At 33.1% G+C, this 72,089-nt stretch overlaps 2 protein-coding genes and 2 pseudogenes across 2 annotated transcripts; 3 read left to right on the forward strand and 1 right to left on the reverse strand.

Annotated features, from left to right (window-relative positions):
* The first annotated feature begins 11,835 nt into the window (after positions 1 to 11,835).
* On the forward strand, positions 11,836 to 12,327 carry LOC149557637 (pathogenesis-related protein 1 pseudogene; annotated as a pseudogene).
* A 4,953-nt stretch (positions 12,328 to 17,280) lies between these two features.
* On the forward strand, positions 17,281 to 18,387 carry LOC149557638 (uncharacterized). Its single transcript, XM_089830362.1, has one exon. It carries the CDS (start codon positions 17,281 to 17,283, stop codon positions 18,385 to 18,387), a length of 1,107 nt encoding a protein of 368 aa, XP_089686488.1.
* Positions 18,388 to 31,931: 13,544 nt separating this feature from the next.
* Positions 31,932 to 33,960, forward strand: LOC149557639 (F-box/kelch-repeat protein At3g61590-like). Its single transcript, XM_089830363.1, has 2 exons — positions 31,932 to 32,697; positions 33,890 to 33,960. The coding sequence occupies exons 1-2, from the start codon at positions 31,932 to 31,934 to the stop codon at positions 33,958 to 33,960; spliced, it is 837 nt and encodes a 278-aa protein (XP_089686489.1).
* A 4,732-nt stretch (positions 33,961 to 38,692) lies between these two features.
* On the reverse strand, positions 38,693 to 40,777 carry LOC149557640 (putative TPR repeat-containing protein At2g32450 pseudogene; annotated as a pseudogene).
* Between the last annotated feature and the right edge of the window lie 31,312 nt (positions 40,778 to 72,089).

Consider the following 72,089-nt stretch of genomic DNA (forward strand, 5'->3'; position numbering starts at 1 on the left):
ATTATTAATTGGATCCTTTTCATTTGAGTATTCACCATTTCAATTGCTTCATTCCCAAGTTTCTAAGTGTTGGGCTTATGGGTTTCCTTAGTCTACATTTTGTGTTAGTTGAGGTAATGTCAGATATTTCTGAGGATTTTATTGAGGATTTGGCAGAGAGTGGAGAATTAGGTGACAATATCATTCACATCAAGCTAAGCTCCATTAAGAGTATTTTAGTTTCATTTATGTATTGCATTAAGCGTTACGATGAGTTAGTCTTTATGCAATTCATTAATACTTAGAAAAATAGGTGAGTGATTGTGAATGGGATATAATTTGAGATAAATAGGGAACTAACTACTAAAGTTGGTTGTTTATCCTTGCATGACAGAAATGGATAAATCAAATCCATGTTGCTGACAAAGCCAACCTTAACCAGTTCTTCCTCTCAGGTGAATGTCCAACTAGTGAGAATGGTGGTTTTGTCATAATGGCTTTGCTAGATCTATGGAAAGAGGTATGCTATTCTATCATGTGCTATCTCACCTTATAGTGTAGATTCCATATATTTTATTACTATCATTTCCCCATTTTAAACTATTTTTAAGAATTATGATCTCATGTCATTTCCCTACTCATACTTAACCCCATAGAAGACAATATTCCCAACGTTGGGGAGAAGAAGGCAATAGGTAACCCTTATAACATTCTCCATCAAGCTTTCATGTTCAAAATATTCAATTTCCAAAAAATTCTTTTCCCTATGTAACTTATCATTGTTCTTGTTTTCCTCCCTAACCTAGCTATTTCTATCTTGACCCCCCAAATCTTGGCAGAGGTGATGTCAATTGTTGATACCAAAAATCCCAAGTCCTCTCCACTCCACATCCTTAAAAAAGAAAAAGGTGGAGAAGAGTATCCAAATCATGGACTTGGATGTGGAAATGAAAGGTGGTAGGAGGAGATCCGTTACAAGCAAGGAAAAATGTGTGAATGTGGAACCCAACTCTAAAATGTAGAGCCCTCCTAGATTTGACTCTATTGGTTACAATAAATGCAAGAACCACCCCCCTCCCTGCCTCAACCCCCCCCCCCCCCCGCCCCCACCCCCCCCCACCGCCCACAAAAAAAAAAAAAAAAAAGGCAAAAAATGAAAGCCTTCTAGAAGAAATATATTGTGGGTGAGGAAGAGTACATGACTAGAGAGGGACAAGCTCAAGAAAGAAGTCATTTTAAGCCCTATTCCTTACCATGTATATTACAACCAAAGGAATAACACCCTATAAAAATAGGGTGATGAAATGGAGGAGACTCTCACCTTCCCCCTCACCTGTAGGGAAAAGGAAAATAGATACTCGATAAGGATATCCCCCCACCCATGCCCCCACCCACCCCCACCCCTCCCCCTCAAAGACATTTTAAAGTGAAAAACAAAATATTTTGAAGGGGCTAGGGGACATGAAGAGTATCTTCAAGAAGCTAGAGGAGAAGTAGGGATTTTGAAGAAGAGATTTGATGATGCTTGAAGGTTTACAGTTAGGGTGACACACTTGGCTACATTGACTCTTTTGCATGCGATTAAGGAAGGTCTCACTTCCATAATGGGAGTGTACACCATGTGCTTTCTATATAGGGTTATGGTGGATGATTGGCTACAACTATTGTTGGACAAGCCAAAAGGGAAATATAAGAACAATGAGAGTTAGATCTCCTCTTTGTTTTAGTGTTTTTAGTTTTTGTTATTATGGTTATCTTGGCAATTTGCCTTTGTGGGCTATATTCATGGTGCTTCCCCAGACCCTCATTTATTATATTTTATGTATATATTACGGTTCAAACTATTTGTAGATTTTTAGTGATGGATACATTTTTTGGATACTATAATGTGGGAGATTTTGAAATTAAGAAGAGGGGTAGGTTAAAATGTGTTACTTCTAATTTGTAGTTGTTCTACAACATTTTGTTACTTTGAGTCAGCCCCCATTTTTTCTTCTTTTAATTTCACACATGCGCACGCACGCACGCACATGCATAGACATGCACGCATAGACATGTTTATCGACTGAAGCTATCAAACATAAACACCATCAACTAATTTTAGATGGTGGAATTGGAATACTGAATAATATTCTACAAGGTCCTTCTAAGGTTTGTATTATTAGGTCCATAGATATTACTAAGCACTAACTTCAAGTTAGTTTTTTTTATATAAAAGGAATATGTTGAGATTTTTTAGGTTGTAACATAATGGGACAAACCAAATTATTAGATTTTCATAACACAACAAATGCACTCAACAACTTGTCTTCATCCATGGCCTCAAAATGGGGAAATAACAATATGGGTTTTGAACTTTGAGAAATGCATCCCTTTACGTATTCATTTCTTGGAATAAAATAATAGAAGGTTAGAGTTACTTGATTATATTTTTGAGCATTTTATTTTATGAAAGCCATGTTTAATGCCCTAATATTCCTTGATAAGACAATGATTATAACAAGATTTCTGAGTATGACTACTCTGGAGTGTTATAATTCCAATTTTAAACAACTTTGTTCATTATCACTTAAAGAATATCTATTAGATCTCTTATGTGTTTTTTTAAAGTTCCCAACATTCACAATTTTTTTAATCTTCATGAAGGAGTTCAAAGTGGGGAAAACTTTGATCCTATACATTGTCTATGAAGGAGAGGAAGAGGAAAAAGAGGGGAAGGGGAGAGCTAAGGCTCCAAGAGAAGAGAAATAAGAGAGTAGGGAAAGGGAGTGAGAGGGAGGAAACTATGTTTGAGAAGCACATAGTAAACAAAAGGAAGGAGGTACTGAGAGGGATAACAAGGAGTCTGTGTGGGACACGAAGAGATGGCAATATGGGAAAGTCAGAGGAGCTACATGTTAAACTCTTTAGAGATCTCCAGGGGAGAATTTAGAAATTTTAATGACCAAGGAAATCTTGGACCCATGAGAAGGGGCCCCAGAGACATCATCTAGCTAATTAGTAGCTGAAACAAACTACTAAGAATTGACATTCTCTAGTGAAAATTCTTCTTTGTAGGAGGTATATTGGAGTCCTTCGTCACCTTCTCCCCATGCATTTTTAAACCCTTATGGAAATTCAAATAGAGAGGAGCAATAGAGGAGTAGTTTTGATAGTAGAGAATAAAGTCTTTAATTTGTAGACTTTGAGAAATAAAAACCCAAGATGAGACTTCAACCCAATAAAGATAGGAAGCATAGTCCCTAGAGCTATAGAAAAAAAAAAAGCATACAAAATCCAACCACAATCTTTTGTGACAATATCAACTCTCAAGAAGTCATCAAAGGAGCTAGAGTTTTATTTGATAACCTCCTCACCTCAACATTCAAGAGGAAGACCTAGGGGTTTTAATTCCATTTAACTTTGGCTCTTTTATGATTGAATGCATTATCAAAAATATATCACATAATGCACTCTTGTACTAAACCTTGCTTCTTGTGTCTATTTCTACTCCCATCTCACATTGTCTACAAACATTTCAATTTTACAAATTTGTAGTTATATATATTTTGATATGCATATAATTGTTATTTATTAATTTCATCTATCATAATTGACACATTCTTATACCACTGAAATTTACTATATTAATTTTTAAACTAGAAAATCGACTTTAAACTACTCTAATAAAAAACCTATCACTATCTCTTAAATAAAATCTATTAAAAAAAACTAAGAAAACAATAAACTTATAAAGCACTTACATCCACGTAGTTTCTATTTATATAGACAAACCAATAACACTTAGCAGTTGACTCCTGTCAGAACTAGAAGGTAAAAATGGGAAAATAGCATTATAGTAAAAATATAACATAAGCATATTGTATCGTGCGCTTACACACTTGAAAGGAATGTTCAACGGATAAATTAAATTACCTATACCTCAAGAATATTTATCCCAGATTCTTCTGTAAAGAAAATTTGTCGAGTTAATTGTCTTTTCACTGTGTAGTGTGTGCACAACAAGGCGATGCAATAAAAATATAGCAGTTGACAATGATGTAAATACTGCATTTGACAACAATAGCTTTGGACTCCATGTGATAAATTGAATAATAATCATATTATTCAATTGACTTTGATCTTCGAATTTTTTGAGTGTGAATTAAAAAAATCATCCTCGTAGCTGCCACTTAAATGAAGATATGCCGTACTTGTAATCACGACGTCACCATCATATGAAGAAACTAAATGAACTGCGCAGATTGGGGTAACAACGCCAAAAAATAGATTAAATATCAGAGAGGCTGAAAATTCATTTAAGATTAAATGTAGGCAAAAGTGCAAACAATAAGTTTGCCGTGGAGATCGTAGAAATATTAATTCGCAAAAAAGAACTAGATGAACCATAACTCGACAGATTTCAATTTTTATTTTTATTTCTGTATGAAATCGAAAGGAATATCAACTTGTTTTGCAAAATAAATATAGTTTTTCCAGGTTGAAACTTGTCGCTAATCTATTTATTAAAGTGTGGCCAACATATTCATGGAATTTTAATATTATTATTAGTTTCTATCGTCAACATTTAGATGGATTTATTGCATTTGGATAATAATTGAGGGAGAAGAGTTCCTACCATGGTCTAATTTTGATGTTTGACCTTACTTGTCGGAGCTGGTTTCTGCAATGATTAGATATAAAATGTTAATGCAAGCATTACATTAAATTATATTAAATAGATTTTACTTAATGTTTCGTAATATTATTCAAAATTGAAATAAATTTCTATGATGTATTTAGTTTTTTTAAAATAATATAATTTTATTTTAAATTTTAAATTTATATTTTAAAAAAAAATAGTTATATAATTATTAAAACTATATATTACTTTATGTTTAATTATTTATTGGTTATGAATGACTAGTTGATGATAAATAAAAAATCTAAATCAAATATTTGATTGTGTCAAATTTTTTTTTTTATAATTAATTATATATAGTTTTAAAATTACATGGCTTGATTAATAGATTTACATTTAGCATATTTCAACAATAAAATACATTAATATCAATTTATTATATCACAAGACTTTGAACAATTGTTCTTGAAAGATGTGTGTGTATGCCAGATTCTAATATCCAAATCATATTATAGTTCAAAATATTATGTTGTGTTCTTGTAATAAGTAGTTCATAAGACACAACACTTTAAAGCTTTTGCAAATGGTTTTGAAAACAAAGATGGATGCAGCGGTATAGTTATTTAAGCACATTTGAGTTGGAATTGTATGAAGATTGGCCACATCCTAATATCCAAAGTGTTGCATTCCTTCTCATGAATAATAGACTCTTGTGAACCACTACTAATAAAATTAGATTAATGAATCTCACTTTAAAAATGATACTACTAAACTATGATACTAATATCAAGATTTGCTAAAAATTTTTAAAGTTCAAATATTTAATAAAATAAATTATTTAAAACCTGATCTCGTATAAAATGTCTAAATATCCCTAAACTTCATTAAATCAAGCATCTACTCAGAGTATACCTAAATTATGAACATATTGATGGAAATGATTTTATCCCTCTTAAGAGATTGTTTAGTACCTAGGTAACCTTAGAAAAGCCATACAAGAAAAGAGTTTTGGTAGTGAGTATGAACACAGATAAAAAATAATTGTAATGCAAGTATGTACGGATTAATGATTACTTCATCAGTGATCATTGTCATATCACACTCGTGCATCCCATCTAAAGTCGTCTGTAGTTTTGCCCCCTCTCTTACACAACTCACATTAAAATAGTAGGCACGTTACCCCATGTAATCAACCATCACGTTTCTCAACATGCCTATTGTTATCGCCAAAAACAAAATTAAGTTTGTGATAACGAAACTTGTGAGGAAAGACAGAACAATGGAAATGAAGGTAACAACGCTCAAAGAGATAAGAACTAGGGATATTTTTCTCTCTGGAGCAGCACCTAATTTATTCAATAATTTACTTGAAATATATAATTATATCATTTAGTCCATGTATTTAAGAAGACGGTTGTTGCACCTATGAAAAATCTAACTATTGCAGTCACTGATTATTAATCTCCTATCGTAAATGATTATTAAACTACTGAAAACAAATTCCCAGCTAATATTGAAAAATAGCACAACTGCAACTTCACTTAAAATACGAAAAGAAATGCACAACACAATGAACACAATATTTTCAGACAAATTGTCCCTGGAAAAACCCCTAAGGGAAAACCAGTTCTACAAATGAGGAATTATATTAAACTTCAACAAATCAAGAGATACAAAATTCCTTGCCTCTCACTGGCAGAACTCCGACAACCTCCTAATTTCTCCCGTTGATATTCCTCACTACTATCCCTGCGCTAACACTGCACCCTTGCTAACACTGCAAGATTGTTTGCTAACACTGCAAATGTTTCTCCTAAAGCTTCATGTGTCCAAATGACCCAATGACCCCTTTCTATACTACTCCTGTTGGTAAACCAACAACCGAGATTAAATCTAACCAACGGCTGAGATTAAGACAACTCAACAGCCAATAATAGAATTGGTTGCAAAGTGTCCAAAAAAAATCACTAAAATTAGTAAATAATAACCATTTACTAATTTTTGGCAAGTGGACAAACAACTGTCCAAACCACTCATAAATACAACCGCTATTCATAGATAAGGACGAACAGCTGTCCAAGCTACCCATAAATAGTGCTGCTATTTTCGGGTCAGAAATAACAGCTGTCCAACTAACAATAATTAACACTCCCTCTTAGCAAGGAAGCTGTTCTGCATGACACCCATCTTATCTCTGAAGAAGATAAATTTTCCCTTTGCCAAAGCCTTCGTCAGAATGTCTGCTACCTGCTCATCTGTAGGTATGTACTGTAGTTGAACAACTCCCGTTTATACACAATCTCTGATGAAGTGATATCTGATATCTATATGTTTAGACCTATCATGAAACATTGGATTCTCAGACAACTTGATGCAACACTGATTGTCACAATGTATCACAGTAGTCTCAACCTTCTGACCAAACAAGGCTACTAACAACTTCCAAAGCCATATAGCTTCACATGTTGCCATGCTAGCTGCTATGTATTCTGCTTCTGCTGAACTTAGAGCCACAAACTTCTGTTTCCTGCTGAACCAAGATACAACTCCTGATCCCAAGCTGAAACAACACCCTGGAGTGTTGCTTTTGTCCGTTGTACTTCTTGCCCAATCTGCATCAGTATAGTCTATCAACCTGATACCTTCACCTCAAACATATCTGATCCCATACTCGACTGTACCATGCAAGTAACGTATCACATGCTTAGCCACTATCCAATGCATTCTCTTTGGTTCAACCATGAACTGACTAAGAGAGTTTACTGCAAATGCTATATCTGGCCTAGTGTTGACCAAATACATAAGCGAACCAATCAACTGTCTATATAAAGTGGGATATACATCTTTCTCCTTAGATGTATCTACCTTCCTCCAATTCATGATCATGGGTGTAGACATATCTTTGCAATCCTCCATCCCAAATTTCTTCAAGATTTTAATGCAATATTTCCCTTGACCAAGGAAAATATCCCCATCTGTCTGCCACACTTCCATGCCTAGAAAGTAGTGCATAAGTCCTAAATCCTTCATCTCGAACTCTTCTGCAAGGTTCCTCTTGCAATCCACTATGAGCCCTAGTGAACCTATAAGAAATAGATCATCCACATAAAGAACAAGAATGAGAATCTCACCCCTAACCATCAAGTAGTAGAGGTTAGCATCTGCTTCACTCTTCACAAAGCCCATTTTCTGCAAGTATGTATCAATGCACTCATACCACGCTCTAGGAGCTTGCGTGAGTTTGTATAATGCTTTCTTCAATCTGCACACGTGGGTCTCTTTGCTGTGTGCTACAAAGCCTTCTGGTTGTTCTATGTATACCTCCTCCTTCAACTCACCATTGAGGAATGTTGTCTTGACATCGATTTGATGGATTTGCCATCCCATCTGTGTTGCAAGTGAGATTACAACTCATATAGAAGTATACCTAGCAACTGGAGCAAATGTCTCCTCATAGTCTATTCCCTCCTTCTACGAGAACCCCTTTGCCACAAACCTAGCCTTGTATTTCTCGATGCTACCATCTGCACCGTGCTTTATCTTATAGATCTAGCGTGATCCAACTATAGCCCTATCTTTTGGTCTAGGTACTACCTCCCACACATCATTCTGCATTATTGAAGAATATTCCTCAACCATAGCATCTCGCCATACTTGATGTTCTGTAGCTTCTTGATAGCTAGAAGGCTCACTATCTACCAACTGACTAACTAATGCCACATAGTCATTGAACTTGGCTGGTTGTCTTCGCTGTCTAGTACTCTTCCTAGGAGCTCCCACAAACTCCTGAGTATCCCTTTGTGTATCTGGAACCATATGGTTCCTGCTGCCAACTATAGAGGATGAAATGTCAACCTCTAAGTCTTCTAGATGCATTTCATGTTGCACTTGTTGCTCCATACTCTATGAATCTTCACTAACTGAGTCTACACTCGTACTGGTAACTGTACTTGAGCTTTGTTGCCCTTGACTTGGTCTTGGAGCTTCTGTTGGCTGCTCACTCTGATCATCTGCTGGCAAATCTCTGGATCTCCTGAATGCCTTGTCCTCCATGAACTTGACATCCCGTCTGACAATAATTCTTTTAGTCCCTGGAATGAAAATCCTATATGCCTTTGAGGTCTCACTGTACCCAACAAAGTACCCCCTCTCTGTAGTCTAATCTAGCTTTGTACGTGTATCTCCAAGAATATGACAATATGCCCAACTCCCAAATATGCTGAAGTGACTAACATCTGGCTTCTTCCTTGTGAAAGCCTCCTCTGGTGTCATCTTCCCTAGCACCTTGTGTGGAACTCTATTCTAAATGTAGACTGTTGTATTACAGGCCTCTACCCATAAGTAACGGGGCATGTCCTGGTCATGTAGCATAGCTCTTGCTACCTCTGATATAGAACGGTTCTTCCTCTCAGCAACTCCATTTTTTTGTGGATTGTAAGGAAAAGTCCATTATCTCTTGATTCCTTCTCTGGTATAGAACTCCTGGAAGATATTTCCTTTGTACTCGCCTCCATTATCTGATCGAAGAACCTTTATCTTCTTTCCTATCGAGTTCTCTACAAGAGCTTTGAACTCTTGGAATCGACTGAAAACCTCATCCTTAGTCTTCAAGAAGAATATCTAGGTATTTTTAGAGAAGTCATCAATAAAAGTAAGATAGTACTCATATCCTCTGATAGATTTCATTGACATCGGTCCACAAACATCTGAATGTACTAGATCAAGAACACCCTTAGATCTGGTGTCACTCCTTGGAAAAGATGCTTTCGCAAACTTCCTCAACACACATCCCTTACATACATCGTCATGCTCTATGCTCACCTTTGGAACACCTGTCATGGTCTCACAAAGAAATCAAAGTGCTCCATGATGAATATGGCCCATCCTCCTATGCCATAGCTCTCCAAGATCTCTAGGATTACTGTTGCTCATAAGTGCCTTAGGAGTATCAAACTGCAATCTATAAAGGCAACCACCCCTAACTCTAAATAGTTATGGGTGATTTCCAATCCTTGTTCTTAATCAACACATGTGTCCCTCTAAAGAGTATATTATACCCCCTATCCTGAAGAATAGATACAGAAATCAAATTCATACCTAAGCCTGGCATATATAACACATCATGAAGAGGAATTGTCTTTCCATTCTCCCTCTAAAACTGAACAGTCCCTTTCCCAACAGGGTTGAGTTTGGACAAGTTTCCCATAGAAATCTAGATGTTGGTGTCCTCCTTGTAACTGGAGAAGTACTCTCTAACTCCTGTCATATGAAATGACGCCCCACTATCTATATACCAAACACACTGTGAGGTTGAGCTAACCATACAAGCTATGAGTGCAAACTCATCTTCCATTCTGCTGGAGAGTTCTTCTGCACTTGCTGAAGCTGCCACCTGCTTCTTACCCTTTTTCCTCTCTGGGCAATCACTAACATAGTGGCCAAACTCGTGACATCCAAAGAACTTGACCTTAGAAAGGTCCTTCTTTTCACTTTGTGAATTTGATCCTTTGCTAGATCCCTTCTTTGCTTTCCCTTTACTAGCTAGGGCAACATTCTCTTGTTTCACCTCATTTTTCTGACTCTTGTTGGCCCCATTGACAAGACTTAGTCTAAACTCCTCCTGAGTGAAATCAGTCCATAGTCGATCTCAACTCGGTAAAGTATCTCGTCCATTGACAACTTGAACAGAGACACTCCATTGTTTAGTAAACCCATTTAGGGCTATTCTCACTAGCTCATCATCACTAGGGCTATCTCCAACAGCTGCTAACTCATCCTTGACAAGTCTGAGCCTGGTGAGGTAACTTGTGACATCTTCTGCCTGATTCATCCAGGTATTCTTTAGCTTCTCTCTGAGAATCAACTTCCTGTTGGTGGTAGCATTCTGGTACAGATTTAGAATGGCGTCCCACATCTTCTATATTGTATCTAGCTCTGAGATATGTGGAACAATATGATCCTTGTCACCATCAAGGATAATCCTCCTCGCTTTGGCATCGTCCTTCCTATATGCTACAAGCTGTGTTGCATCCGTTGGTACAGACATGGAAACATCAAAGGCAGGCTCTTCTACCACCTAGTTTTTTTGGCCGTCCATTCATTGCATCTGTACTGAATCAGTGGGGCCGCCCCTACAATTCTATAGGTGAAGTCTACATAGGGACGTGGCTACGGATCAGGTACACCACTGGTAGTATAATCCTTGATACCATTCTCTTCCAACAATAAAGAAATTCTGGCCTTCCAGACACCAAAATTTGAGGCACCATCCAATCTATCCTGATCTCTCAAACCAGCTGAAGCCATCTCAAGGGTTTAAAGAAATAATGAATCTAAAGAGATCAAAATTTCTTTCCTAGGGCAAAACTCTTCTACCCTTAACAATGCTCTGATACCATGTGAAAAATCTAACTATTGCAGTCACTGATTATTAATCTCCTATCATAAACGATTATTAAACTGCTAAAAACAAATTCTCAGCTAATATTGAAAAATAACACAACTGCAACTTCACTTAAAATACGGAAAGAAATGCGCAACACAATGAACACAATATTTTCGGACAAATTGTCCCTGGAAAAACCCCTAAGGGAAAACCAGTTCTATAGATAAGGAATTATATTAAACTTCAGCAAATCAAGAGATACATAATTATTTGCCTCTCACTGGCAGAACTCCGACAACCTCCTAATTTCTCCCATTGATATTCCTCACTGCTATCCCTGCGCTAACACTATGCCCTTGCTAACACTGCAAACGTTTCTCCCAAAGCTTCATGTGTCCAAATGACCCAATGACCCCTTTCTATACTACTCCTGTTGGTAAACCAATGACCGAGATTAAATCTAACCAACAACTGAGATTAAGACAACTCGACAGTCAATAATAGAATTGGTTGCAAAGTGTCCAAAAGGAATCACCAAAATTAGTAAATAATAACCATTTACTATTTTTTGGCAAGTGGACAAACAACTGTCCAAACCACCCATAAATACAACCGCTATTCATAGATAAGGACGAACAGCTGTCCAAGCTACCCATAAATAGTGCTGCTATTTTCGGGTCAGAAATAACAGCTGTCCAACTAACAATAATTAACAACACCACAACATCATATCTCAATCTCTTGTACAGACAGGTTATCAATTGTTATTGTTGAATTAGATTACATTTCAATCCCCTTCTTTGTTATCAATTTTTATTGTGAGATTAATACAATTTGTACAGTGTCCAGAATGAGTCAATTTTTCCATCTTGTCGTGCCTGTGTTGGTGGTGGGGTTATTAAGCTGTGTACAAGGATTGACGAACTTTGCGGCCATTTCAGACTTCATTGATCCGCAGAATGTGGCGAGAAAAGCTGTCGGAGTTGCAGCGCTCGAATGGAACAACACAGTTGCTGCTTTTGCTCGGAATTATGCGAGATAGAGAAGAAATGACTGCCTTCTTCAGCATTCGGAGGATTCGCCATACGGCGAGAATATATTCTGGGGAAGAGGCCCAAATTGGACTCGTCAACATGCAGTAAATGCTTGGATTGATGAGAAGAAGTGGTATGTTCATGCTACTAACACTTGCACAGGTGATGATTGTACACATTATACTCAGATTGTGTGGGCGACAACAGAAAGTGTTGGGTGTTCAATCATCAAATGTAATAGCAATGATACATGGGTTATATGCAGCTATGATCCACCAGGCAATTATATTGGCAATAGGCCTTATTAATTGGTTAGGTATAGGGAGCACAGATTTTGAAATTGTGAAGTGTTGAATATTATTGTTTGTGTTGGCGTAGCTTTTCACATTTAGAATAACACCGCCACCATTACCATTCTTTGTTGCTGCGTTGCTATTCATTAGTGCATTGATGTTTCTTTGGGTTTATCTTTGAGGATGAGTAAAGAAAAACTGAGTTAAAATTTAGATTTCTTCTACTATTGAATCATGGTACCAGGTCTATAAGTTTTCTTTTAATTTAAGGATATGAAAGAGGAAATGATTATTTACAAATATACAAATTTTGATGCAGACAAACTTGAGATTGAAATTGAAGAGAAAAAGTTGCAAATAATTTTAGATTGATTCTTAAGTTTAGAATTTACATTATATGATGATAAAAAAAAATTCATATAGTTTAAAAAATCTAAATTTAATATAATAATGTCCAACTTAAAATTAAAGACTATATTCTTGTAGACTTCATTTAGATTTGGACACTTCATAACACTAATCATTGTAAAAATACATACCAAATGATATACTTGTTACTTTTAGGTAACTGTTAGCCCACATGTGATTAATTGGCAAATAATTGTGTATTTTATTGATGAAGTTGCAGTTGTGTTATTTTTGGATATTAGCTTGGAATTTAGTTTTAGCAGTTTAATAATTAGTGACTGCAATAGTGTTAATTTTCACAATGTACTCTTATGATATAAGTCTTACTTATCCTTATTAATCCTTTTCTAATACCAGAAATTCATTTCTAATTGTGATATACACTTTAATTCCACAATTATTAAAAAATATTTTTGAATATGCTTATTATTATTATTCATTTGTTTTTCCTAGATAATTTACATATACATACATCATCACTGTTTACAGTTTAAGTTTATTCTATTAGCTTAAGAATTAAATCTGAACTATTTTAAGAAAATAATGTAACTTCTTAGAAAATATAAAAAGTAATTAAAAGAATAGTCTTTTGTAAAACAATTACATTCAAAATTCTCTTTTTATTTGTATAAACGAACTAATAAGTCCAAAAGATTAGCTTATATAGAGAACAGTAAGATAAATTAATTTAAATTATAGAACAACAGCCAGAACATGTATAGTGAATCAAACCATTGCAAGTTAAAATGAGGCAATAGGAAGTTTAAATCACTTTTCTCGGAGAATGTTTATCCCAAAAAGTTATTCCGTGAACTGGAGAACAAATATGCTCCTGTACTGGAAATTTGTCCAATTAATTCTGCTTTCACCGTGTAGTACGAACACAACGACAATATGACATAATAAACAACATAGTTCAGTTGACAGCGAGAGCTTTGACTTTTGTCTGATAGAATGATAAATATTCTTATAATTCGATTAACTTTGAATCTTTGAATCTTTTAGAGTGTGAATAGAGAAACATACTTCGTAACAGCCACTTAGATGCACGTTTGTCACTTGTTATGATAGTATTTTAACAGAAAGACGTCGTCATTCGAATCTCAACTATATTACAACCATGTGAAAAAGCTAAATGGGCTGCGCTCATTGGGGTAACAATGCCATGCGCTAAATTAAATATCAGAGTCCTTCAAATTTCAGTAACTTTCAAATTAAGCAAGAATAAACAATTATTTTCATAAATTCGCATTATGTCCGCCGTAGAGATTGCGAAAATGTTAGCCAACGAAAACCAAGAGAAACCAGATTACACGAGATCTTATCTGAAGTTTAACATGGCACTCATCTGAAGATTCTTGACGATGAAAGTCGTTCTTAAGCCGGAGAGCACAACTAGATTCTAGCCAGAAGCACCGCACTCAACCCTGCTGTGATTAAATAAAATGACGATGTATGATGCTTTTATAAATGTAAATAGATTCACTAATTTCAAATCATAGATCGATGAATATGGAAGTTGAAGGATTGAACTTTTTAATACCCACTGAAAGCTTGCTTAAATAGATGATGTCTTGGATCGTTTTTGCTCTCAAATAAATGTTTGATGGACAATAATCAATTCTTGCATCTACTGTGGACTATCATATATTCTATATTGTTTGTGTACCTAATAGATGTCCAAACTAAAACAGGAGGCCGCCTTTTATATCAATATAGGACAGAAAACCAAGAAGGTGCAATTGAACAAAGAAGGAAACAAACTCAAATCCTTGAAATGGGTTTGTGAACCAAGGCAAAATGCCTCGAGTAAGGGACAACCTCATCCTTTACGAGGTCATCAATAAGATCATATCTAACATAGGTATTAGGGATGATGTGAGCCCTTACCTCAAATATTATGGACTTTGAGATGGGCACTGGAATCTCAAGGGTACAAGAAGAATAGTCAAAAGAGAGAAGAAATTTGAGAGCTAGCAGCAGTAAGAACATAAGTCCATTCATGGGCGTAAGAGATTACAAAAGGGAGAGCTAAAAGGTCTTACAAAGTAAGCGTTTCTATTTTAAGATGGTATATTCTCTTGTGTCTTCTAAAAAGTTTAAGTTGGATTCCTTGTTGAAGGGGACAAATTCAAAAGGAAGACCATTGAGTGTAAATGATAGCTTCATTGTCACATTGAACAAGAGGCCCAAAAATTCCACTAACCTATCTTGTTAAGAGTGCTAACATTTAGTTGAGAAAAGAGGGTCATGACCCATCATCACATTAATGTTGGATGCAATTTGTTTCATAGTAATACATGGTCATTCTTAAGGGAAATGTAATTTTGTGGCTTCCCTTGAATAAGATCTCTCCCCATAACTAATAAAAAAAAGTGAATAACAGAAATCAAGAACCAAAGAACATAAAACATTATGTCCAAGGAAGGAAAATAGAAGAAATGTTATCAATAAATCTGTGAAGGAAGAGGTCACATCCATACCCTAGAAATCATGAAATTATTAGATATGAAATATGTGAAACATTATTATAGTTGATGATATCATTGGATATCAAATATGTGAAACATTATTATAGTTAGGGTGTAAAAATCACAATGAACTAAAATTACAAACTTGTGTATTCTAGAAAATATCATACACATAAAATAAAATACACAAAATTTTAATAGATTGGAGACTAGATATTAGTACTTGTCATAAGCTAAGTATTATTGTTCCATTTCTTGTGTTAACTCACGATGAAAAGGTTTTTTTTGAAGTAGTTCAAATTTATCATTTTAAAATTTAATTATAAAATCAATACATTGTGCATAGTTAGATGCAAGCTTTTTAACTTAATAATTTCTATATAAAAAAAAAATTCTATAGTTTGATTAGATGAATCATTTTAACTCTTATGGACCACATTTCATGAATTGTAAAAAGTGATAGTTTTAAAGAATTATATTTTTAATAATGTGATTTATATCATTTGACTCTGACTTTAGAACATGATACCATAATACTTTTAAATATTTTTAATATTATATTTTACAAATAATTTTTTTTCATTCAAATAAAACTATTTTATATACTTATATTATACAATCTTTTAATAAATACTGTTATATATACTATTATTATAAAAATACTATATAATATTTTTATTAGCTTAAATATTCTATATACTATAATTAATTTTATAATAAAAATAAAGTTTATATTGAAAATAAAGACAAATACTAAGTCATTATATGACACTTGTTAATAATCCTAAAAACCTTTTTAAAATAACCTCCAATAAATTCAGTTGATTGCAACATGACAAACAAAATACTATATGTTGAGTAGCTCCCACTAAACCCTACTTGAAAACATAAGAAAATATGATTTCGTCCTTCTAATTCCCTAGAATGAAAATACCTGAGAATAATAATTGAAAAATATTCGAAATATTGAATGTTTTAATAGCAATACATTTCTTTTCTTGCACATTATCCACTAACCCATGGCTATTGGCCAGGGGATAACTGGCCCATGGAATTCCCCAGTTTACAATTTTTTTAATTAAATAAAAATTTGAAAATCACTGTAAAACAATTTTAAAATTAATTACGAAGTCATCAAATAGTGAATTCAGTCGGTTGTGTAGACGCCTCCATGTGTACATACTATACGCATAAATGTTCAATGGTTAATTAAAGAATAGTCACTGCATCAGTACTGGTATTTAATTTCTCTGTTAATGTTGTTGCATAAGTATTTCCGTGGAGTTGAGGCCCATAAGTCTAATAGAACACTCATATATGAGCCCCTACAGTGAAATGTGTATTTTTTTGGAACTTATTAAACGTCAAAGTTTTAGAACCAAAATTCTAGTTCTCTGCGTTTTGCGAGATAATAAACTGTAAGAGTGCATCACTGGAAAGAAGGATATTGCTTTCGTGGAGTTTTCGTACCAGCTTTGAATTTTTTTATTAAACTATATCCATCCACTCGCAATTCACTACAAAATACATATTTACTGTTTTATAGTAGAATCAGAGGTTTATTAAAGTGTTCAATAAAGTATTAATGATAGAAAAAATAGAAGAGTGAACATACAGAGAAGGATGAGGTAATGCTAAACTGTTTACATAAAAACGTTTTAATTTTCATCCATAATATTATTGGCTCAAATAAATTTCTTCCCATTTTTCTTCCAAACTCCGTTCAAAATACAGCTCCCCTAAGATCCTGCGGCAAAAAAAATTGTTGCATGTATAGCTTGCCACATAGGCTATAGATTGATAGCCATGGTAGTATGGTACCACTGAAATAATAAATAAAAACATTTTTTAACAAAAAGTATAAAATAATAACTATTTATATTAATATTTTATTAGGTTTCGAATTCTGATTATACAACTTCCTCTCCCCAACATTTTATTCTAACCGTACAACTTCCTCTTCTCGACAATATGGAAACAGCCACCCTTAAATAATATTTCCCACAGACCAACTCTCTTGAAAACTGATAAAAATTCCTGCACATACCACTGTCTGCAAACCTAGAGGGCCCATTCGCTAACCGTTACTATGGCTAACAATCTTGATGCAGAAATATGGTCTCAATTATCCTTTGAATCAATCAAAAGCGTTCTGAACTGGCTTCCATCAGAATCAGTTGCAAGGTACCGTAGCGTTTGCAAGCAGTGGAAAAATTATCTATATGGTGAGGAATTTCTATCTTGGAGGAGGACAAATTTCAAGGAGCATCCATGGCTTCTCCTCATTCGCAACGATGAAAACAAATATTACCGTTTGAATGTGTCAACCAAGACATCGAAGGTTTTTCCTCTTAAACCTATTGTACTGGCATCTGTGGGAGGATTAGTTGTGGCAACTGACGACACAAACCACATTAGACCATTTTTAAGCAATCCCATCAATAAAGGACGTACTCAAATTGGAATTCCTGCAAGAGGGAATAATCTTCAAGAGAAAAGCGTTATAATATGCAATCCTAGAAGAGAAACATTTTTCCAACTCCCGACGACAATACTAAACAAGGAACATGGTATAACAATTGGAAACATTTTGTGGGAGCGTAACCAATTTGATGTAATAGCTGTGCACGACTCTATTCAAGTTTATAATTTTGCAAACCACAGATGGGATATTCTAGTGGTGGAAACCCCATTGAGAGCCGGCCAGGATATAGTTTTCTTCAAGGGTCTGTATTTTTATACGGTGACAAGATTGCATGATAATGAAGAGTGTATTATGTTCTTCGGCAAGAATAGAAGTCCTCGACTGTGGTGGAAGGACACTCACTTGAAAGCTCCTCACCTAGTGGTTTGTGGGTCGAAACTTTTTCTTATAACCCAACATTCACTCTCATTAGTTTTGTGCAAGCTAGCGTTTGATCACAATCGTCGCATTCTTCAATGGACGGACGCTAAAGAGATGCCCCAAGCGGAGTTGGAGTTCTTGTTTCCAGAAGTACAAGAAACATTTAAATACAAATCTCTCGTGGCAGGGGATTACATCTGCTTCGTAAGAGAAGAGAGCGGAAATATTGTGTTTTTCAATAATAAAAATCATTCCTGGAGTCGCTTCTCAGTGCAAGATCATGTAGAGAACTTAAGAGCTGGTGTTGATGCATATGTTTTTGAGCCCTGGCCTGATATATCGATTGTTTAATTGCTATTATCACTCCCTAGTTAAATTTTTTATTATTAAATATCAAATTTTTGTTCATATATTTATATGACTTTTGTTGATGCTTATGCTAATGCCCTTAAATAATATCAAATTTCTGTCCATGTTCATTCATAAGAAAATCTCAAGTTTATTTAGTTTTGATTGAAATAAAATCACTGTATGTATAATGTAATATCATTGTTTTGGAATATCAACATATTTGTATTCATAGTTTGATTTATTTTTCTATCATATTTCAACATTGATATTAAAGTACTTGTAGAATGATTTGTGGAGAATATATTTCAAAGTTGTTTTCTTGTTTGTTGAAAACAAAGTATGTTTTGTTAGAGAATTATAAAAAGAAATATTCAAAGAATATAATAGAGAAAGATACATTTAATGCATTAGAAAAATAAAATCACCAAATATTTTTTTATGTACTAGAACCTACATTGAATTAAAATTAGGTTCTCATAGTGATTTAGTATGACTTAATCCAATTTGTTGAACAATAACTAATTTTTGAAAGGCACTTAAAATTTTAAACAAATCATTAAAATCCTTTAAAAAAAAATTTAAGATTATTAGTTTTTTCTTAAATGCATAGAATTCTAGATATATATACTAGGAAGGAAATTTAGTTACAAAGGTTTACAAAATTAGGAGTTGTTCAAGCTAGTGACAAACAATGGTGGGTAAATGATATCATCTCCCAATTAGTCAAAATACATATTCAAAATGATGATAAGAGTGTCTTTTATTTGTAAACACTTTTAAAAATCCACGATTTAAAACCCAAATCAATAGGAAGTTGTATAGTGAGAGTATAGCCCATCATGAAGTCATATGATGAAATTAATTGATTTCCGAGCTCTTCTTTTTATTGTTAGCTCAGTTTCATAGTGATATTGATCCATTTTTTTCTTTCGGAAAATTCAATGGAGATGGGAATTGTGTGGAATTTTTTTAGTGTTTTTGCATCAAGGTCATAGTTTCTAAAGAGTTTGTGACTGATATTTCACATAATGTGTCTCAGAGGAAGGAATTTCTTTAAAGATAAAAAGAATATATATGATGAAATGATGATATTATTTGTAAAGGGTAACATGGATAAGTGTAGGGAGAACTCTAATGTTGAATATGATGGAGCTTCTATTAATCCTTTATTGGAGGAAATTGATAATTTATAATGAGATATGAGATGCTTAATTGGTATTTTTACCCTCTTTAGTTGTTACTTAAACATTTTAAATTATTCTATGCATGAAAATTACATTTACCTCCCCTTCTATTGGGTCATATGTTTTTCTTATAGTATAAATATGCATTGGAATAATCCTTCAATCCCATTTTTACATGGAGGCTTAGTTATCATCATAATTGAATTGGGAATATTTATCTCTACTCAAAAGAACCCCAAAATAGGTGTGACTATGAAACATATTAACTATTCACTTTAGGGAATAGTCCTTAGTGCTAAAAGATATCCTTAATGAGGATGATGGTGTTCATTTGTGTAAATAGAAGAACCTTAATAGGGAAGCTAAGGTCCATTTTAAAATTATTGTTTTTGATGATAAAGTTGTAATGAATATGTCCCTAACTCTAATATCCATATCAAGAATGTGAAATGAAAAGAAACATTTTATAGTTTGTTTGCTATTTTAATTTAGGGAAAGGGGAAAGTCCTTGAACCACTTCTGACTCTTTCCATGAAAAAATAGCCAATCTTAGATATTGTTTAATGTGAGGGTTCTATTGTGACTCATTAATTATTAGTGTGGTTTATATGTACCTCTACTTTGGAATTTCTATAGGGAAGGATACCCCAATAGAAAGGGACAATCTCTATATCATTGTGTAAATATGGGAAATAATGTTAATGAAACCATAGATTGTCAATGTTTCTTCCTTATGTGGATAATCATATAAAATTAATTTATAAGATTTTATTTTGATAGTACTCATAAATTGAGAGCATTAAGCCTTCATGGAGCACTAGTCTATTAGGGTGTTCATGATTCTTACTCAAACTTTGGGTAAGATATTTATATAGATAGAATGGTAAAGAAATATTAACACCATGACAAAAGTGATTTAGGAAAAAAAAATGAAAGTTATCAATTTAACTGAACCTACCATCAAGTGTTAGGAATTCCATTATAAAATTCAACATTTTAGCCAAGAAAGGTTTAAAGCAACTCATATCAAAATAATTTCCCCTACTCTTTGTCTTGATATTTTCCTTTCCTTCTTAGGTTATGGACAATTTCCAACTCCATTTTTAGAAACTTTGGTAGAGTTATTAACCAATTTAGAGTCCTTGTAAAACATCATACTTGAATTAGTAAGACTAGTGGTTTTGGCAATGAGCACCATAGTGGTTTCCAACATTTTTACATGCAAAATAATATGGAAACCATTTCAACTTTCCAAAAACAACACAATAACTTCTTTTTTGCATTCAAAAGGTTTTTTGACATAGGTCACCGGCTGTCCTTTTTTTTGTTTTATAGATCTTCTTCTTTTTTCTCCATTTGCACATTTAACTAAACTTACCATGACGAAACTGATTTAGGAAAACAAAATGAAAGTTATCAATTTAACTGAAAGTGATTTAGGAAAACAAAATGAAAGTTATGAATTTAACTGAACAAAAGTGATTTAGGAAAACAAAATGAAAGTTATCAATTCAACTGAACCTACCATCAAGTGTTAGGAATTCCATTATAAAATTCAACATTTTAGCCAAGAAAGGTTTTAACCAACTCATATCAAAAAAATTTCCCCTACTCTTTGTCTTGATATTTTCCTTTCCTTCTTAGTTTATGGACAATTTCCAACTCCATTGTTAGAAACTTTGGTAGAGTTATTAATCAATTAGTGGTTTTGGCAATGAGCTCCATAGTGATTTCCAAAAATTTTCCGTGCAAAATAATATGGAAACCATTTTAACTTTCCAAAAACAACACAATAACGTCTTTTTTGCATCCAAAAGGTTTTTTGATATAGGTCACTGGCTGTCCTTTTTTTGATAGATCTTCTTATTTTTTCTCCATTTGCATATTTTTTGGCTCCTTATTGTTCAATTGTCCTTCAATTTTCTCAAAATTACAATCTCTACCGTTAATAGTTTATGCAATTTTAGCTCTCACATTGTAAATGCTCAATCTTATAATAATTACCTTTAATGTCTTTTTTTTCTCTCAACTTGATAGCTATAAGACTTAGAAGTCACTCATAAAGTGAGCTAGAAAAAGTACTTAATAATTAGAAAGAGAGCCCAACTTCAGATGGAATTTTCTTCTGGACTAATTAAAAATCTAGTTGTCTTGTCCCTAATAATTACCTATCACTCTCTCCTTAAGTTTAACTATATCATGATTAGTAAGATTAAGAATCTCCTCTATCATTTTGTTCATACCATACCATTTAATTATTCAATCACTAAAAGGACCAATGATTTCAACTTTATTAGCAACTTTGTTAGTTACCATATGATCATACAAAATATAGATTTTATTAAAATTGAGAATGATATTTTATATTTTTCCAATGATATTTTCAATCAACACTAAAACCTCTATTTTAACTTTTATATTATTCATGATGTTGGCTAAATAAATACCTTTTCCATTGGGAGAGCATTTAAAGCTTCCATAGCCTCTACTATGTGGTTCAATTGGAGAACTAATGGAATGGAAATTGCACCAATGCAACAAAATAACTCAACCAACCCCTTCTCTTCCAATATTTCCTTTAGTTTCTCTATCAAAATAAATTGTATACCATTTGTGAGGTGTAGAAGACCAAACAAGGTTATCCCTTTTGTTTTGTTTTGAATTTTAAAGTCTTTCCAAGTCCCACCTTGGGAGATTTTGAACAAAGAAAACTTTAGATTTACATAGTTTAAAACCTTACAATTCAATGTTTTTAGTAATATTTATAAAAATCCTTTCACCTATATTTTTACATAGCTAGGGGTATTCCTAAATATTCTATTTTTTTCCTTTTTCCAAATATTCCAAATAAGGAGAGGTGTGATAAAATTCCCAAAAAAAAAATTGATCCCTTTGATAGGGCTTTTCCATTGTAAAAGGGAATCTTCTATACTATTTGGGAAGACCCAACAAATGCTCCAGTACTAGAGGATAGACTCCCAAACATCAAAAGAAAACTAACAATATAGAAAAAGATGGGGAACCATTTTGGCCACTAAAGCACACAAGTAATAATGATGATGAATGATAAAGTCCTCTCACACAAGTTATTAGTAGTTAAAAATTTATTCTGAAAGAATGGATGAAAAAAAAATTGACTTTAGGAGTAATACGTTTGAACTAGGCCTTAGCCATAATAGGAGGGAAAAAATTCTGGAATTGGATACCATTGGCCAAGGCCACTAAAAAACCTATTAGGGTTATAGTTTCAAAAAAAAAAGTTATTGGAATTAGAGAATAAAAATGTAGAATGCATAGCAACATCTGAGAGAGCCAAAATAGAGTTAACATCTTCAAAGTGAATCCATCTAATATGGGAGCAAAATGTGTGAAATTCATCTCCAAAATGATCTATAAATTATTGAGAGGTCTAAGAAAAGATATGGAATTGATTAAGAGGCTTTTTCCAAAACCTGGTTTCTAACAGAATTATATTCTCTTACATCTCCCAAATTCTAGAAAATTTCTTTTTTAGCCAAACTTTTAGCATTACCTATATTGTCCCATATGAAAGATCCATGAACTATGTCATTATCATTGAAGAAGTCCTCAATCAAAGGGGTATATTGAAGATACTGACTTTTTAGAAAAAAAAATTCCATTCTTTTTGTTCTCCATATATTCTCCATATTTGTTTATAAAGAAGAGGATTATTCATAATTTTAGTAGTCTTGATCCACAAACCAATTTGGTAATTAGTTTATAGACACTTTCCTAGGAAACAAAATGATATCTACCCTTCTTCTCCACTTCAATCCATAGAAAATTATGTGTTTGGTTTTTTTTCTATAAGTTTAGCATATTTAACTAGAATAGAAAAGGGACTTATGGCATAAATAGGAGAATTTTGAAAAGATCGTTCCACCAATTTGATATTACCTTACTAGCTTAACATTACTCCTTTTGAACCAGCCATTTATTATTAGTCCTCTCTATAATCTCGATCCAAAATGAGTCTATATGCTTAGTTTCAAAGGGAAACCCTAAAGGAGTCTATAGGCTTAATTTCAAAGGAGATTCATTTGATGACCTCTTCACCTCGACATTTAGGAGGAGGACCTAGGGCTTTTCATTCAATTTAACTTGGCTCTTTCATGATCGAAAGCATCATCAAAAATATGTATCATGTAATGCACTCTTCTACTAAACATTACTTTTCATGTCTATTTCTACTCTCATCTGACATTGTATACATACATTCAATTTCTCAAATCTATAGTTATATATTTTGATATACATATAATTATTGTTCATTTATTTCATCTATCATAATTCATACATTCTTATATCATTGAAATTTACTATATTAATTTTTACAATGGAAAATTGAATTAAACTATTCTAATAAAAACCTATCACTATCTCTTAAATAAAATCTATTAAAAAAAATAAAAGAAAACAATAAACTTATACATAGTTTCTATTTATATAGACAAACCAATAACATTTAGTAGTTAACTCATTTCAAAGCTAGATGCTGAAAATGGAAAAATAACATTATAGATAGAATCTAACATAAGCATATTGTATCATGCAGTTACATGCTTGAAAGGAATGTTCAACGGATAAATTAAATTACTTATACCCCAAGAATATTTATCCCACATTCTTTTGTAAAGAAAATTTGTTAATTCCCTTTCACTATGTAGCATGTATTCAAGGAAACATAATAAAATACTGTAGTTGACGATGATATAAATATTGTGTTTGACAACAATAGCTTTGAACTCCATATCATAAAATGAAAAATAATCATATTATTCAATTAACTTAGAGCTTTAAATCTTTCTGAGTCTGAGTTAAGAAACATCATCTTCGTAGTAGCCACTTAGGATGCATGTTTGCCACTATTTTTGTGATGATATTTAAACAAATAGATGTCGTACTTGGAATCATGAAGTTACCATCATGTGAGGAAACTAATGGATTGGGGTAACAATGCAACAAAATAGATGAAATATCAGAGGAACCATAACTCGATAGATAACTTTTGAAGGTTCACATAGAAACCGATTCAATATTTTTGTATTGTATGAATCGAAAGGAATATCAATAATTTATTTGGTAAAATAAATATAGTTTTTCTTGGTTGAAAGTTGTCCCTATTCTATTTATTAAAGTGTGGCCAATATATTCATGGAATTGGAATATTATTAATATTTTCATTCCTTTGATGAGTATGGTTTCTATGTAGAATTACTCAAGCTTAGTATTCCAATGATTGGCTCCTATCTTGCCACACTCTTTAATATAGTGGTTTGTACCATCTTTCTAGAGGCTTGGTCTAGGCACGTGATCCATCCAATTCATAAGTTAGTGTCAATTTCTAACCCAACAATTGTAGGACCATCATGATTGGGCATATCTTTGCCAAATTTTATGTCACAACACTGAATAGTATTCTTTTGGGAAACTCGATAGGATGAATTACAGGGCTAAAAGTCAAGCCAGCTTTAGAGTAGATTATTAGACTATGGATCATATCTTGACCTTAAGAGTGGTCATTGAGGAGGCTCGTTATCACTCTGTGAAAGTCTATTTTTGTTTTATGTACTTTTGTAAGGCATTTGAATCCATTCCTAGAGTTCCTCTTTTTTAGAGACTCAGAGACATTAGGATAGCAAAGATTCTTTTGACAGCCATTATGAGACTCTATGAGTGATTCGAGGATAGATTTAGGACTTCAGTGGGGCTCTCTAATCCTATTCAGAGCACTATTGGGGTGATGCAGGGCTGCTCCCTCTCCCCCACTCTTTTTGGCATCTACATCGATGAGCTTGAGGGATTTATCAGAGACTCATCCCTTCTAGGTGATGGTTGTTACTTACATCTAGTTTTAGTCTCCATCCTTCTTTTCATGGATGATGTGATTCTTCTTACCTCCTCACTCGAGAGCCTCCAGAAAACTCATGATACATTAGCCTCCTTTTGTGATTTGAGATAGTTTGTGGTTAACTTGGGGAAGAATCAGGTCATGGTCTTCAATTTCTTAAAGACCTCACACTTACATTTTTACTTCTAGGGTCAAGAGATTGAGATCGCCTCCTCATACGCTTACCTTGGGGTCAAGTTCTCTGGTCCTCACTTTAGTATGAAACTTTCCATTCAACCCCATATCAACAAAGGGATGGGTTCCCTTGCCATGATTGAGAGACAATGCTTCAGACACTATTTCCAAGATAGCTCATCCAAGTTTTCCCTCTTGGACTCTCTGGTCAGACCTACTATTCTATATGGTTTGATTGTTTGGGGACTAGCTTTGGTTGATTCGAACCAGATCTCCATTGAGCATATTCAGACTCTCTTTCTTTAGCGGATCATCAGATTTCATCACTCCATATCCCATAGTATCATTCTGGCTGAGCTCAAAACTCATCCCTTTAGATTTAGAGTTATTTTTGACCTGATATGGTTTCTCCACTGTCTTCATTGCTTTGCAAAATCTTTTGATGGCAGGACAAATACTCTTACCTTGCATATTGCTCCTCAGTTGTGCTTGCTAGATCTGACACCTCTATGACAGCCCACTAGTGGTATGCCTAAGCCACATCCCTTTTGACATTGATCCCTTTCGATCACAATAGAAATTGATCACTTTCTACCCTTTTGGTGTCGTTAGATGCTCTTGCTCATCTTCTCTCTTCCAGGTAGGAGTTGAATGAGATGATTAGACTTGACATTTATAGACATCACCTCATTGTATGCGTGGAATGTGGGCCTCTGAACCTCACACAAACCTCAATGTGGTCATTACTTGTGAAGTCATCCTAAAATGAACATTGAATTGTTCTTCTATAATGCTCAACAGCACGACCCGTTGCCTCCTATCTAAAGGGATTTTGCCTATTTAATATCCTTAGAGATGAGGCTTAGGCAACCAAACCCTCTAAGAATGAAGGATTTGATATACAACTAATCTATGTGAGAATGCAATGTAATCTAAAATGAGATATGCACTTAACCTAAAAACATGTAAAGGAAACTAGATTAAGCATATGCATATTTAAACTAAATGAGATTAAGCTAGGAATGTAAATGTGTGTAAATATATGAGCTAAGTAAGTATGAATTTCAATAGCAATTCGATATCAATTCCATTCAACCTCCTTAATGAGGAATTATGAGTCCCTTAAATAGAATTCTTGGAATCCATCAACAAGTGAGATCAACTCGAATCAACGGTCGGGATTGAAGCAAAGATTTAGTTAAGATGGAAACTTTCTTGTACAGGTGAAGTGAATTGTTTCTAATTTGAGTGTGATGAGTAGTTAACTAAACTTGCCATGAGTGTGAGATCAAGTTAACTAAATTGATTCTAATTTGAGAGATAGTTCCCTCAAAGTTTCCATTTAGAACTGAAGAGTAGAATTAGGAAAGATATTTAATTTAATAAAATGAGATATAACCTCATAAATACCTTTTCTATTTAATTAAATAATTTCATTCCATTAATTAGAATAGGCATATTTATTAAATTAAATAAATTTAATTCCTTAGTACATTAGCCTTAGGATATAATTTAATTTAATAAAGTATAAATACTTTAGATTAAAATTAATTTAAATCAAATAAGTTTCAATGTGACTAATATGAGTAAATACTATAGGAATTAAATAATAAGCATGATAAATGCATATTAGGGTTTTTTTGCATCTAACAATTAAGTCAAGTAGCAACAATCAGAATAAGAATTGCCTAATTAAATAGGACTTAAGAACTAATCAAATAGACCATAATTGGTATAATGGTAATGAGCCAATTTTGGGGTATTACATTTTCCCTCTCTTTGAATGAATGTGCAAGCAACACATTCAATTCAAAGAAAATTAGAAAGCATGACGCAAAGATGAGATTGGTTCCAAAGTTGATGATACAAAGATCAATTGATAAGCTTTTAAGAACCATCTCCAGAATGGAGCTTGATCCTAAGGAATCCAATAAAAACACTTAGATACCTAAATTGATAAGCATTTTAAAGGTTTTCTTCATAACAAAGTTTAACCTTTAAGGATCCAGATAAAATACATAGATAGCTAAATTGATAAGCATTTTAAAGGTTTCCTTTAGAATGAAGTTTAACCTTTAAGGATCCATATAAAATACCCAGATACCTGAATTGATAAGAATTTTAAAGGTTTCCTTTAGAAGAAAGTTTAACCTTTAAAGATCTAGATAAAACACCTAGATACTTGAATTGATAAGTATTAAAAAGATTATCCCCAGAATGAAGCTTAATCCTTAAGGATCTAGATAGAATACCTAGATACCCGAGATTTGATAAGCATTTAAAAGACTGTCTCCAGAATGGAGCTTAATCTTTAAGGATCTAGATAGAACACCTAAATACCTGAGATTTGATAAACATTTAAAAGACTATCTCTAGAATTGAGCTTAATCTTTAAGGATTCAGATGGAACACCTAGATACCTATATTTGATAAGTATTTAAAAGATTATCTCCAAAACAGAGCTTAAAGTTTAAGGATCCAAACAAAATGTCTAGATACCTAAGAGTGATACAATTAGCTAATAAAAAGATGAGATATATGACATATATGCTAGATAGAGGAGAAAGAGATGCCCCTAGTAATGAGATGCCCCAAGTGATGAGGACATAAGATAGGGAAAAAAATGTCTTGAGCAATGAAGATTCAGATCGATTTTGATTTCAAGTTCAATGATGTAATCATCCTGCCCCCTCGGGAGTGAAATCGAAAGATGATACACTAGAAATATGATGTAAGGAGTTATGATGAAAGATACAGAAGAAATCCAAGGTTTAGCAGCATATAGAAGAGATCAGTACAATTAGAAGGAAATTCAGAGTCGATTTGCAATGATTTGAAGGTCTAGAAGACCAAGTTTGACCAAAAGTTGACCAAATTTGACCACAGTTGACTTTAGTTGATTATTTCCAAATTGGATTTTGAATATATGAAGAATTTTGAGTTGAAATAATTCCAAGAATCCCAAAATATTAGAAAAATTTGGAGTGCACAAGTGTTTAATTGCATTGGTCCCCAAAATTTTAAAATGCATTTTTGAGGCACTTAGGTATGTCAATTTTTGAATTCGATCTTGAAAATGGATTTAGAACGGTCAAATTAACTAGGGGGTGATTTTTGCACAAATCAAAGCACTTTCCAAAATTAGTTCAACCCCTATATAAGGGCCCAAGGGGTCATTTTCAATTCATTTGTGTATTTTTTCTTTTAGTGAATTGAGCTCTGAGAGGGGTATGGCAGTGAATGTGAGGTATCACTATTTCGAGCGCTCCCGACGACACAGTCGGTTGGCAAACTTTGGACCACCAGTGAGAGATCGATAACAATCCTTTGTACTTTCAATTTCATGCATTTTGAGATCATTTATTGTGTTTCTAGGCATGTTTTTCATAGGGTCAATCGGTCTTCACACAAGACTATCCTTTCTCACATGAAGAAACATAGATTGGTATTTTCTTGCATGCTTTAGTGGAAGTTCACGCAGGAGAGATACCCACTTCTCGTGTGAAGAACAAGAAATTCCTCTCAATCTTCACACGTGAGATCTCATTTCTCACACAAGAATGTGATTTCTCACTTGAAGAAGTGAAATATTGGGCGAAGAAATGAAATCTGGAGTGAGATCTTGCGATTTTGCACTAAATTTAGTGATAGCAAAGTGTAATTTTTAAAATTTTTTTATGTAGAATTTGCATTTGTTTGTCATCATTCAGTTGTATCAGCTAAGTACTTATTGTTTTCTTGTCGTTGTTGGTTGTGTATGCAGGAGGTCTTCGACGATGTGTCATTTAGGTCTCATTTTCTTCCCTATGGAGCTCTGATTCGGAGTCTCAATGCTGCTAACATAGCACATATCGAGAGATTGGTTCTATTGTCTCTATGCTAGATCCCAACAGTGTTGGTGAATCATGGCCTTCTCATAGCTTTGGTGGAGCATTTACATTCGGAGACGAACACCTTTCATCTACCAGTGGGGGAGATGACAATCACCTCAGAGGACATCTAGAGGATTTTACAGATCCCATTCCATGGAGTGAGAGTGATATATGATGTGGTGCCCTGGGTAGGTACAGAGGTACTATCTATCATGTTTGGGAGGTAGTTGGCTAGCGGACGAGCCATCACCTAGGATGAACTTGTACACACCTATGGGTAGATGCAAAGATTGGCAGTAGTGGTAGCGATCTTTCTGAGTTGTTTTCTGATGTCGAATAGGGGATAGGATGACATGGACTATTGTTGGGGTTTTATGCTATGTTAGATGGTAGAGGCCACAAAGATATTCAGATGGGGCTAGTGTATGCTAGCACACATGTTCCATGAGATGCATGAGATAGCCTTCCATGGGAAGAAGACTATGACTGCTGAGGTGTACATCCTACAGATTTGGGCATGGGAGCATCTACCAGTATGTCAACACAATCATGAGGATTCCCACCAGCTGATGGAGCCATACATCTACTAGTATTGAGGACACATTACCCAGGTTGGCTTGGGTAAGACTGAGCATTGGAGGACCCGTCTTGATGACCTGGTTCTATCGTATGGTGGCCCTAGTGAGAGATGGAGGAGTGGGATGATGCCCCTAGAGAGCTGGGTTGGATGTTTTTCTCACGACCACTACTAGGCAGGACGACACAGATCATTGAGCAATTTATGATTTCATGGGTGTGGTAGTAGTACGACTGACCACAGAATATATCACAGGAGTACTATGCCTATGCCAAATTGGTGAAGCACTTAAAGTAGGGGTGGCCACCATGACTAGACCTAAGGCAATCGATGATAGATGTGCACAGTTTGGTTGTGACACAATGGGACTATCTCCCAAATGTGGCAGATGCAGGGATGATGCTTGCATACTAGGTTCATTTGATTAGCCACCCATTCCCATGATTTATAGATCCCTTGGGGATGGCAGCACAGGCTCCATAGAGATAGGTCCCATAGTAGTAGGAGGCATCTTAGCTATAGCAACAGTGGAAACCACAGCTAGAGGTCCATCATAGGACTCAGCAGGTCCATCATGCCATGCGCTAAATTAATATAGTCCACAAAACTTCAATAACTTTCAAATTAAGGAAGAATGTAAAAACTTATTTCATAAATTCCCATTCTATCCGCCAGATTGTGAATATGTTAGCAAATGAAAACTGAGAGAAACCAGATTAGATGAGATCTTATCTGAAGTTTAACACGTCACTTATATGAAGATTATTTTTAAGTATGTAATAGTCACTTTCAATGTTATTATTTTATTTTATTATTTTTTGGTAAATATGTAACAAGTAGTATATTAATTTACTAATAGAAAGGAACTATTCATTAAAAAAATCACTTCTAATGTTAATATAGATCCTTCAGAATGAAAGTGGTTCTTAGTTCATTGAAATATTATTTTTAGATTTATATAATTAAAAAATTAGTTTTGATTAAATAAAATGATGATGTGTGATCCTTTTATTAATGCAAACAGATCAACTGATATTAGATCATAGATTCATGAATATGGACTTTTATGGACTTTTCCTTGAATGCTTGATGGATTGAACTTAATAATACTCATTGAAAGCTTGCTTAAATAGATGATGTCTTGGATCATTTTTGCTCTTAAATATCAGCACCTTCAGTGAAACGTGTATTTTTTTGGAACTGATTAAACGTCAAAGTTTAAGAACCAAAATTCTAGTTCTCTGCATTTTGCGAGATAATAAAGTGCAAGAGTGCATCGCTGGAAAGAAGGATATTGCTTTCGTGGAGTTTTCGTACCAGCTTTGAAACATTTTATTAATCTATGTCCACCCACTCGAAGAAAAAATAGAAGAGTGAACACACACAGAAGGATGAGGCAATGCTAAACTGTGTACATAAAGCTAAGAAACTTTTCAACATTCATCCATAATATTATTGGCTCAAATAAATTTCTTCCAATTTTTCTTCCAAACTCCGTTCCAAATACAGCTCCCCTAAGATCCTGTGGCCAAAAAAGTTATTTGCATGTATAGTTTGCCACATAGGCTATAGATTTAAAGCCATGGGAGTATGGTATCATTCAAATAATAACTAAAAGCATTTGTAAACAAAAACTATAAAATAATAACTATTTATATTAATATTTTATTATGTTTTGAATTCTGATTATACAACTTACTCTACTCCACATTTAATTATCACCGTACAACTTCCTCTTCTGGACAATATGAAAACAGCCACCCTTAAATAATAATTCCCACAAACCAACTCTCTTGAAAACTGATAAAAATTCCTTTACATCCCACTGTCTGCAAACCTACAGGGCCCATTCGTTCACCGTTACTATGGCTAACAATCTTGATGCAGAAATATGGTCTCAATTATCCTTCGAATCAATCAAGAGCGTTTTGAATTGGCTTCCATTAGAATCAGTTGCTAGGTACCGTAGCGTTTGCAAGCAGTGGAAAAATTATCTATGTAGTGAGAAATTTCTTACTTGGAGGAGGACGAATTTCAAGGAGCATCCATGGCTCCTCCTCATTTGCAATGATGAAACAAAATATTACCTTTTAAATGTGTCAACCAAGAAATTGAAGGCTTTTCCTCTTGAACCTATTGTACTGGCATCTGTGGGAGGATTAGTTGTGACAAGTGACGACACAAACCATTTTGGACTGTTTTTGTGCAATCCCATCAATAAAATATATACTCAAATTGGAATTCCTGCAAGAGGGGATAATCTTCAAGAGAGAAGCGTTATAATATGCAATCCTAGAAGAGAAACTTTTTTCCAACTCCCAACAACAATACTAAACAAGGAACATGGTATAACAATTGGAAACACTTTGTTGGAGCGTAACCAATTTGATGTAATAACTGTGCACAACGACTCTATACAAGTTTATAATTTTGCAAACCAAAGATGGGATATTCTAGTGGTGGAAACCCCATTGAGAGCCGGCCAGGATATAGTTTTCTTCAAGGGTCTGTATTTTTATACGGTGACAAGATTGCATGATAATGAAGAGTGTATTATGTTCTTCGGCAAGAATAGAAGTCCTCGACTATGGTGGAGGGACACTCGCTTGGAAGCTCCTCACCTAGTTGTTTGTGCGTCGGAACATTTTCTTATAACCCAACATTCACTCTCATTAGTTTTGTGCAAGATAGCGTTTGATCATAATTGTCACATTCTTCAATATCACTACTACACAATAGGCCTTGTTACGACATTAATTAACGACAAAATTTCTCTTTTGTCTTTATACAAATTATAATTAAAATTGTTTTTTAATTAATATTTAATTGTCTTTGCTAAAGACAATAGGAAAAGAATTTTATAATATTATTAAAAGGTTTTCATTACCATATGTTAACTCCGTTCACCGCCACAACTAGTGGTTTTGCCCAACTCCGGTCACTGACACCATGTTTTGCCCTACAAGCTCATGGTCGTCTCTCACTTCTCCATTTGCAATTAGTGGCAAGGACTGAGCAGGGATCATCGAGTGCATGACATTTTTATGTCTAATATTCCTTTAATTATTTTGATCTAATAGAGTTATCATTGTTATATCCTCAGCTCCCAATCGATGACCGCCTCAACTCATAGTTTTACCCTGCAAACTCATGATCTGCTGTTAGTTCTCCATTTGCAACTAGTGCCAAGGACTGAGCTATAATCATCGACTGCACGAAAATGGCGGGATGGATCATCACGGGCCATACATATTGGAGCTTTACAGTTCTCATCTTCTATGCCCTAACAGTTTTCTCCCATGGTTCTCTTGTTTATTCAAGACCAGGCTTTCCACCAATAGTCTCAAATCTAGTAGGGAGAGGCATGACTAACCAACAAATGCTATTAGAGGATCAAGTTGTAAACGCTACAATTCCACGGGGGTTTCACAACAGTCAAGAATTGAAATTATCATTGTAGAGAGAACTGGAGCACGCTAAGTAAAAGACTAATCAACTTCTTGTTTTCCCGCACAGGACATTACCTCTCTGAACAAATGGAAACGTTCTCATCAGTTGAGTATAATTAATATTGAAGCTGAGAATTTGGGTTTTTTACATCTTATGTGTTTATTTGTTTTTTGGGTTGCTGTAAAAAGGTTTTTAAATTGGCTGAGTCCCTCTTTGAATTTGATTGTTAAGGCCTTTGCAACATTCATGCTCCCACGCCCACCCCAATGATGGGTTTTCTATTGGTATCATGTGGGTTGTTTAATGGTAATATTGACTGACAGGTGGTATTTATGGTTCGAAATTGGCATATTGCATCATATTTTTTGTGTAGGGCCAAAATTAACTGAAAATGGTTGCAGGGGACAAGTTTGCATGGAGAAAGATGAGGAGTCTGCACGCTAGATGCTCTCTGGTGTGAATCCCCTTATCATTCAGTGACTTTAGGTAAGACTAACTCTTACAAAAATCCCAAATATTTATTCACCTCATTATATAATGATTAAAACTCTCAATATCATTTTAAATGAAATTTAGAGATTCCCCTTTCCCTCCCCCAGAAATGAATTAGATCTGGAGAAATATGGGCCCTAACTAGGAGAGATCAATTAAAGTTTCAGCTATTGAACATAGCCTTGATGGTCTCAAAGTGAAGCAGGGGAATTCAATTTATAACCCAAATTTTTTACATCGTTGCAATGGAGGAAACAAGATCTTTGTGTTTGCCTCTTGAACTCTTGAACTCGATCTCACTCTAGATTCAAGGTATCCTTGTTCATTTAATCTTTATATATTCCCTTTTTTGGCTTTTTGTTCTATATAAATCTTTGGTGGTACAATTTTTTTGCATTTTCTATGGCATTCAAAAATTAGGGTTTAAAATCCAGATGAATGTTTGTGGGGGTTTGGACGTAGACAGAAAAAGGGCTTCTTAAAATTGGTGATCTTTGATTATTACTAAAAGAAATTGACATTGTTGATCAGAAATTATTAAATTAGACATGTCCCCAATAGATCATAGTTTTGTTCCTAGTCCTAATGGTTATGAGAATCCATGAGGTAATTTGATAGTTATTACATCATAGATGTTTGAGATTTGGTTATTTTTTATGTGCTTAATAAATTGAGCTTTTATGGATTCAATTTTTTTGGTTGTTTATTTCTTGATTTTTAAATCTTGTAAATCTTGTAGTCTTGTTAATTATTTTTGGTTTAAGGTGATATTTTTCATTTCTAAATTTCTATTTGATGCATAAGAATGCAAATCTGTAACATTTGTAGTTCTCTGGGTCACATCAATAATTATCCTTCCAAGCTTTATAAAATTTTGATAATTGCCAACTGTAATTTATTTTAGAATATCAAAGATAAGAGAACTTTGGTTCTTATTAATCCTTGCAGATGACTAAAACATCATGATGGGATTTGTCTCAAAATAAAAGATTCAATGGTCAGATGATAAGTGTGGAAGGTCTAACCTTATTTTGAAAGGTCTACAAACTTTCCATTCAAGAACAAGTGGCAGTCATTGTAGGAGCTGTGAGCCAGATTGAAATACTTGATTTTCTTATAGATAGTGTCATTTTATTTCTCAAAAATCATCACTTTTCTAGGTTGATCAAAGAGTAATCAGGTTTTCCCTTTCATGTATCTATTTAAACCCTCACTTAATGAGTTTCATAATAATTCTTTTGTTAGTTCGGACTTGGTTCTGAAATTGGCATGGTTGCTTGGTGCTGGTTTATGATTCTTGTGAAAACTATGGATGCTTGATCACCCTCATATGGTATATCCAGTTGGGCTTTTCCCCCCTTTTGGAAGCATGCCTTTGTTATCAATATTTCAAATATTTTATCTTCAGGAAATAATATTATAGCTATTATATTTCATGCCTTGTTGGGACTTGGAATAATATTATAGATATTATATTTCATACCATAGTTGGGACTTCATCCCCCATCTACTAGGGTTTTCTGGTATAGATTTCAATATAACTTTAAATTGTGATTCTTGGATGAGATGGGGCCTTTGCAGCCTGCCTACCTACTATTATGAGGTCGGCTAAATTAAAATCTCATTCCATTATTTTTCTATACATGTTTGTTTTCACTTCCTTTATATTTTGTCCTGTACACGAATATTCATTGGTGCATGGTGTAGCTATCCACTGCTAGCCCAGTAAAAAAGTCCTTGCCATATTCCCTCTCTGTTTACCAGTCATGTTAAAGATGATAGTCAAATGCATTCTTATAGCTCCAAGAATTCATTGTAATTTTGAAAGCCTAGGCACTCGAGATCTTAGAACAATTCTTTTCTGTCTTGGGTAGTGAACAGAACAAGGTTGCAAGTATGAATATGTTTGTGTTCTTTCTTATGAAACTGTCAAGTAGGGAAACTTCATTTCTTTTGAGGATGACATCCAGGATCTTTAGTGAATTTTATTTTTTTATTAATACTGTGTAGGTGTATATAGAAGACTCACATTTCTCTTGACCATGTGGCTAATTCATGTTGGTAATGTCCACATCACCAACACCATTTCAGATTACAGTAGATAAGGACCAAACTTCAAATTTTCAAAGCATCACACTATTTTCTTGCACAAAACCTACACTAAATATTTTGTTTCAATACTATAAACTAGTGTAACCCTATGCAAACTAGACACAGATCATATATATATAGCATTTTAAATTACACAATGTGTACAAGTGCACAATCAAGCTATCAATATATGAGTGGAGGGATACAAAATGGGGTGAGCTTGTCTATATAGATTGTCATCTATTTGTACATGGAATGCTCACATACATACTACATAGGTTGTACAATGAAATTGCCACTTTTCAAGATAGTGAATGACAAGAAAAGATAATTCCTGATTACATCATGTTGAATATTACTAGGAACCCAAACTGAGGATTAGGCATTAGCTAGCTATAACCACCATAGGGCTATCCTTAGAAGAAATAGAAGAGAGGTGGCTGGTCCACCCAAGAATTTTCTTAGATGTTAGCTAGGTTACTGGGTTCTTCATAGTGAAGCTTAGGCCTTGATCTGGTTTGTCCAGAATCTGGGTTCAGATTCAGTACCCTGTGGGTTTTGGACTGCCAAACTCAAAAAATTTATGGAGAAGTTCATTAGTGATGGCTGATTGTTAAAGCTGACATTGATATTGTTGACCCAAAACATTGATATGGTGATGTATTTTGGCATTTTGCTCTCTTATTTGGACTAAAACATTAATATATGGGGTGTTATTATAGTATATCTTTCCATATTACTTTATTATTAGCATAGCAATGTATTAAGAAATTTTTTCTACTACATATATTTATATATTTATATTTAAGTTTTCATATAAACAAAACCAAACTTCCCCTAAAAAAATCTAGTTGGACCCTCAAACCTGAATTCAAATTTGAATAGGGACAGGCAACTTAGAATGTAAGTGAAAAATATTATTTTTTAATGATAGTGATATAAATAGTTTAGCTTGTGAACAGACTTTAGTATGCCATTCATTTTCAATGACAAGCTATTAGCTTCTATGATACAAGTTCCATTGATATGATCATATTTTAGCTAGTGTTTCTCCATGTTTCTAGGACAGCAGAATGCAGGGACAAAAACAAATTTCCTTAACATTAGAGATGCATGTGGATGGCTATTTAAATTACTTCAACAAACTAAAAGGAGCTCATATCCCAAATAGTTCTTGAGTCTCAAGACTCTGTCCTTGTCTAGCTCTATCCCTCCATGGGGCTAGCATCCTCAACTAATCTGCATCCTCCACCCATACCCATACTTAATGAATGAGTAGAAGGGGCTACTAAGCTTATAGCCACCTACCTTCCATATAGTAGGAGTAGACCAAAATGATATAAAGCTACTCGAAATGTAACCTTGGGAATGCAACATTTTTTCTTGGATTTTGTAGTAATTTCCCTAGAAAAGAGAGGATAAGATGCTTTACTAGGTAGAGAATGGTTGATAACAAAAAAGGCCAACCATAAATGGAAAAGGAACATCCTATCAATCGAGAATGAAGGGAAAAAATATACCATTGATCTATGGATTCAAGAGTGGAATCAAGTGCAAAACCCCATACCATATTCTCGACATCAAACACCAATGTTCCTAACATACCTAGTGTTGAGTTGGAAATGAACACCCCTATTAAAAGGACATCGAATATGGCTTTAGTAAGAATTCTTCCACCAACAATGGAACAAGCTTCATTAAGGAGTAATATAGACACACAATCAAGAATGCTAAGGCTCCTTCCTGATACTCCTAAAAATGTTCAACTCGGACAAGAAATGATTAAACAAATTCAATTATGGGAAAGGGCATTGCTAGAGACTACAGAGATCACTGTAGATGAACAGGTAAAATTATCTACCAATATTATATTATTCTTGTTGTTGCCAAGTTCATATATTTGTAGCAATATAGATCTATAATTGATTTTAGTGCCTAAAAGTAGACAACATTAGTGGGCATATGAGGTGTCAAAAGTTAAAAGAATTTTTTTTATGAAAAATGTATAATTTTGTGATGTTTAAAATCTAAATTGTTGTTTTTTTGGTAAGGAATATCCTATTGTTTATCAAAAAAATAACTTTTCATTCTATTATGCTCTGTCAACAATTATTAGCATGACAAGATAAAATGTTGACCTCAAATGTCAATGCACCTGACCTTTCATTCAATAATTCTCTATCAACATTTCATTACAATCCCCTAGGATAAAACATTGACCTTAAATCTCAAAGCCAACTCCCAATGTTAAGGCCCTCTGCAATACAATTATCCATTTGACCTATAAAAACAATGGCAGTTGAAAAAGGCTTCTGTTACTTCCTTCTAATTTTTTTGTTGAGATATAAGAAGACAGTTGAAACTAAAACAAATCTATCACTCTACTATTTATGTTAATAGTGTAAAAATGAAACCAGAAAAATCACCCAACTAAGTCAAGCAAAGCTACAAACTAATTTTGCAACTTTTGCTCTAGACAAAGGAGAAATGAGGTAACTATTTCATATGAACCAGTTGCCTCAAAATTGTCATTAACATCCACAATTTGAGTTCCATGGCTTTGTACAAGAGAAAGGAAGTGTATTTATGATCATCAACCAAATAGCTTGTGCTTAGCTTTTATGGCCTCTGTTTCACTTCCATTCTCTTTAAATTTATATTGTTCTTGCTTGCATGCCACTGGTACCTTCCCTTCACTGTAGCAAATAGAATAGATGCTAAATTGAGAAGTTAACTCTTTGAATCTTGGTCCAATTATAGGATACGAGCAAACTGCACAAGATGATTGCCCATGCCGCACCCTGTTCCCTGCTTCAAGCTTTACTAGAGTGTTCATGATGCCAAAACCCTAGTCTAGATCCTCAAACATCTCTAGGAACTCTGGAAATGAAATGCTTGCCATGTCATTCTCTCCATGAAGTTCCATCATATCGTTAATTCCTTGTGAAGGAAGGCATACTGCTCTTAACAACCCAATATAACTTCATGCATCTGTCTTTGAAATTTGTGCACTAATGCCCTTCACTGAGCGCCACATCCGAGCATCAAACACATATTGTTTCCTCTTATCTGGAGAACCTAAATATATGGATGCAAGTATAGCAAAAAACAAACCTAAATCCACTCTTCCAGACCCACTTCCATCCAATATTATTAACACTCTTTCATTCACTACTTTTACAGCTCCTTGGAATGTCTCTGGTTTAAGAAAATGGAGCAATATTTTCATTATCTTTTCTACTTCTACTTTGCAAATATTTTTCTCTAGTACACTAGTCCTAGATTGAGAAATGGTCACCCTTGTTTTAGATAATTCCTTTTTCAGAAGATTTACATCACAGTGGTTCAATCTAGTAAGCCTTTGGAAGGCTCTTATATCTAAAGCATATGCCAAGTATTTCCTTGGAGTGGTTTTTTCATTTACTCTTCTGAACCTGTTTGACTCCATAGCTAATACTCCTTCAAAACTTGTCCCACTCAATCCCATTTGTGCTTGTGTATCAGAACCTCCATGTTGATATGTTCTTTGGATTATAGTATTTAACCCTTTAGGCCACTTCTACAGGTTCTTCAAATGTGAAATAGCATCATATAATTCCACTCTATTTGTCATCTTGAAAGCCTCTTTCAAGGTTTTCTTAGCTTTCTCAATTTCTTTGGCTCCTAGCACTGATAATGCTTTGTTAAGCTAATTATGCCAATGATTGGGCCAAATAGCGAGCACTTTGTTGTACATTTTTGTTGCTCTTTGATACCTGCCCATGTCTTTGAACAACCCTCCAAAATTATACAAAGCATCCATATGAGCTGACTTAAAGTCTATGCCTTTTTGAAACTCTTGTATGGCTCTCTCCTCTTCCCCCATGGCATGCAAGACTAATCCAAGGTCACAGTGTGCATGTGCATAATTGGTCCTCAATTATCTAGCCTCTTCCAAAGCTTTCTCTACAACTCTATACTCACCTACACCAAATAGTGCACTTTCCAAATGCTTTAATGCCTTGTAATGGGTCGAGAAAAGAATGGCAACCTCCCTATAATGGTCACAAGCACTCAAAAGTATTCCCTTACTTTCTAAAGAAAGGCCCAGATTCACATGGATCTGTAGGATCAAATAAGACCATTCATTACCACTAGCTTCTACGGCTTCAAGAGCCAATATATAGGACTCCTTCACATCTGAGTACCTTCCTAGTGCATAAAATGTATTACGTGTCCTAAAATGGGGTTGAACATCTGAAGGTTTCAGCTCAGTAGCCCTTTTGAAAGTTACTAATCCTTCCTTAAACAATAGGTGATCAAGGTGATCAAGCAGAGGCCTCCCTATTTCCATATGAGCATCAAAAGCCTCCTCCTAGGTTTTGGGATTGTTTTCCTTTTTTCTCAACTCACACAAATCTCTTACAAAAGCATTGTAATCAGGGCCGAACTCTTCCCAAGCCCTCCTACCTCCTCTTGTGGCATCCTTACACCCATTTTCTAAACTCAACTCCCTTGACCAGCCAGGGTCAGAAAACCCATCTCCTCCACCCATGGTATTGCTAATATCACCACCCTTGCCCTTCTTATCCTCTTGCTTCATCCTGCTATAATTTGTTACGCTGAGCATGCCAGTGATTGGACTAGATAGTGAGCACTTTTCTGTACATTTTTGGTACTCTTTGCTACCTTCCCACATCTCTGAACAACCCTCTCAAATTATACAAAGTGTCCATATGGTGTAGCTTAAGGTCTATGCCTTTTTGAAACTCTTGTATGCCTCTTTTTGGCAGATGTTTTTGCTGATTTTAGGAGATCAGTATACTATTCCTGCACAGGTTTCTATTTCAACCCTCAAAAAGAAAAACCCTAGGAGAAGGAGATAATAAATCTAATATCTAACCTTCAAGTTTTGAAATCTTCAATTATTCAATCATAAGTCTACAATCTTGACTAATTAGGACGAACCGTCTGCAATAACATGAGAGTAGAACAACTAAACCTAAGTTGCAGATACAAAGAAGAGGAAGGAACATAACTTCAGCTAAATCAGCTATTGGCTATGCCTTGAACCATTCCTTGGTGCAAGTGGTAGTTTACATTTTTGAGATGTAAACAACGAATCTAAAACTTTCTATAGCTCTTAGTACAATAGTGATATATGTATGCATGTATTTATAAATTATGACATCAATGATATTATAAATAAACTAGTATTCATTTTTTGCTAGATAACTGTGTGAAAAATAATTGGAATCCTCTTTATATTATATTTGTTAGCATTGTCTATTATGTCATTTCTCATTTATGAATAATGTCTTGATTCTTGTTTCAGATTTGGCAATAATTTAATATTTTTGGTAGGGTGTTAACTCATTTCATAATTCCATTATAAATACAAGAAGTAAATGACCAAGTAACTGATGTGCCTGTAATGTCATTTGCCTCAACTCCCAAAACCTCAAATGTATCATTAGTAACTACAAAAGGATTGCAATAAGTAACAATTTTACTCACCTCTCAAGGCAATGTGTTGAAGGATGATACGGGCTTAAAACTTTATCCCTTTATTTATCACCATGCAGAAAACCTATTTGGAGATACCATCCAAAGGGATTGGAGGAGACAACCAGATGATAAAAAGGAAGAACTCTTTAAAGATTTCATAAACACATTTGGTAATCCTGGTTTTAATAGAGATGTTATTCTAGATATTGCATATAAGTACATTTTCTCAAAAAGAGATAATATAAGGTCAAAATTGGCAAAAAAGTTGAAGTATCCGCATCCAGCTTGGATCATAGACCAAGTGACATATGATGAATTATTAAAAGATGCCAAGTTTAAGAGGAAGCTTATTGACAATCCAAACTATACGCCATCTAAAAAAGGAGGTAAAAGACGTCTTCATGATACAAGGATTGCAACCCAAGCTTGGGTTTCAAAGATTGGATCTCATAAACTTGGATCTGGAGGATATAATAGTGTTTGTGGTGGCATGGTAAGTTAATATTTAATGTCTTATATTTTCTATTTAAATAGAAAGTCAAGTTAATTGTATTTAATTAGTCATTGGACCTTAAGTTTAGTTTTCTTTGTTAATATAGATTCACCAGTTTGAAAAGGAGGCTTCAAAAGAAGACCTAAAGTATGCTCTCCTACATGGTTCCCAAGGCCTTCAGCAATATTTGATTGAACAAGGGGAGAAATTAATCACTAGCAATCAATTTGATGTAAGTAATTAGTATATTTTCTGATATGGATTAATTTAATTAGATATATTATGTTTTAATAGTTAAATTATGTTGTGTATAGGCAACTCAAAAGTCAAACTCATCAACTGAAGTATCTGGTAGTTAGCATGAGGAGGAAATATATTCACATGATGCATTCAATAATCTAGAATTTGAACATGCAGCCATTGCTGGATCTCAAAAATTGAGAGACAAGAATAACGAGGAAGATGTTCAATGCAATGAACAATCCAAAACAACAATTCATCTAGTGCCTCGTAGAAGGAGAAAAAAAATGACAAGGATGGATAAAAAAAATTCATAGAAGATAACATAAATCATAGATTACATTTTCTAGGACTTTTCCTTTTACTTAAAAAAATAATGCATGCACTATTTCTAGGCTATGCGTCTACTATTGTTATTTGTGCATGCTTTGCTACAATTTGTTCTTGAAGATGCAACAAACTCTATTTTATCTGTATAAGATAATGAAGTAGTAGTAATTTGTGCTATTGAATTAAGAACATTCAATTGGTAATAGAGTCTTTGAACTCTTTGTATGCATCTTGTATAATTTAGTTCTTTTCTACACATTTTTTGGTTAAATTCGAGGTTACCACATATTACAACAGATCCAGGTAATATTGTTATTCATTTCTTATATTCTTTTTACTTATTTTGTGGTGTTGGGTATTGCTTGCCATTTCTAGTATAAGAGGTAAGTTGAAAAGATTTCATGTCATTTAGTTTCACTTTAACACATTTTTATTTTTGTTATAGATCATTTTGTTTGGCTCCCATATGAGTTGGTTTTGACTGGTATATTCTACTTGCAGATTCAACAACATGAAACTCTACATGCAAATTTTCCATTTACTGGTGATATTATCTCTTTAAATATATATATATATATATATATATATATATATATATATATATATATATATATATATATATATATATATATATATATATATATATATATATATATATATATATATATATATATATATATATATATATATATATATATATATATATATAGGTTGTCATATCATTTATGCCTAGATCTAGTTTCAGAGGTTAAAGATTGAACAGTTTCATTTTTCAAAATACCAACTCTTGCCGTTTACCTATTTGATATTGTTGTTTCATGATGTTGATTGCTTCTTTTTCTAAGTGTAGGTACAGCGAATGATGATGCTGATTGTTTCATTTGTTTTTATTCTGTGTTTTTAAAGTTGGACTTGGTTGGTAAAAGGTATAATAGTAATGATTTGTTGCATCTTATTAAAATATCATTTTTCAAACTTTTCCTATTGTTGATTTCAGGTTTCTATATTAACATATACATCCTACAGCCTATGTAGATATCTTCAAAAAGCTATGCTGATTTCATAGCCTCACTCCCTCAACAATGACTACAGATATGTTGTTTTTTATTTCACTTTTGTAGCTATTTACAACAACCAGAAAAGTAAGATATTCTTCAGTGGTTGGTCAGTTCTTTTCTATTTCATTCATTCTTCTTATGTGAATGTAATTCATACATAAATATAGTGTATCAATTGAAATTTGAAACGATAATTTTCTAGATCCAAAATAAGGTGAGTATTAAAGTAGGTGGTGCTCAATTGGATGCAATTTAATCTACTTTGTTTTCCCTTATCAATTTAACCAAAAAAATTGCACATCAATGTATAACTTCAAAATCTAAATGTGGTGACTAAATGTGGTGATTTTTTTAATGATATAATTAGGTCTTTTTCGGCATCTCATATCAAAGAGAAAACACTTTATGCTACCTCCAAAGATGGACTTAGAAGGGAGCTTGATGGTGTTCACTATGAGTTGCAAGCCACAGATCCCACTAAGATGGGCATTCACATCATTGGAGATTGTGCCATATTAAATTGTACAAAAAGTGCAAGAATTTGAAGATCTTGGATTATAAAAAGAGTGATGTCTCACTTCACATCTGAAGATCATCTTTCCTTATGGTTTTCTTCAATAGAATATGTATTTATATCAAAGATATTTTGTACTGCACCATTAAATATGGTTGCCAGTGTATGGTTAGTTAAAGTACTTCACTATGATGCTATAGAGTAAAGAAATTCAATGTTATTATTCAATTATGGTCATCCCATATCCATAGTATACTTTTTTTGTTGTGGTGACGAGCTCCCACATCATTTTGTAAGAAACTAAGCATTGGAAATAAATAAATTAAAATATTTTTTGTGGTCAAGTTAGTGTGTTATGTTACTTTCTTGAATATTGAAAATAATTACATCGAATATTTGTATTGATGTTTTCTACAAATGTTGGATGTCAAAATCATAAGAAAATAATATCAATTTAAAATAATTTATAATAGATTTGTTTAATAATGTCACTAGAGTGACAATAAACACATATTGTCTCTCTAGAGATAATAGTTGTGATTTAAGAAATATTGTCTCCAAAGAGACAAATGTGAAATTGTCTCTTACGAGACAAAATTACTTTTGTTACATATTGTCTTATAAAGACAATATTTAATGAAAATATTTAATGACACTCTGTTAAAGACAAAATTTGCCACGATACAAAACTCTTTTATTGTCTAAGATTAAGACAATTGATTAGTAAATTGTCTCAAAAATGTCTTTATATCACCCTCTATGTAGTAGTGAATGGAGGGATGCTAGAGAGATGCCCCAAGTGGAGTTGGAGTTCTCGTTTCCAGAAGTACAAGAAACATTCAAATACAAATCTCTCATGGAAGGTGTAAGAGAAGATAGTGGAAATGTAGTGTTTTTCAATATGAAAAGTCATTCTTGGAGTTGCTTCTTAGTGCATGATCATGTAGAGAAATTAAGAGGTGGTATTGATGCATATGTTTTCGAGCCCTGGCCAGATATATCGATTGTTTAATTGCAATTAAGAATGTTATTATCACTCTCTAGTTAAACTTTTTATGTTTAAATATCAAATTTTTGTTCATATATTTATATGGCTTTTGTTGATGCTTATGCTAATGCCCTTAAATAATATCAAATCCTTCTTAATGTTCATTCCTAAGATAATCTTGAGTTTATTTAGTTTTCATTGAAAAATCATTATATTTATAATGTAATATCATTGTTTTGGAATATCAACATATTATGTTATGTTAGTTTATTTGAATTCATAGTTTGATTTATTTTTCTATTATATTCAATATTGATATCACAACACTTTCACATTGATATGTGGAGAATGTATTTCAAAGTTTTTTTTGTTAGAGAATTATAAGAAAATTTATTGAAATAATATAATACAAAAAGATACATTTAATACATGAGAAAAAAAAAATCACCATATTTTTTTAATGTACTAGAACCTACTTTGAGTTAAAATTAGGGTTCTCTTAGTGATTTGTTATGACTTAATCTAATTTGTTGAATAATAGCAGTTTTTTGAAAGACACCGACGATTCTAGTTGGACCATTAAAATCCTTATAATTCATTTTTTATGCTTATTAGTTTCTTCATAAATGCATTGAATTCTAGATATATATACTAGAAAGGAAATTTAGTTATAGAGGTTTGCAAAATTAGGAGTTGTTCCAGCTAATGAGAAACTATGGGGCTAAATGATATCATAGTGCAACTAATCAAAATACATAGTCAAAATGATGGTAATAGATTTTTTTTATTTATAAACACTTTTAGAAATCCATGATTATAAACCCAAATCAGTAGGAAGTTGTATAGTGAGAGTATAGTCGATCATGAAGTCATATGATGAGACTAATTGATTTAAGAACTTCTTCTTTTATTATTAGCTTAGTTTTATAGTGATATGAATCTATTGTTTTTCTTTTCAAAAATTGGGTGGAGACGGTAATTTTGTGGAATTTTTTAAGGTTTTTTGTATCAAGGTCATGGTTTCTGAAGAGTTGGTGACTAAAGAGTTAGTGTCTAATATTTCACATAATGTTTCTAAGAGGAAGAAATTTCTTTATGGATAAAAAGAACATATAAGATGAAAAGATGATATTATTCAAAAAGGGTGATATGGATAAGTCTAGAGAGAACTCTAATGGTGAATATGATGGAGCTTCTATTAATCCTTTATTCGAGGAAATTGATAATTTATCATGAGGTATGAGATGCTTAATAGTATATTTACCCTTTTTAGTTATTATTTAATCATTTTAAATTACTCTATGCATGACAATTATATTGATAGGATAAAAGCACAAACCTCTATCACCCTTTTACAAAGGACAAGACAATTAAAAGTATAATTATTCTCCTTCAATGACATAAAATTGGTAGTATGCTTTAGAATTCAAGAATGAAGTAAACTAATGAAATGTGTAGAAATAGATGAAGTTTAGGATTATAATTTTTAATAATTGTTTGGAATAAGAATTGGTATTTGTTTTCTAATTATTAAAGTCAAAATTTTTGTTGCTAAAAAATGCTGAAAATTAGGGGTCTAGTTCCCACCACAAAACTATATGGAAATAAACTTTTTTCCATTTGATCTTAGATTATCTTATAGATAAAATATATAGCTAGAACAATCAAAAATAAAATTTTCTTTAGAAATATATTTTTTCTTTTATAATGATTTAAATTTCAACTCACCTAAAATTGATAGTTTTCATCTCTCACCACTTTTTCAAAACAAAACTATTCCAACCAAAAGCAAAATTATACATTCTAGAAAAGGACTCTATCCACTAGAATGTCATATGACTTTTAAATATTTTTATATGATTTAATTTTTTTTCTTTCTCAAAATTAACATCTTCTCAAGTGTTAAAATATGTACTTGCATTTATTTTTAATTACAATATACTATATCTAATTAGAACACAATAAACTCTATATGGGAATGTTATTGGCATTGAGCTCTATAAAATGGTGTTTATATGTTATTAAAAAAATATCATATAAAATAGTAAGAGTTATAGAAACATCAATTTTCTAAAATAATTTTATCTGTTTAGTAATTGGATACAATCTAGTATAAAACATACATTTAGTTAAGATTTCCAATTGGAAATGTGTGAGACAATATATAACTTAGCAAGAATAAATTTATCTAGATCATATGTTTAAAAAAGAAGATGATAGAAATACCCAAATTCAGTCATTTTGATAAGTCAGTCTAAAAGCTGACACAACTTTGTACTTTTACCTTACATTTATCTCTCCTTCTATCTCTTCTCATGTTCATCTTATAACTTAAATTTGCATAGGAATAATCCTTCAATCCCATTTTTACATGGAGGCATAGTTATCATCATAATAGAATTGGGAAGATATATCTCTATTCAAAAGAGCCCCAAAATAGGCATGACTATGAAAGATATTAACAATTCACTTTAGGGAATATTCCTTACTACTAAAAGATATACATAATGGGGATGATAGTGTTCATTTGTCAAAATAGAAAAACCTTAAGAAGAAAGTTGAGGCCCATTTTCATATTATTGTTTCTAATGATAAAGTTGTAATGAGTATGTCCCTAACTCTTTATCCAAATCAAGAATGTGAAACGAAAACAAACATTTTGTTGCCTATTTTGTTTTAGGGAAAGGGGAAAGTCCTTGAACTACTTCCAACTCTTTCCAATCAAAATTACCCCAAAGAGATATTTTTTAATGCGAGGATTCTATTGTGAATCCTATGTTTTTAGCATATTTTATATGTACCTCTATTTTAAAATTCCCATAGGGAAAGATACTCCAATAGAAAGGGATGATCTCTATATCATTGTGTAAATATGTGAAATAATGTTAAGTAATCTATAGATTGTTAGTATTTCTTCCTTACGTGAGTAATCTCATAACATTAATGTATAAGATTTGATTTTGATAGTACCCATAAGTTAAAAGCATTAACCCTTCATGAAGCACTAGTTTATTAGGGTCTTCATGGTTCTTGCTCAAACTTTGGATAAGATGTGTATATAGATAGAATGGTAAAGAAATATTATCACCATGATGAAAGTGATTTATAAAAACAAAATGAAAGTTATGAACCTAACTAAACCTACAGTAAAGTGTTAGGAATTCCATTATAAAATTCAACATTTTAGCTTAGTAAGGTTTAAACCAACTCATAGTAAAATAATTTCCCCTACTCTTTGTCAATATTTTACTTTTCTTATTAGGTTTTGGATAATTTCCAACTACATTGTTAGAAACTTTAGTAGAGTTCTTAACCAATTTAGAGTCCCTGTAAAACACCATACTTGAATTAGCAAGACTAGTGTCTCTGGTAATCAGCTCCATAGTGATTTCCACCATTTTGCCATGCAAAATAATAGAGAAACCATTTGAACTATCCACAAACAACACAATAGCCTCTTTTGTGCATCCAAAAAAGTTTTATGATTTAGGTAGACACCTCTCCTTTTTAAATAGATTTTCTTCTCTTTTCTCCATTTGCATTTTTTTTCAGCTCCTTGTAATTCAATTCTCCTCCAATTTTCTCAAAGTTACAATCTCTACCTTCAATAATTTATACAATTTTAGTTCTCACATTGAAATTAATTAATCTTTTAATGATTACCTTTAATATATTTTTTGATCTCAACTTGATAGTTATAAGACTTAGAGGCAACCCATAAATTGAGCTAGAAAAATTACTTAGTTATTAGAAAGAGAGCCCAACTTTAGATGGCATCTTCTTCTAGACTGATTAAAAATTGGGTTACATAACTCATATTTACCTATCACTCCATTCTTAATTTTACCTCTATCATTATTAATAAGATCAACTACCTTGTCTATCATTTGGTTCATACCATACCATATAATTATTCCCAATTTTATTAGAACCTTAATTAGTTACCTATGATAATACATGATATAGATTTTATTAAAATTGAGAATGATATTTTATATTTTTTCAATATATTTTTAATCAAAATTATGACCTTTATTTACCTTTTATATTATTAATGATGTTAGCTAAATAAATACCATTTCCATTGGGAGAGCATTTAAAGCTTCCATAGCCTTAGTCATTAGGTTCAATTGGAGAACCAGTTGAATGGAAATTGCACCAATGTAAAACAAGAAAAATGAACCAACCTCTTCTCTTCCAAGATTTCCTTTAGTTTCTCTATCACAATAAATTGTATACCATCCCTTAGGTGAAGAAGACCAAACAAGGTTATCCCTTCTTCTTTTTTTTGAATTTTTAAGTCTTTGTAAGTCCCCACCTTGGGAGATTTTGAAAAAAGGAAAATTTAGAGTCACATAGTTTAAAACTTGATAATTAGAAATTTTTAGTAATATTTATAAAAAAAACTTTCACCCACATTTTTAGCATAGTTAGCATTATTCCTAAGATTCTATTATTTTTCTTCTTCCAAATATTCCAAATAAGATGAGATGCAATAAAATTCCAAGAAAAAAATGATCCCTTTGATAGGGCCTTTCCATTGTAAAAATAAATCTTTTATACTATTTGGTGAGACCCAAAAAAATGTTCTAGCACTAAAGGATAGACTCCCAAACATCAAAAGAAAGCTAAGAGTATAGAAATAGATGGGGAACAATTTTGTCCACTAAAAAATACAAGTAATAATGATTATGAATGATAAATACCCTCTTACACAAGTTATTGGTAGTTAGAATTGTATTCTACAAGAAGGGCTAAAAGAAAACATTAACTTTGGGAGTAATAAGTTTGAACTAGGCCCTAGCCATAATAGGAAAAATTGTTTTCTTCAAATGGATAGCGTTGGCCAAGGCCACTAAGTAAAACCATTAGGGTTAGGGTTTCAAAAAATATGATAATTGGAATTAGAGAATAAAAAGGTAGAATGCAAATAACATCTAAGGGAGCCAAAATAGGGTTAATATCTTCAAAGTGAATCTATTTATTCTCAGAGGAAAAGGTGTGAAATTCATCTCCAAAATAATCTATTCATTATTGAGAGGCTTGAGAAAGGATATGGAATTGATTAAGAGGATTTTCCCGTAACCAATTGTCTGACCAAAATTGTACTCTCTTCCATTTCCCAAATTCTAGAGAATATCATTTTTAGCCAGCCATTTAGCGTTACCTATATTGTTCCATATGAAAGAGACATGAACTCTATAATTATCATTGAGGAAGTCCTCAAGAAAAGGGGTTTACTAAAGATATTTAATTTTTAGAAAAGCATTCCATTCTTTTTCTTCTCTATATTTGTTTATAAAGAAGAGCATTATTCATACTTTTAGTAGTCTTGATCCCCAAGCTATTGTTGTTAATTAGTTTAAAGACATTTTCCTAGGAGACAAGATGATATCTAACCTTCTTCTCCACTCTAATCTATAGAAAATATCTTTGATTTTTTTTCTAAAAGTATAGCATATTTAATGGGATTAGAAAAGGGACTAATGGCATAAATAGGTGAATTTTGAAGAGATCATTTCACCAATTGGATTTTACTTTACTAGCTTAAAATTACTTCTTTCCAACCAGCCATTTACTATTAGTCCTCCCACAATATGGATCCAAAAGGAGTCTATAAGATTGCTTTTCAAGGGAAGCCCTAAATAATTTGAAGGGAAGACATTAATCTAACAGTCCAAAATCTTGGAGATTCCAAATTGTCTATCCTTGAGAGGATTAAACAAGAAAATATACGTCTAATTTCAATTCATAGTTGTACCAATAACATTATTGTGGAAATTTAAGGATAACTTAAAGTTCTTAGCTTCCTTAATGGTAGCCAACCCCATCAAGATAGTATCATCAACAAATTGTTCTTGTAGATAGGGTTTGTATAGAGAAGAAGGCTATAAATATTTTATCTTTCCTTCCTACACAAATTTTCCAATATGTCATGTAGTGCCTACCCTTAGTTTACTTTTTGTATTATATTTCCAAACTCTTTTAGGCCACGTTTATGTTTATGTTTGATGATTAGTGACATTTATTTTCAAGATTGTTGGATATTATTTCATGCTCAGTTGATTATATGATTAGTTACTTTGGTACTAGTTATTTCTTGTCTACATGATTATTTTTTCAATGATGATGCTAGTATACACCTATTTTTAGTTATCTCAAGATTATAGTTAGATGGATTATTTATATGCATTTTCCATGGATACTTGCCCTATACTTGAATGTGTATGGTGTACCTATATGTTTTACTTTATGTAGATGTTTTTTATATGGTTGAGAGAGGGAGTCGTAGTCACTTGCTAGTCAAGATCTACATTATATACCACTCCCCAATATTTCTTGTTTAGTTTAGTATATATAAGTATATACATGCATGGATTTTATGTAGATCATAGTTATTGGTTATCATTTTGTGTTAGTTGCCAGGATTAGCCTACCCTATCACAGTATCTCAATGGTAAAAGAGTGGAGGTATTTCATGAGTCCAAATCCTAACATTAAGCCATTTTCTCTAGAAAGTAGGACACGTTTCTGAGTAGTTTGACCCTTTTGAATTTGTCAAGTGATTGGAACTCGTAATTTTGACTATTGAGTTTGATTTCTTATTCTGTACTTGATGATGGGTTTTTGGATTTTGTCTTGTGAGTCTATTGTGATTTTAAGTTATAATTAAATCAAGTTAAAAGTTAATCTAATGATTTAAATTAATAAAAATTTTATCTTATAAAAACCAATATTTAATTATATTCAATTAATGGAGAAATTAATTAAATAATAGAATTAAATTTAAAGATATAATTAAAGTTCTAGTTTTGGCATAAACATATTTATTTTATTTAATAATAATATACTTAAGAGTTTCAATTTTTAAAATAAAATCTAAATATTACTATTATTTAAGTTAATAAATATTTTATAAAAAATGTCCCATAAATTAATTAAAGAGAGAAAGAAATTGATTTAATAAAGATATTTTAATTAAATTGGAAAAATATTGGACATGAAAATTGGAATATAATAACATAATAAAAGGAAAAGGGTTTCACATGATTGCAAAATTGAAGACCTAATTTGGTGAAAAACTCTTTATTTGGAAGTTAGAGTTCATTTCTCCATACCAAGATCTGAAGGAGCCAGTTCCTGAGAAGAGCATTTTGAAAGAAGGGGAAATTGTTTGTAAGCTCCATGTGTTTGTTATTTTAGCATTAGATATAGGTAGGATCTTGTGAATTTTCTTACTAGTTTCCTTTTTTGGAATTCTCTATCTTCTTCATGTCTGAATATAATTTATATTTGGAATTGAATTTGGTTGAAACCCTTGTTACGAATTTCATTGTTATTCTTTTGAAATCATCTATATATGAATTGAAATATAAAAAGCCTCATTTTGTTAATTTTATAAAATTTTATTTTAATACATGTAGGGTTTGGTAAATTTTTAGAGATTTGTGTTTTGATTGATTAAAATCAAGTAGGGTTTGGAGAAGGAATCAAGATTTGAGTTGTAAAATTTGATTGGTTATTCATAATTTTTCTATCAAATCTATCTCATAAATTAAAAAAACTATTATATATGTTAATAAAAATTAACATAGTAAATAAATTTACTGCAATAATTTTTATCACATATCATAATAGAAAATAATGTGAAATTGCATATTGATGCCGGGAAAAGAATTGTATGTTTTTATTAAAAAAAATATTAAAAATAATAATTGTTTGAAGGTGGGTTGAACTTTCAATCTCCACACACCTTGTAGCTGCATATGCAAGCTACATGGTATTCTAATGTTGTCATAGTAGTAGGTACTACCTACTGCAATATGTTGTTGCGGCATGCCATGACAATACACTTGCATTTAGTGGGCCTACGGCATTTTGAATTTAATTATTAATTTTAAAACTAATTTTTATTATATTAATAATTAATAATTATAGTTATCATTATATTAGCATAATTTTATTAATAATGTCATAATTATTTTAAATAATTTAATAATTATTATTTAATAAATACATTAGTTTCTATAAAGTTAGTTGTAAGTTGTTTAGTTTGGTTTAACAGGGAAATGGTTTTCGATTATAAGAAAATAGTTTCTAATACTAAGAAATTCTAATAATTTTTGTTATTCAAAAAATCTGTCAAATAGTAATACTTGAAAATGAAATGGAAACTTGGAAACCATAGTGAAAATTGACCTTTATGTTTTCAAACCTAATGAATTATGAATGTTATGTTTGTTATGTAATCTATGTGATGTGTGGTTTACTACTATGGGTTTCAGGTTTTACTTAGTACTTTGACCAAATCAAGATGTTTTCTAGAAGCTTGAGGGTTTTGTTTTGTGATGATGTTATGTGCATGACCTTTTATACCTAACCATTGTAATGTGTCACATGTTGTCTATTATGCGTTTAATCAGATGTTCAAGGTGCTTTGTAGTTTATTGTGAGGAACTGAGGTGCATGATTTGACTTTTTTGGTGTAACCTTTAAGTCTTCAATTAATTATCTTTTAATACATTACACTTGCTTGTAGAGGATTGAGGTGATTATTTTATATTATCTTTTAATGCTTTCCAGTTGCTTGTATAAGACTAAGGTGATTAATGTATTTTATCTTCTGCTACTTTCTAGTTACTTTTATAGGACTGAGGTGATATTGAGATTTGTCTAAAGGTACTTTCTAGTTGTTTGTAAAGGGTTAAAGTGGAAACTATGATTCTATGGTTTTTACTTTTACAAGCTTCGGGTAGTTAATCTATGTGTGCATTGGGAAGTGGGTTGCAATGGAGGTCAAAGCCTCGAATAGCTACTTGGGTAACCCATTTTTCTTTTAATAAGTGATAATATTACATTAAATGAGATTAAAATGAATTAATAAGAGTTATTCTTTTTGCTCGCCCATGATTCTAGTGCTAGTATAGACTAGGATGTGAGTAGAGAGCATTCTTGATTGTGACCTTGCTTCATTAGTATGCCTTTTTTGTACAAAAGTATACTGATGTCTCATAGAGACACTAGAGGGCCAAAGTCTAGAGAAGCTGCCAAGGTAACCTTAGAGTTGGCTGATGTGATGACACCTACCCACTTACATAGTAGATTTCCTACATGTTTGTTTTTCCTCTAGGATTAGATGATACTTATGTCTTGGTATACTTTGAGAGAGTTTTCTATCAGGATTTCCTTGACCTATATTTTGGTTGTGAATTTTGAGATTGATATCCATATGAGACTTGAGATTATCTCCTCAGCATAGTGGGAGTAGGCCATTTAGTTTACCATGAGTTCAAGTGGTAGTTCATTTTACTTATACCATTGAGATTTGACCATTAGATGTTACATCTGGTATCAAAACCAGAGTTTCTACATTAAGAGCTCTGGATATATTGGAACACCACTAGTTGATAACTTGTTAGACTAAATCAAAACTTAAACTATTATATGTATTTATTAAAAAATTGAAAAGAAAATGTACAGAAACCTAGGAAAAGGAAAAATTAAATTGGATCTTGTAGTGTATTCAAAATATTTTCCTCTATGTGTGCTTTGCAATAGCATGTTCTTATGAATATTATAACATCTCATTATTCTTGGATAATATTGTAGGATGGAATCTATGACAAGATATTTAGTGAGAGGTCGTAGCTTAGGTCATGGTAGAAGCCATGGGTGAGGCAAAGATATCAATGTGCATGAGTCTAGCAATGAAGGTCCTATTCAAGAGGGGAATAGGGAAGATCACCATAGTGAGCATCAGACTAATTCATAGGAGGTTGACCTAAAGCATATAATGAGGACCCTTATGGAGCACCTACCTCCTCTTTAGGGCATCACACCATGTAGGGAATCAAGAGAGGCAAAGGTCTAGGAGTTCTTGGAGAGACCTTCATAGTGATAGATAGAGGTTAGTTAAGGCTACTTAGATGAAGGACATTCAAAGGTCCAAGATCAAACCTTTCAATAGGTTGAGTTCAAGATATGTGGCAGAGCAATGACTAATTTCTCTAGACAAATATTTTTCTATAAAGACTTTGACTCTATTGTCAAAGTGATATTTTCCATCAACCACTTGGAACTCTTTCGAGCTACATAGAGGAGAAGATGTTGGGGGTCGGTATATTGCTCTCACATGGGAGTTAACCCTAGAGAACTTCCATGACTGTTTCCTACCATAGGAATGGCAACAACAAAGAGAAGATGAATTTCATAATCTGAGATGGTACACTATGATCATAGCAAAGTATGAGTGAAAATTATATGAGCTTATATGATATGTGGGGATCACTAATAGCTCATCACTGATAGCACAACATTTTATTAAAGGCCTTAATAACCATCTCATTGGGGGTGTTAAGGTATGTCAGCCTAAAACCCTCAAGGAAGTGGTACATTAGGCTATACAAGTAGAGTAGAGTGTCACCTTAGGGCATGGTGGTTTTGTGGGAGCACTTGTAGCATCACGGTCCAAAGGTAATCAAGGAGTGGGTAGTATAGAAAGAAAACCTCCTTCTTCTGGAGGCAATTGGAAACAACATGAAGGATTTTATCCTCCATAATGGAGTGGTGATGATGGATTAAACTCTAGGCATCCCCAGTACTTTCCATGCAATAGGAAAAATTAGAACACTTGTCCTATGCAAATCAACTAGACTTTTGCTAGTAGAGGTAGCCACCAGGTCAATCGAGTTCACCTCTAACAAAGATAGGATTTAGCAAAGGAATGAGATGCTATTCTTGTGGACAATTTGGGCACATTTTAGCCAACTACCCACAATGTACATTACACTATTTAGGACCTAGGCTAGGTACACTTGAACCTACAGTTGGAAATGTAGGTACATCACACAGATTAATTACAATGGTGGACCACCACCAGGAAGATTGATAGGGGATCATGGTTGAGACTATAGGAGCTATCCAAGGTGCACCTCTCTCCTTCTTGTTCTATTTAGGTGCTACAGACTTTCATTTCACCATTCATAATTGTTAAATGTAAGCTAGAGGTAGTAAAGTAGGGCTTGGGTTGGTAAGTGGAACTATCTTCAAGAGCTAAGGTTACCAAAGATTCCTTAGTGTAGTAGTGTGAATTAAACCTAGTAGATTTTGTTATGTTAGTAGGCCTTTAGGTCATCCCTTTTGGATCTTATGACATGGTTTTGGGTATGGATTGGCTTGGTGCTCATAGAGATAGTATTGATTGCAGATAGAAGACTATACTATATAAGCACAATCAGGGGAAGGACTTAGAGATTGTGGGGATCCAGAGACCTATAACTCTATGGATGATCTCTACCATGAAATTAAAGAAGATTTTTCATAAGGGATGTTAGATATTTTCCATTATGGTGATTCAAATAGAGGAAGGAGATAGTGTAGGGAAGAATTTAGACCATCCTATCTTACAAGAGTATGCAGATGTCTTTCCTAGCAAGATTGTAGGTATTCCTTCGAAGAGGGATATTGATTTCAGAATTGATCTTAATCCAAGAGTGGAGCCTATTTCTAGAGCTCCTTATTGGATGACCACTTAGGATTTGAGTGAGTTTTACCTACATCTTGAGGACTTTCTAGCTAAGGGTTGTATTTGATCAAGTGTTTCTCCATGGGGAGCACTAGTGCTCTTTGTGAAGAAGGATGGTTTGTTATGCTTGTATATTGACTATAGGCAATTAAACAAGGTCATGATTAAGAATAGGTATCCTTTACCAAGAATTGATGATTTATTTTATCAAATCAAGGGAGCCATAGTATTCTCTTGGATTGATCTTAGGTTAGTATACCATCACTTTGCATTTAGGATGTTGACATTCATAAGACCACCTTCTGTACTAACTATGAGTACTGTGAGTTCATAATAGTCCCATTTGGGTTGACGAACACTCCATAAATTTTCATGTGTTTGATTAATGGGGTATTCCATTCTTATCTTGATTAATTTGTGCTTGTGTTCCTGGATGGTATTTTGATATATTCCAATTCTCAAAAGGAGCATGAGGAGCATCTATGATTGGTTTTGTAGTGCTTGAGAGATAATCAAATTTATACCAACTTGGCAAAGTGTGATTTCTTTCAATTAGAGATATAGTATTTAGTGCATATCATATCAAGGGATAGTATCTTAGTAGACCCTAGGAAGATCATGGAAATGGTAGATTGGCCTACACCTACTACTATGTCAAAGATGCATAGCTTCATGGCTCTAGTCAGTTATTTTTATAGGTTCATCTAGAACTTTTCCAGAGTAGAATATCCTATGACTTCCCTTTAGAGCAAAGGAAAGAAGTTTATTTGGATAGAGAAATGTGAGGAACATTTCAGAAGCTCAAGGAGATTTTGACCAATGCACCAATATTAGTTTTTCCTAATCCAGTAGGTGACTTTATGGTGTGCATAGATGCTTCTATAGAGGGAATTGATGCAATATTGATGTAGGATGAATGGGTGATTGCTTATGAATTAAAAAAGCTCAAGCATCATGAGTTGAATTATCCCATGCATGATCTTGAGTTAGCTATAGTATTTCATGCCCTAGTGAGATGGAGGCACTTCTTGTTGGGACACCATTTTGAGCTTCATAGTGATCATCCCAATCTACAATATATATTTATGTAGCCTAATCTAAATGCTAGCCAAAGGTGTTGGATGGAGTTACTTTTTGAATATGACTTTGAGGTGAAGTATATTCAGGAAAAGGAGAATGTGGAAGCTAACACTTTGAGTCATAGGAGACATGAGACACTATCTTTTCAACTCTTATTGTGAATTTGAGGAGCCCTATACTTTGAGCACTTCCTACAGATACTTGGTATTACAAGGTAAACATGGAGATAGATTCAGGAAGACCATTGGAGGGAAGGTTTTCATGTTATGTTTTGGAGTTAGATGGCATTTTATACTATTTAGGAATGATCTATGCACCTCTACTAAAAGATCTTTATACATTGATCCTATTAGAGGCCCATCATGCACCCTACTTGACACATATAGGTGTTAAGAAGATGCATGTAGATTTGTGACATCTATAATTTTGGACACAGATGAAGTGTGATATCACTAATTTCATGGCTAGGTATCTTGAGTGCTAGAGAATGAAGGTAGAGAAAATCATTGTACTTATTTAGGTGTCTTAAGTTTATTTAGTTTTGATTGAAATAAAATCATTGTATTTAAAATGTAATATCATTGTTTTGGAGTATCAACATTTTATGTTATGTTAGTTGATTTGTATTCATAGTTTGACTTATTTTTCTACCAAATTTCAATATTGGTATCAAAGCACTTTGATAATGATATGTAAAGAATATATTTCAAAGTTATTTGCTTGTTCATGAAAACAATTTTTGTTTTGTTATAGAGTTATAATAAAATTTATTGGAAGAATATAATATAGAAATATACATCTAATGCATTAGAAAAATAAAATCACCAATTTTTTTTTATGTACTAGAACCTACATTGAGTTAAAATTAGGGTTCTCTTAGTGATTTAGGTAAGACTTAATCAAATTTGTTGAATAATAATTTTTTTTTTGAAAGACACTTAAAATTTTAAACGGACCATTAAAATCCTTATAATTCATTTTTTTAAGCTTATTACTTTCTTCATAACTGCATAGAATTGTAGATACATATACTAGGAAGGAAATGTAGATATAGAGGTTTGCAAAATTGGGAGTTGTTCAAGATAGTGAGAAACAATGAAGGGTAAATGATATCATCCCCCAATTAATCAAAATACATATTCAAAATGATGATAAGGGTGTCTTTTATTTGTAAACACTTTTAAAAATCCATGATTTAAAACCCAAATCAGTAGGAAGTTGTATAGTAAGAGTATAGTCTATCATGAAGTCATATGAAAAAATTAATCAATTGATGAGCTTCTTTTTTATTATTATTTCAATTTCATAGTGACATGGATCCATTTTTTTCTTTTGGAAAATTAGGTGGAGATCGGAATTGTGTGGAATTTTTTTACGATTTTTCTCTTAAGGTTATAATTTCTAAAAAGTTTTTGATTGATATTTCACATAATGTGTCTCAGAGGAAGGATTTTCTTGAAAGATAAAAAGAGGATATTTGATGAAATGATGATACTATTTGAAAAGAGTGATATAGATAAGTGTAGAGAGAACTCTAATGGTGAATATGATGGAGCTTCTATTAATCCTTTATTGGAGGAAATTAATAGTTTATCATTAGGTATGAGATGCTTAATGATTCATTTACGCTTTTTAGTTGTTATTTAAACATTTTAAATTGTCTATGCATGATAAATCTATTTATGTCAGGGAAAAAGCACAAACATGTGTCACCCTTTTACAAAGGACAAGGCTAACAAAAGTATAATTGATCTCCATTAATGACATAAAACTAGTACTATCCTTTAGAATTTGAAAATAAAGTAAACTAATGAAATGTGTAGAAATATATGAATTTTAGGATTATAATTTTTATTAATTATTTGGAATAAGAATTGCTATATTTTTGTAGTTATTGAAGTCAATTTTTTAGTTGCTTAAAAACTCTAAAAATTAGGGTCTAGTTCCCACCACAAAACTATATGGAAATAAACTTTTTTCCATTTGATCATAGATTACATTATAGATAGAATATATAGCTAGAACGATAAAAAAAATTTAAAAAAATTAGAAATATATTTAATGTCTTACAATGATTCAAATTTCCACTCACTTTAAATCGATAGTTTTCATTTTTGGACACGTTTTTCAAAACAAATCTATTTGAACCAAAAGAAAAATTATTCATTCTAGAAAAGGACTCCATCCACTAGAATGACATATGAATTTTAATTTTTTTTTACATGATTTAATTTTATTTCTTTCTCAAAATTGTCATCTTCTCAAGTGTTAAAATACCTACTTGTATAATTTTTTTTATTACAATATACTATTAGAACACAATAAACTCTATATGAGAATATTATTGACATCGAGCTCTATAAAATTGTGTTTATATGTTATTATAAAATATCATATAAAATAGTAAGAGTTATAGACAGATCAATTTTCTAAAATAATTGTATTTCTTTAGTAATGGGGTACAAACTAGTATAAAACATGCATTTGGTAGAGACTTCCAATCGAAAATGTGTGAGACAATATATAACTTAGCTAGAATAAATTTATCTAGATCATATGATTGAAGAAACAAAAAAAATTGATAGAAATACCCAAATTTAGTCATTTTGATAAGTTAGCATGAAAGGTGACTCAACTTTGTACTTTTACCTTATATTTATCTCCCATTCTACCTCTTCTTATGTTCATCTTATAGTATAAATATGCATAGGAATAAGATCCTTGAATTTCATTTTTACATGAAGGCTTAGTTATCATCATAATAGAATTGGAAAGATATATCTCTATTCAAAAGAACCACAAAATGGTCATGACTATGTAAGATATTAACTATTCAATTTAGGGAATATTCCTTAGTGCTAAAACATATCCCCAATGGGGATGATTGTGTTCATTTGTGTAAATAGAAAAGCTATAAGAAGGAAGCTAAGGCTCATTTTAAAATAATTATTTCTAATGATAAAGTTGTATTGAATATCTCCCTAAATCTTTATCCATATTAGGAATGTGAAATGAAAAGAAACATTTTGTGGTTTGCTCCTTATTTTGGTTTAGGGAAAGGGGAAAGTCCTTGAACCACTTCCAACTCTTTCCAATCAAAATTACCCCAAAATATATATTTTTTAATTTGAGGGTTCTATTGTGAATCCTCTATTATTAGTGTGGTTTTTATGTGCCTCTATTTTGAAATTCCTATAGGGAAAGAAACTCTAATAGAAAGGGATGATATCTATATCATTGTGTAAATATGGGAAATAATGTTGAGTAATCCATAGATTGTCAAATTTTCCTCTTTATGTGGATAATCTCATAACATTAATGTATAAGATTTGATTTAAATGATAGTACTAAGTTAAAAGTAGCAACCCTTCATGAAGCACTAGTTTATTAGGGTCTTCATGATTATTACTCAAACTTTGGGTAAGATGTTTATATAGATAGAATGCTAAAAAAATATTAAGACCCTAATGAAAGTGATTAAGGAAAACAAAATGAAAGTTATGAACCTAACTACACTACAATTAAGTGTTACGAATTGCATTATAAAATTCATCATTTTAGCCTAGTAAGGTTTAAACCAACTCATATCAAAATAATTTTCTCTACACTTTGTCAATATTTTCCTTTGCTTCTTAGGTTTTGGTTTATTTCCAACTACATTTTTAGAAACTTTGGTAGAGTTCTTAACCAATTTAGAGTCCTTGTAAAACACCATACTTTAATTAGCAAGGCTAGTGTCTCTGGTAATGAATTCCATAGTGATTTTCACCATTTTTCCATGCAAAATAATAGAGAAACCATTTGGAATTTCCACAAGAAACACAATAAACTCTTTGTTACATCCAAAATGTTATTTGATATATGTAGCCAATGCTCTTTTTTTTAATAGATCTTCTTCTCTTTTCTCCATTTGCACATTTTCTAGCTCCTTGCAATTGAATTATCCTCCAATTTTCTCAAAATTACAACATCTACCTTCAATAATTTATACAATTTTAGCTCTCACAATGAAAATAATTAATCTTACAATGATTACTTTTACTATATTTTTTTTTTCAACTTGATAGTTATAAGACTTAGAGGCAACCCATAAATTGAGATAGAAAAAGAATTTAATTACTAGAAAGAAAGCCCAACTTCAAATGACATCTTCTTCTAGACTGAGTAAAAATTGAGTTATCTTGTCCCTCATAATTACCTACCACTCCATCCCTAGGTTTAACTTTATCATTATTAATAAGATTAACCACCTCCTCTATCATTTGGTTCATACCATACCATTTAATTATTTGATCACTGAAAGTGTTAGATTATGGTGACTGATCAGGAAAGTACTGTACATACTTCATAAAAAAAATTTGGACCGTAGCTGACATATTATGGCCAACATTTTATAACCCTAAAGTGGTTTAATACTTGTATAAAAGGGTTTTAGGGTTAGGTATTTTCATCATGTTGTGATGCAAAATTGGTTCTTGCGGCGGTATTGAGTTGTAAGGGATTACAGATTGTAATCAGGTTGTAATCACTGGATTGTAATAAGATCGAACTTGTTGTTTGGTGGACGTAGCCCAGGGATTGGGTGAACCACGTTAAATCTTGGTGCCTTGTGTTCATTTCTGTGTGATCTATTATTTTCTATTATCGGTTATATTTGCATATAGTTTTATTTCTGTCTGTGGTTTATCCTAACAAGTGGTATCAAAGCGAGGTTGTCTTTCAGTTATCCTTTGTAGGAAAGTCTCACGATTAAGTGGGAGTCTCATGGTTGAGTGGGAGCAATGGCAGATGAGGGTAAGCTGAGGGTTGACAGGTTTAATGGGCAAAACTTCCAATTATGGAAGATCTAAATGGAAGACTATCTATATCAAAAGGATTTATGGAAGCCGTTGGACGACAAAGCTAAGAATCAGGGAACTATGTCAGAGGCTGGATGGGATCTTTTGGACAAAAAGGCACTCGAAAGCATTCGGTTATGCTTGGCACCATCGGTGGCATTTAATATTACAAAAGCAAAGAAAATAGAAGATTTGATGAAAACCCTAGCAATAATATATGAAAAGCCCTCTGCTTCAAACAAGGTATTTCTCATGAAGCGTTTATTTAATATGAAAATGGAAGAAGGTGGATCTATTGCAGATCATTTAAATGAGTTTAATACTATTACTAGTCAGTTATCTTTTGTGGGTATCAATTTTGATGAAGAAATTAGGGCTCTCTTGATTTTGTGTTCTTTTCCTGAAAGTTGGAATGGCTTGGTAATGGTGGTGAGTAATTCTGTTCTCGAATCTAGTACCCTAAAATATGATGATGTGATCGGTGTTGTTTTGAGTGAGGAAACTCATAGGAAATCCTCAAGTGGATCTACATCAGGAAGTGCTTTGAATGCACAAAGCAGGGGCAGAACAACTGAGAGAGGAAGTAACTTTAGAAATCGTGGGAAATCAAGAGAAAAGTCAAAGGGGAAGAGGTCTCAATTGAGAGGACCAAAAAATTGCTGGTACTATGGGAAACTAGGTCATAAAAAGAAAGATTGCTGGAATCGCAAGAAAAATGAAGGAGATAAATCAGATGGAGACAAGGAGGCAAATGTGGTAAGTAACAAATCCGATGAGGATGCTTTGCTTCTGTCTTTAGAAAGTGTTGATGATTCATGGGTTTTAGATTCTGGTGCTTTGTTTCATGCTACACCTCATAGAGGTTATTTCACTGATTATGTCCAAGGGGATTTTGGGCTTGTTTATTTGGGGGATAATGAACCCTGTCAAATTGTTGGAAAGGGAAAAATTAAGATTAAGTTGCAGAATGGGAATCATTGGCTACTCCATGAGGTAAGACATGTTCCAAAGCTAAGTAGGAATTCAATTTCAGCGGGGCAACTCGGTGATGAGGGTTGTGTAGTTATTTTTAATGATAAAAATTGGAAGGTTTGAAAAGGTTCCCTTGTAGTATCAAAAGGTGTGAAAGTAGGCACCTAATATCTTTGTACAGGTCATATTGTTCCTTCTACTTTGATTGTTTCAGAGAAAAATGAATGTTCAGGAACAATTGCTGCAGTTGAGCAAGGAGAACAAATAGTTGCTGTAGATTCTGATATAGTGTTGTGGTACAATAGACTTGGGCACATGAGTGAGAAAGGTATGAAAGTACTTCATTCAAAGAAAGTTTTACCAGGTCTGAAATGTGTGAATATGGATTTCTATGAAATTTGTGTGTATGGAAAACAAAAGAGAGTGAGTTTTGTAAAGATTGGGAAGGAAAGCAAAAAGGAGAAATTAGAGCTTGTGCATACAGATGTATGGGGACCAGCTCAAGTATCTTCCCTTGGTGGCTCTCATTATTATGTTACATTTATTGATGATGCAACTACAAAAGTATGGGTTTATTTCCTTAGACAAAAATCTGATGTATTTCAAACTTTTAAGAAATGGAAATGCTTGGTTGAAAATGAGACTAGTAAGAAATTAAAATGTCTCAGATCTGATAATGGTGGTGAGTGTTACAGTCATGAATTTGAAGATTATTGCTCCACTAATGGTATTCGTAGACAAAAAATTGTTCCAAGGACTCCACAGGAAAATGGAGTGGCTGAACACATGAACAGGACTATAATGGAGCGCGCAAGGAGCATGAGGTTGCATGCTGGGTTACCCTTACACATGTGGGTGAAGGCTATCAATACTGTAGTATATTTGATTAATAGAGGTCCCTCTACTCCTTTGGGCTGTGGTATTCTACAGGAGGCATGGACTGGTAAGAAGGTGAGTTATTCTTTTCTCAAAACCTTTGGTTGTGAATTTTTTGCTCATATAGATGCTGAAAATAGAACCGAGCTAGAAGCTAAATCAAAGAAATGTGTCTTTTTTGGATATGACATTAATGAATTTGGTTATAGGCTTTGGGATTTTGAAAATCTTAAAATTTTTAGAAGCCGGGATGTCATATTCAATTAAAAAGTGTTGTACAAAGATCTGTTGCAGCAACATGAGAAAAAAGAAGATGATTATGTAGTGCTGGATGATAATCCAAAAGTTGATATTCCAGCCATTCCTCATGATGTGCAACAACTGTAACAACAAATACCACACACACCAGTGAATGTTAGATGGTCAACGAGGAAAATTAGACCTCCACAAAGATTTTCTCCCTCTTTGTATTCTATTTTACTTACTGATGTTGGTGAACCTAAAAGTTATGATGAAGCTATGCAGGTGCATACTAAAATTCAGTGGGAGTCTACAATGAAAGATGAAATGGACTCTTTGCTGAAAAATAAGACATGGGATTTGTGCAAGTTACCTGCAAGTAAAAAGGCTTTATAGAATAAGTGGGTTTACAGGTTGAAAGAAGAGGAAGGAGGTAAGAAAAGATTTAAGGCCAGATTAGTTGTAAAAGGATTTGTACAAAAGAAGGGAATTGATTTTGATGAGATATTTTCTCCTGTTGTTAAAATGACTTCTATCCGTATTGTTTTAAGTCTTGTGGCTACTGAAGATTTGCATTTAGAGTAGCTGGATGTTAAAACAACATTTCTTCATGGTGATTTGGATGAAGAAATATATATGGCTCAGCCACACAGTTTTGAGGTCAAAGGTAAGGAGAACTTAGTGTGCAAATTGAAGAAAAGTTTATCTGGCTTAAAGCAAGCACCTCAGCAATGGTATCTAGAATTTGAAAATTTTATGCATGAGCATGGATATAATAGGTGTCATTCAGATTAATGTATTTATTTTAAGAGGTTAGATGATGATAACTACATTATTTTATGTTTATATGTTGATGATATGCTTATAGTTGGGTCTAACATGGATAATATTAATGAGCTAAAATGCCAGTTAGAACATGCATTTGCTATGAAGGATTTGGGGGCGGCAAAACAAATCCTTGGTATGAAGATTTGTAGAGATAGGAAGAACAAAACATTGATGCTATCTAAGGCTGATTATGTTGAGAAGGTGTTGCAATGTTTCTCTATGGAGAATGCTAAAGCTATCAACACACCTTTACTTGGTCATTTGAAATTGACTAAGGAGATGTATCCTAAGATACAGGAAGAGGAGGATAAGATGTCCAAGGTACCCTATGCTTTAGCTGTAGGAAGCTTGATGTATGCTATGGTATGCACTAGGCCACATATTGCCCATGTAGTGGGAGTCGTTAGTAGGTATATGAGTCATATAGGATTTGAGCATTGGAATGCTGTCAAGTGGATTCTCAGATATTTGAGAGGAACATCCACTAAGTGTTTACACTTTGGGGGCTCTACTACTAATTTATAGGGCTATGTTGACTTAGATTGGGCTAGGGATATTGATACCAAGTGGAGTACTATAGGTTATGTCTTTACTATTGGTGGGGTAGCCGTGAGCTGGGTTTCTAGGTTACAGAAGATTAATGCTTTATCCACTACAGAGGTAGAGTATGTTGCTACTATAGAGGCAACCAAGGAGATGATATGGCTTCAGGTCTTCTTGGAAGAATTGAGACATTCTCGGAAGGATAATTATTTCTTCTCAGATAGTAAGAGTGCCATTCATCTTGCAAATAATTCAGCTCTGCATTCTAAGACAAAACACATACAGTTGCGGTACCATTTCATTCGGTTAGTTTTGGAGGATGAACAGTTAAAGCTGGAGAAGATACATACAAATGATAATCCAGCAGATATGTTGACAAAGGTTGTAACAAGGGAGAAGGTAAACTCCTCTTCAGCTTCGGTTAGTCTTTTAGACTGAACATGACTAAAAGAATAGTAGAGTCCAGGGTGGTTTGATCCAGTGGGAGCCCCATGTGGTAGTGGTATTGGTACAAGATCAGTCTCCAAGTGGGAGATTGTTGTTTATTGTGGAGCCTGATTAGTCCCCAAGTGGGAGATTTTTAGATTATGGTGACTGATTAGGAAAGTACTATACATACTTCATAAATAAATTTTTTTGGCCTGTAGCCGACATATTATGGCCGACATATGGCCGACATGTTATAACCCTAAATCAGTTTAATACTTGTATAAAAGGATTTTATGGTTAGGTATTTTCATCATGTTGTGATGCGAAATTGGTTCTTTCGACGGTATTGAGCTGTAAGGGATTACGGATTGTAATCAAGTTGTAATCACTGGATTGTACTAAGATCAAACTTGTTGTTTGGTGGCCATAGCCCAGGGATTGGGTGAACCACGTTAAATCTTGGTGCCTTGTGTTCATTTCTGTGTGATCTATTATTTTTTATTATAGGTTATATTTGCAAATAGTTTTATTTTTGTCCGTGGTTTATCCTAACAGAAAGAACCAATGTTTGGAAGTTTATAGAAACTTTGTTAGTTACCCTATGATCACACACAATATAGATTTTATTAAAATTAAGAATGATATTTTATATTGTTTCAATGATATTTTTAGTGAGCATTATGACCTCTATTTACCTTTTGTATTATCTATGATGTTAGCTAAATAACAACCTTTTCCATTGGTAGAGCATTCAAAGCTTCCATAGTCTTTGCCATGTGGTTCAATTGGAGAACTAGTGGAATGAAAATTACACCAATGCAAAAAAATAAATTAACCAACCTCTTCTCTTCCAAGATTTCCTTTAGTTTCTCTATCAAAATAAGTTGAATACCATCCCTAACATAGAGGAGACCAAAAAGGGTTATCCATTTTATTTTGTTTTGAATTATTAAGTCTTTCCAAGTCTCATCTTGGGAGATTTTGTAAAAAAGGAAAATTTAGATTCACGTAGTTTAAAACTTGAGAATTATAATTTTTTAGTAATATTTATAAAAATCCTTTCACCCACATTTTTAGCATAGCTAGTAGTATTTCTAAAGATTCTATTATTTTTCCTTTTCCAAATATGCTATATAAGATGAGGTGCAATAAAATTCCAAAAAGAAAATTGATCCCTTTGATAGGGCCTTTCCATTGTAAAATGAAATCTTCTATACTATTTGGGAAGACCCAACAAATGTTCTAGCACTAGAGGATAGACTCCTAAACATCAAAAGAAAACTAACGATATAGAAATAGATGGGGAATAGTTTTGGCCACTAAAACATACAAGTAATAATGATTACGAATGATAAAGCCCCTCTTACCCAAGTTATCGATAGTTAAAACTTTATTCTACAAGAAGGGCTGAAGAAAACATTGAATTTGGGAGTAATAAGTTTGAACTAGGCCTTAGCCATAATAGGAAAAAAATATTTCTTCAATTGGATAGCATTGGTCAAGGCCACTTAAAAAAACCATTAGGGTTAGTTTTCAAAAGATATGATCATTGAAAGTAGAGCATTAAAAGGTAGAATGCAAAGAAATATCTAAGGGAGCCAAAATAGGGTTAACATCCTCAAAGTGAATCCATTTATTCTTAGAGAAAAAGGTGTGAAATTCATCTCCAAAATAATATATTCAATATTGAGAGGCATGAGAAATGATATGAAATTGATTAAGAGGATTTTCCCATAACCAATTGTCTAACCAAAATTGTAATCTCTTCCATCTCCCAAATTCTAGTGAATATCTATTTTAACTAACCATTTAGTGTTACCTATATTGTTCCATATGAAAGAGACATGAACTCTATCATTATCATTGAAGAAGTCCTCAAGAAAGAGGATTTACTGAAGATACTTAATTTGTAGGAAATAATTACATTATTTTTCTTCTCCATATATTCTTTATATTTGTTTATAAAGAAGAGAATTATTCATACTTTCAATAGCCTTGATCCCCAAGCCACTTCTGTTAATTATTTTAAAGATATTTCCCTAGGAAACAAAATTATATCTAACCTTCTTCTCCACTCTAATCCATAGAAAATATCTTTGAAGTTTTTCTAAAAGTTTAGCATATTTAACAAGAATAGAAAAGGGACTCATGGCATAAATAGGAAAATTTTCAAGAGTTTGTTTCACCAATTGGATTTTACCTTACTAGCTTAAAATTACTCCTCTCCAACTAGCCATTTGCTATTAGTCCTCTCTACAATCTAGATCCAAAATGATTCTATAGGGTTAGATTTTGAGGGAAGCCCTAAATAATTTGAAGGGAAGACATCAATCTAATAATCCAAAATCTTGGAGATTCCAAATTGTTTTTCGTCAAGAGTATTAAAAAAGAAAATATACCTCTTGTTCTAGTTCATAGGTTGACTAATAGCATTATTGTAGCAAGTTAGGGATAACATAAAGTTCTTAGATTTTTTAATAGTTGTCTGCCCCATCAAGATAGAATCATCAACAAATTGTTCAAGAAGATAGGGTTTAGATAAAGAGGAAGGCTATATATTTATATTTTATCTTTCTATCCTACACAAATTTTCCAATATGTCATGTAGTGTTTATCCCTAATTTACTTTTTGTATTATATTTCCAAACTCTTTTAGGCAAACTTCATGTTTATGTTTGATGATTAGTGACATTTTCTTTCCAAATTGTTGGATGTTATTTCATACTTAGTTGATTGTATGATGAGTTACTTTGGTACTAGTTATTTCTTGTATGCATGATTATTCTTTTGATGATGATGATGCTAGTATACACTATTTTTAGTTATCTCAAGATGATAGTTAGATCAATTATTTATATGCATTTTCCATGGATACTTACCTCATACTTGAATGTGTATGGTGTACCTATATGTTTTACTTTATGTATGATGTTTTCGATATGGTTTAGAGAGGGAGTTGTAGTCACCTGCTAGTTAGGATCTACATGATGCACCACCCCCACCATTGCCTATTTAGTTTAGAATATATGAGTATGCATATGCATGGATTTTATGTAGATTGTAGGTACTGGGTATTGAATTCCCTAAATTTACAGGATGAGCTTACCCTATCATAGTATCTAATGGTAAAAGACAAGAGATATTTCTTGAGTCCAAATCCTAACCTTAAGCCATTTTTCCTAGAAATTAGGGCAAGTATCTGAGTAGTTTTACCCTTCAATGAACAACCTTAAGAGGTCCAAGATCAAACCCTTCAATAGGTTGGGTTCAGGATATGTGGTAGAGCAATGACTAATTTCTCTAGATAGATATTTTTCTTTACAAGACTTTGACTCCAGTGTCAGGGCGATATTTTCCATCAACCACCTAGAACTCTTTGGAGCTATATGGTGGACCATTGAGGAGAATATGTTAGGGGTAGATATGAATACTATCTTATGGGAGTTAATCTTGGAGAACTTCCATGAGTGTTTCCCACCATAGGAATGGAAACAACAAAGAGAAAATGAATTTCACAATCTAAGATGGTACACTATGACCATACCATAGTATGAGTAGAATTTCTATGATCTTATGCCTTATACATGGATCAATGATAGTACACCATTAATATCACAACATTTTATTTGGGGCCTTAATAACCATCTCATTGGGGGTGTTATGTTATTTCAGCCTAAAATCCTCAAGGAAGCAGTAGATTGGGCTATACTATAGAGGAGAGTGTCACCTTAGGACATGATGGTTTTGTGGGAGCACTAGCAACATCTAGGTTCAAAGGTAATTAGGAAGTGGTTAGTATAGGAAACCTCTTTCTTCTAGAGGCAATAAAAAACAATAGGAAGGATCTTATCCTCCAACATGGAGTAGTGATGATGGATAAACTCTAGAGCTTACCAGTACTTTTAGTGCAATAGAAGAAATTATAACACTCATCATTTTTAGAGTGACCAAACTTTTTCTAGTAGAGGTAGTTACTAGCTTAGTCGAGTGCACCTCCAACTAAGAGAGGATTTGGTGGAGGCATGAGATGCTATTCTTGTGAATAGTTTGGGCACATTGAAATGAACTTCCCACATCATACATTACACTATTTAGGACCTAGGTCAGCTGCATTTGAGCCTACAATTGGAAATGTGGGTAAATCGCATAGAATATTTGCAATGGTGGACCACTGCCAAGAAGATCAATAGGGGGTCATGGTTGAGACTATGTGAGGTATTCGAGGTACACCTCTCTCCATCTTTTTTTATTTAGGTTCTATAGACTTTCATTTCACCATCCATAGTTGTTAAATGTAAGCTAGAGGTAGTAAAGCAGGGCTTGGGTTGGCAAGTGGAACCATCTTCAGGAGCTAAGGTTCCCACAGATTCCTTAGTGTAGTAGTGTGAACTAAAGCTAGGAGGTTTTCTTACATTAGAAGACCTTAAGTTCATCCCTCTTGGTTCTTATGACATGGTTTTGGGTATGGATTGGATTGGTGCTCATAGAGAGAGTATTTATTATAGAAAGAAGACCATACCATGTAAGGATGATCAGGGGAAGGACCTTCAGAAGTCCAAGATCAAACCCTTCAATAGGTTGGGTTTAGGATATGTGGTAGAGCAATGACTAATTTCTCTATATAGATGTTTTTCTTTACAAGACTTTGACTCCAATGTCAAAGAAAGATTTTCCATCACCCACCTAGAACTCTTTAGAGCTACATGGTGGAACATCAAGGAGAAAATGTTGAGGGTAGATATGAATACTTTCACATCAGAGTTAATCTTGCAGAACTTCCATGCATGTTTCCTACCATAGGAATTGCAACAACAAAGAGCAAATGAATTTCACAATTTGAGATGGTACACTATGACCATACCATAGTACAAGTAGACATTCTATGACCTTGTACCTTATACAACGATTAATCATAGCTCACCATTGATGGCACAACATTTTATTTGGGGCCTTAACAACCATCTCATTAGGGGTGTTAAGTTATTTCAGCCTAAAACACTCAAGGAAGAGATACAGTAGGCTATCCTAGTAGATTAGAGTGTAACCTTAGGACATGGTGGTTTTGTGGGAGCACTTGTAGTCAATCAAAAACTATAGGAAAGATCTTATACTCCAGCATAGAGTGGTGATGATGGATCAACCCTAGGTATTCTCAGTACTTTCAATGCAATAGGTGAAATTAGAACACTCATCATATGCAGAGCAACCAGAAGTTTTCTAGTAAAGGTAGCCACTAGCTCAATTGAGTGCACCTCAAATAGAGAGAGAATTTGGTAGATGCACGAGATGCTATTAAGGGGATATTGGTTGAGACTTAGGTTGGTTAAGGCCACTTAAATGAAGGACCTTTAGAGGTCGAAGATCAAACCCTTCAATAGGTTGGGTTAAGGATATGTGGCAAAGCAATGACTAATTTTTGGGTCCCAAGGTAATCAGGACATGGTTAATGTAGGAAGATGATAAAATATGATAAAATGAACTTAAGATTATTATGGGGGAATATAATGTAAAATGAACTCCAACTATGATGATAAAATGTGATAAATGAAC

This window comes from Cupressus sempervirens, chromosome 5 (assembly GCF_028749045.1).
Source record: "Cupressus sempervirens isolate cs-2001-9-10 chromosome 5, ASM2874904v1, whole genome shotgun sequence".
Taxonomy (NCBI): Eukaryota; Viridiplantae; Streptophyta; class Pinopsida; order Cupressales; family Cupressaceae; genus Cupressus; species Cupressus sempervirens.

Coding starts and splice junctions, on each gene's coding strand:
- LOC149557639 (XM_089830363.1), top strand. CDS start 31,932: ATGGCTAACAATCTTGATGCAGAAATATGGTCTCAATTATCCTTCGAA. Junction 32,698..33,889: donor AGCTCCTCACCTAGTTGTTT/GTGCGTCGGAAC, acceptor TTTTTTGTGTAG/GGCCAAAATTAACTGAAAAT.
- LOC149557638 (XM_089830362.1), top strand. CDS start 17,281: ATGGCTAACAATCTTGATGCAGAAATATGGTCTCAATTATCCTTTGAA.